This window comes from Panicum virgatum, chromosome 7N (genome assembly GCF_016808335.1).
Source record: "Panicum virgatum strain AP13 chromosome 7N, P.virgatum_v5, whole genome shotgun sequence".
In the NCBI taxonomy this organism is placed as follows: Eukaryota; Viridiplantae; Streptophyta; class Magnoliopsida; order Poales; family Poaceae; genus Panicum; species Panicum virgatum.
This window is the reverse complement of record NC_053151.1, coordinates 44,410,374-44,480,769: the sequence shown is the minus strand read 5'-3', so window position 1 is coordinate 44,480,769 and position 70,396 is coordinate 44,410,374. Positions and strand designations below refer to the sequence as shown.

The window sequence follows — 70,396 nt, the reverse complement described above, 5'->3', positions numbered from 1 at the left end:
CGTAGGGAGTGAATAAATATACAAAGGACCTTGCTATACTCCTCTCACATCATTTCTTGCACATCCCTGACAGTATTTCTTTTGTGCAGCTTCTGATGCAACCTCTGATGACAAGGGAAACAAATCAGAGCATAGAGATGTCGTATGATTTGTTGGTTGGCATGGAGGGCCTTTTGCTGTTCTTACTAGGGTTTAACATGTTGGGATTTGTAATTACTGCTGATTGCGATTGTATATATTCACGGTAGCCGCCAGCTTTTGGGAGGTTGCAGCAGCATCTAACCCGCATGCAATCTTGATACCTGACCCTGGGTGCTTGAAATCAGCAGCCGTGGCTGGAAATGCAACTCGGTTTGGCTCGAGACTCGATGGTTTCCCTTTGTTGAGAGCATCTTCGAGCTATTGAGTGTATTTCGGATGTAAGTGAGCTGCTGATAACAGCCGTAAGCTATGGGACATGGCTATCGTGGGGCTTCTTGGTGCTTTCGGGTGTTGTAGTCTGTGTTGCAGTGTAACAGTGCTGGCGCCGTAACATTTGAGAAGCGGCTGTGGACAACGGAAGCAGTTCTTGTCCCAATGGCAATGGGCGCGCGGGCTCACGCCGTCACGTGTCAGTGGCCCTTGGGATAAATTGGTCATAGGGTGGGCTCCTCGTGCCAGTTTGTATGACGTGTTCTTGTGACCTGCAGGCGCGATGAAAAAAAATCTTGCCAGGCAAAACTTTCCGTGCTCGTACCTCAGCTCTCGTGTGCTCGTAGGTCCCCGACCGTACGTGCCCTTACGTCAAGTGATCGCCGCCTTCTTCATGGAGTGTATCACGCCTCTGATCCCTCACCTGTCACATGTCCAGTGTGCCCTGCACGCATGCGCGTCACGCTGTTCCGCTCGCGGGGCCGAGCTGGGTGACGCTTCAGAACGCATCGCCATGAATTCGCAGGCCCCTCCTTTGACGATTCCGCCCTTCGAAACGATTGGGAAACGATGTGCGGTGCTGCAGAGGAAATCGGTAGCAGCAGGCAGGTAGGTGGCCACGCTGAAATGACCCACGGATGCCGCCGGCCGCGGTGCAGGCGCTGGCTGTTAACGTTTCACCCGCCGTCGCCTCGTCTCGTCTCGCCTGTAGAAGATAGAGGATGGAGGAAGATCCACGAGAAAGGTCTGTGTGGCCGTGTGGGAGATGCGACGGTGGAGGACGCTCTCGCACCAGCCGCCGTCGGGCCTGCGGCGTCCCCGTCCCTTTCTCATAAATGCACTGTTCATCCTTATCTAGGCAGTGTTCTTCAGTTCCGAGTCCTTTCAGTCTCTGTGTGTCTGCGATTGCTTCGGACTTTCTCCTGCCCTGGATACAGGTCTGGGGAAACAAGGAGGTGTCCGGTGTGAAAAGGTTTTGCAAGTCGCGACTTCTTCTGCTTGGCAGCGAAGCGCCTCCTAACGCACGCTGCACGCAGGACAGGTCTTTTTTTCTCATCGGTGCCCTGATCCGGCGGTCTGGACCCAACCAGTGATGATGCTGCGTGTTCCTCGTTCCAGATGTTGATGCAAGAGTCAACACAGTAACGCACGAGTTTATCCTGGTTCCGACTGTGGGGCCGTACGTCCAGCAAAGAGGTGTGCGAGAGCACTGTACTATCTTGCATCGGAGGTGCATGCAGTAGGGGTACAGGCGAGGCGAGAGAGGGAGGGAAGCTCCCAAGTCTCTGCTAGAGAAGGAGTTGATTGAGGCGAATGCCAATATCGGAGTTCAGAGGAGCGTGTGTGCTCTGCTAGTAGTGCGAAGCGTTGTGTCCTACCGAATGGGTCGACCCCCCTAAGGGAACGCCCACCTCCTCCTTTTATAGACACAAGGAGGGACGGTGTACTTGCACAGGGGGTCATGAAAGTCGTCATCCTTTCCCCGAATCGCGGGGGTGCAGTGGTCGAGCACTGTGGGAAGTACACTGTAGGGTATGGCGCCGGGCGTGGCTGTCGTCCTGGGTATCGTCCTTGGTCTTGCGGAGATCACGCCGGCGTCCTGGCGGCTCCAGCGGGCGGCGTGGCGGCGTTCTGAAGGTCCTGCAGGCCAGGGTCTTGTCGTGGTCAAGGCCGGAGTCGCTTTCGAGAGTCGTGCCTATGCCGTTTGGGGGTTCCGCGGAAGGGAAAGTACGAAAGAGGCACGGGGAGTTGGCAGCATAGTGGCTGGAGCAGTGCCGAGCACGTCTTGCACTGCGTCGCAGTTTCCCACAGTGTCGTCACAGCGTCCGGAATGGTAGAGCAGTGATCGGAGTTAGGCGGACAAGACTCCGATCACAGCCACTGTGGGGGATGGCGGCCTGGCACCGTCAGACCTAGGCGCTGTGGAGAAGTGGTTGGCATTAATGCCTCCCCACGGCGGGCGGGTGAGTGGTAGGACCGTTTGTCCTTTCTGTCGAGGGGTGGCTTTACCCGGCGTCAGAAGAGCACGACTCAACCACTCGCACTTAATACGGGTTGGTGAGGGAGCTTTCAACGGAAGGCTTGTGCCCGCGCCCGCGTCCGCGTGACACATGGTGGCTCCGGATCCCTCTCGAGCAGCTAGCTGAGCCGAGAGCTCACGGGGGTCCGGATAGGCACGTGGAGGTCCCGGACCCATCTGCGGGGGTCCGGGTCCTCGGCCACAGGTGCTGAGCATTTCCATCTCTGGGACACGTGGCGACACCGGACCCGTCCCCGAGCGGGAAGCGGGTCCGGAACCGTTGGTTTGGTGAGATGGAGTCGGACCCCAGGGGTGTGGCTGCTCAGCTCCTTAGGGCGTAGACCATCCGCTTTCTCGAGGGCAGGCTCGCTACCCTCGAGCGAGGCGGAGACACGGGGCACAGTCGAGGGCTTCGGCGGGGAGCCCTCGAGCGAGGTGGAGATCACCCCGCGGGTCCGAGGGGGGTGCGGACGGGTCGTACTGCGTACGTGGGCCACGTGCTGGGCTTCTTTGAGTCCTTTCCTTTCTTCTAGATTAGAAGGGGGCTGCGGGCCTTCGTGGGCCCGGTTTCCCAGCATGCGTTCGTTTTTAGGGCGATTTTAGTCCCCTGATTAGGGTGCCCCTAATCATGGTACCCGACAGTAGCCCCCGAGTCTTTGGTCGAGTCAAGGGATTCGGCCAAAGGGTATTTTGGCGATTTTACCCCATGATGTGATCGATCGGCGTTGCGTTCCCGCAAGGCGCATCCGGGTGCTGGTCTGGCGGACGTGACAACTCACCGGTCGGGGTAGTGCGCCTGCGGAAAGAGTACTCCGAGGCGCGTGCGCGCCTTCTTGTCTTGTTTTTGTGACGAGACGTGTCAGCGTGCTGAGCGGGCCAGGGCCATGATGGCACCTGCTGCTCTGCAGCTGGTGCTATTACCGCGCTGTCCCGCGCTCAAGGTCTCAGCCCTGCTTTCCCTGATCGCCTTACGACGCGCCATTCGAGGGCAGTCGGCCAGCGCCGATGCTGGGCTGCTCAGCGCCCAGGGGCTCGGCTTTGTGTTGTTTGGTCACGTCTCGGCACGGTAACCGAGAGCATCTTTTGCTCGTGGGGTGTCGCACCGTCACGGGTGGTCCAAGCCTTCCCCTTGCGACAGGCTTAATGCTTGGCGCCCGAAGCGGCTATAAATAGGGATTGCGGGACTCCCTTTCCTCTCCAACTTCCCTGCTCTTACTTCTAGCATCGCCTAAGTCTAGTAATGTTTCCCTTTGCCTTTCACGGTCGTCCCCCGGATGGGGTGGCCTGGCTTCTTTAGGCTTTGGTGCTAGAAGAATGCTTGCGAGCGGTGGGGGAAAGCTGGAGAGGGCGTGCTCACCATCCCTCGGCTTCAGTCTGATTAGCAGAAGAACACTGGGCCCGAGGGGTCCTGCCTCTACGATGTCCCTCAGCCTGAAGGGGCGTTGAGACACCTGACCACGGCGTCGGCGCCAGGTTTGGTGGCCGTTTTTCGCATCGTCCCTCTTGGCGACAACGTCGCTCCCGGGGAGATGGTGCAGAGGGTGCTGTCCGCCAGCTTGACCCCCCGCAAGGTCTTCGGTGGAGGAGATGCTAGAAGAAAGCTTGCGAGGAGGGCATTCCGCCGGACCTATGTGGTCTGGGGGCTGCTCCTCGCAATTCCGAGCAGCCTGGTTGCGTTGTCGACCAAGGACTCGGTGCTCTTCATCAGTGCTCGCTCCTCCCCAAGACAGGGAAAATTGCCACGTAGGTGGCAACGCGTTTGTACTTTTCGATGGCTTCGAGCCGATAACCCTTTGTAATCTTTGTTTGCAAAGAGCAATGAAGTCTCCTTCTCCTTCGCGGAGAGGACGACCGAAAGTGTATGGATGGGCACCATCCCTGCAAGGGATTTTGGTCCTCGAATGTGTGAAGTCTCCTCCGTGGGGGCGCATCAGCGCACCCGCGGGTGTAGCCCCCGAGGCCTTGGAGGAGTGTTTGCACTCGTCCAAGGGCTATAAACGTCACCCTGCTTGGTTGCTTCACTGAGGTGGCCGTCCAGCTTCTTTTTCAGCCGGCATCGGCACTCCTTTCAGCCGGCCTCGGCGTTTTTCGTGCTGGCACGGTGATCCAGTGTCCAGCTAAACCATCTGGCAGGCGCGCGTCAAGAGCGGGAGTTTTGGTTAAACACATGGAACTTCATAATCGACGGTCGTCGATCCATTCGAGGGTGCGGCCTGAGCCGCGGTGTGCGAGGAGCCCCCGAGCCCCGGCCTGCATAAAGGCATTCGGGGAACCCTCGACTTTTATTATGACCCTCGTCGCTCTTCCGCCTGGATGAGGGGTGAAGAGCACCATGTTACCCATGCCCGGGCCGCGAGCTATGGCTGCTTCAGTGAGCTGTTATCGGGTAGTTCAAGTGGACGTCCGTGCCCCGTTCGATAAGGGTTGGCTCGTGGTCCGTGGACACGTCACATAAAGCGCTCGCAAAGGTTTGCTAGGCGGGGCTCGGACCCATTCGATAGGGTCCGAGGGCGCGATGCTCTCCCTCGATGGGATCCCCCTGCTAGGCACCCTCGACTGGCCGTGAACACTGCGTAGGATGTCTCGAACTCCGCGTTCGAGGGTAGCTTGTACGGCACATCCATGCTGTTCCTGACTCTGGTGATCTGGGCGCCTGTCGAACCCTCGACGGGCCAGGCTTCGAACCCTTGATCAGTAAGGCCTCGGAATGAGGTTCCTTCGAGGGTGAAGAGCCCCCCAAAGGAACATTCCGTCATGATTCGAAAACGGCGCGGAGTCGCAGGTCGTGCGCACAGGTCTTTCGCTGGTCGTGGGCGACGTGGCCCAGTACGCGCGGTGCAGTGCGGGCGCGCCCTTTCAGGCGGCTACCTTAGGTAGGCGAAGAGGCGTGGGCGGCGGCTGACGGATAGTACAGTGCTACAGCTACGCCGCGCCCATCGGTTATCGCGCCGTAATTATTGCCAAGTGGGCGCGTGGGAGACTCTGCGGTCGTGGGGCCCAGCCGTTAGCGATGGCAAAATCTACCGCATTGAATGCAGCGGATTCGGGCCACGGCGGCGTATCCGCCTTTTTTGATGAATAAAAACGGGGAAGGGGGGATTGTTTGGGCTCACCTGGCCATTTTGCCTTCGTCTCCCCTGCCTTTTCCGCCTCCCCTGCATCCTGAGCCCAGAGCCGAGAGCGAGAGGAGGAAGAAGGAGAGAGCGAAAGCGCACCTTAGCCGCCGTAAAGCTTGCCTTCCCGCACCCCAGCGGCTCGAAGTGATGTCGGATGTCCAGGAGCCGTTGTCGTGGGGGATGTCCACCGCCACCAAGGCGGTTTTGGAGCAGCTGGTCGACGACAGGCTGCTGCCGGTGAACATCAACTCATAGCGGCCGGCGTGAATCCCCCCGCGACCAGAGGAGACCGAACCGAATCCCCCCGAGGGCTACGTCGTGAGTCTCGTGCGACTCCACGAGCGGGGATTCAGCGTCCCCGTCGGCAGATTCATGCGGGCGCTGTGCGAGTACTACGGGGTGGAGCTGCACAACTTCGGCCCCAACTCCATCTCGCAGGCGGCGGTCTTCGTCGTTGTCTACGAGGGGTATCTTGGGATCGAAGCGCACTGGGATCTGTGGATCCATTTGTTCCGTGAAGAGCTCTTCATCGAGAACATGCGGGGCCAGCCGAAGAGGTTCGCCCGCGCCGGCGGTCTGATGCTCCACTTGCGCCCAACCCGGAGGAGTTTGTACATCCCCAACAGGATGACTACGAACAACGCCGGGTGGACTCGAGGGTGGTTTTACCTGCGCAACTTCGGCAACCGGCTCCCGGCGTTCACCAATAAGGTGCTCCGGGAGAGGCCGGAGAAGTGGGACTGGGTATCGCCCCCAGCGCATTAGGCCAGGCTCGAAGTGCTCACCGAGGCGTTGCGGCACTTGGCGAGGAAGGGGTTGACGGCGGCAGCCGTCATCGCGAACTTTCACCGGTAGAGGGTGATTCCTCTCACGGAGAGGGGCCTGCCGATTTTCGATCTCACCCCCGAGGCCCGTGCCTCGGGCTCGAAGACGTCGCCCGTGCTGCTCCCCCGTGACGTCGCTGCCCGGAGGGAGAGGAATGCGGTGGTGGATTTCCCTGACAACCTCGAGATTCTTTGGAAGATCAAGATGCGCCCCGAGGCGGGGTACCTTTTTGTGGTGAGTTCCAGCTTCAATTCATTGCCGATTTGTGCTCCTCCCCTCCCCACACCCACACCCTGGTTTGTGCCCATGCCGTTCGGGGGTTCCGCGGAAGGAAAAGTACGAAAGAAGCACGAGGAGTTGGCAGCATAGTATCTGCACTCATGTACAAACTCACACCTCATACACGCGCACACACACTCACATACCTCTTACATGCAAACTAGACCTACAATCTATATCCAGGAATTACACGTGGCTGAGAGGTATCTGAAGTCACCAACGAACTTCCCACGTGATGGGGTCACCCTGACCATTGTGGCGAATCCATGTGTGAGGTAGCTGCACGAGAACCTGCAGAAGAAATAATGGGAACAAACCTCGGTGAGAGACGCGAGTGCGATTCCTAGGAATCGAACTCCCGCCAGAAACCCGCACACCAGCAGAGCTGACCACCCGAGCCGCGCCTGGTTCTCCCACGATTACTGTTTTCAGTAAACGATAGCGAATAGGCTAATGCTAGAAAATAAGTTAACAGCTCTCCCTGTTGCACTAGGATTTGGAGTCAGCATATGCCTTCTCCGATGCTCATGTTCAGTGGAGAAACATACTAGTATTTCATTCAGGAAATTTCACCCAATATTTGATTACCCACTTCAACATAGGTCCCACCAGACGGGAGCGCTGCGCGACGCGGACGCCTGCAACGCCTCCGGCACGCCAATGCCGCCGGGAACGGGCAACGCAGAGCCACCAAATAAGCTGTTGGTGGGGCTGTGGGCACCGGGCCACGCCGTCGCCCACCCCGGCCGGGCCCCAACCGGCGGTCGCGGTGCCACCCTCGATGAGGGACGATGACCGGCGTCGATCATCGCCTCCTCGCCTCCACCGGGCACCGCCTGCTCCGCTCCAACCCCCGCCGTGCCGTGGGCATCAATCACCACCTCGTCGCAGCAGCAGAAGCAGAATTCGGCGGCGCATTGAATGCGGGAGTTCACACCTCGATCACGCCCCCATGGCTCCGCCGACTGCGACCTGCCGCGGCGCGGGTGAGGGGACGACGACGGCGACACGGTACCGGCGACCGCGCCGTTGGCGCGTCACCTCGCGCGCTTGTTTTTTTTTTCTTTTTCTTTTTTGCCGTTCACACCTCATCCCGCGCGCTGCCCCGTCGCGTCCTGCGCGAGCCCGAGCGCGCGTCCAAGCCCCGCGCTTCGACGACGAGACGGATCACGCAGCGCGGCAGCGGAGAGCTCGCAGGTCGCCGTCGCAAAACGCGGGCAGGATCGCGGGGGTCGGGCCTGTCGTTTCCCGTCGCTCTCGCCGGTCCGGTCCGGAGGTGGGGACAATGGTGTTGTTTGGTTTTGCAACAATCCTAGTGCGTACGCTTTCCGAAAAGAGAATCTCGCATGTATGGTGTATTAAATGAAGTTTATTTGTAAAATTTTTTAGAAACGAGTGTAACTTTTCGCGACGAATCTGATGACAGTAATTAAGCGATGATTTGCTACAGTGATGCTACAGTACCATCCTCTAATCGCGCGTCCAAAGACCTCATTAGATTCTTTAGGGTCACTAGCGCAGGAATTCTAAAATTGATTTTGTAAACTGGGTTTGTTTGACACCATAATTAGCGGTCAAAGTAACACGAGTACAAAAGTGAGAGCCGGGAAAGAGCATGTGAACGCGATCCCTGTCCAGTTGAAATTCTAACACCGTCGAGTCTTAAGTTTTTTTTCCCTCACGAATGGTCCGAGCTGGCACAGCGCCGCCGCCACTCCGGGGCGACACGACCACGACCGATCTGCCTGCGGGTACGTGCGCCGGACGAGGTTGGCACACGGCGGACGTACGGTCAAGCACGAGCCGTGCAGCCGCAGAAACACACGCTGCCACGTTGAAAAAGCCGAGAGCACGTAGTAGAGGACTTTTTTTTTGTGTGTGTCCCGTTCGTGTCACATGCATGAGCGCTACGACGCCAAGTTCAGAGCTCGCTGTTTTGCATCGCGTCCGGCAGAGCACGCAACGTACGTACCGGATCAACTTGACCACGAGGGCCGGCCGGCCGGCGCCGGCAGCCAGGCAGCTTGACCGGCGGCATGGCCGACGGCGGCAGACCCTGTCCAGGTCCGTCCATACTACCATCTTGCAAACGTAATAAGGTTTGACTTTACAGGTGGTGCTGGTACAGCGCATGTACGGCACGTCTGTACTTGCTTGCCTCTCTTCTAAATCATGGACTTATCCTCGCGGGGAAGAAAGACTAGGATTTTTTTCCCCTTTCCTTGCTGATGAACTGATGTTTGGAGCGGTTCTAGTTCGACAAGTAGTAGCCGCATATTTAATTGCCATTTCGTTTTGTTTTTTGCGAGGTCTAGTAGTCGCAAAATTACGCGAGTCCGTAAAGTCAGAACAGGCTTCGACATTAGATCTTTTTTATGCTCGTGGCAACAGATCACTGGAAAGGACAGTTCATGCTGGGTTCTGCAATAAGGTAAGTAATCGGAATAGACCAATGGATGATGCTATCTTTCGCCTACGGTACTCAACGGCAGCAAGCAAACACTTTTTTTTTATAAAAAAAAGGTCTCAAATGGCGACTCTGCATATCACACTAGCATCCAGGTACGAGACTTTCCAACTAGGATGACATGTGCAGAATGCAAACACACACATTGTGACTACTGTAGGCAATGATTTCCACGAGCCATGAACATGAATTCAGTGCACTTGCTCTAGTAGCAACTCACAGATTGACAAACTGCTGTTTTTTCTAGAACACAGATTGAAAAGAATTTCTAGTTTCTTCTCTTATTTTTTAGGAAAACCAGGATTGATGCAAGATGCTGCCGTACGTTGTGTACTTTGGCACAGTTTGAGTGTTTGGTTCCTTAAGATTTGCTGGCGTTTACCTAACATATAGTAGTAGTATATATTATCTTATCTTACTATTACTAATTGGAGGCTCCTCTGGAGTTTTCACATGAAGCCACCTAGGATCCTAGGTGGACATTCTGAAAAAGTAGAGAAATCCTATAAATTCTCACAAAAATCAGAAACATCCAATCATCAATCCAACAACTCTAACCATCGGATTTGTTATCTTTTCTAATAAATTACCCACCTCTGCCATTATGAAAATAGACTAAAGTAACCCCCTAAATATGTATCTAAATTACCCACCTCTACCATTATAAAAACAATCTAAAGTAACTGTGAGGAACCAGCCCAAGTTGATCCCGCCTAATCGAGTCATCGTCCATTGATCAACTTGATTATAGGGAACCAACCCCGGTAGTCCTTAGAATGTGTCATGAGCACCGCCCAGGATTTAAACACACTCCACGAGCACAACAGTAACACCATTACATAGGCATGTCCAACACACGAGATCATATTACAAAGCGGTTCAAAGTTTAATACAACAAGTCTTCAGAGTTTTTGCAGCGAAAAGTTCTACTACTGGCACTCCATACATAAATCAAAATAAGAAGGTAACACTATATGCCGATAGTGCCCTTCATATAGCCACGGCCATCTACTCCTCACCCGCACCTCCGTCCGCGGGGTAGAAGTAGCCGAACACGGCCTCCGGCTGCGCCTCACCTGCATCAACTTAACGGCAGCACCGTGAGTACAAAAGGTACTCGCAGGGCTTACCCAATATGGGTATATAATATCCGACCTCAAGGAGAATGCATTTGGTTAGTAGCAAGGATAGGGTACGGTATTTAACTTTTGCATAAAAGCATCTAACTTTGATCAAGTTGTAATAAGCAAAAGACATAGCATCTATGATCTCTAGAGCTTGCATCAAACAATTACATAAATAAAGTGTTCATAAATCATAAGCTCAATCTTCCATGAACTTCCTCGGTAACTCTACGTTAAAGTCAAAGTACAAGAGTGTGCTCAATGTCCGAGAGCTCGGCTATTGCAATAGATCGAAAACCCTGCAGGGGTGTACAACTTTTCCCACATGAGAACAAGACCAACGACCATACCCACGGCCAAGGATAAGTGTTGATTCATACCTCAACCTTTCGCACAAACACAACCGACTACGAGCGAACGGTCGAGAAGGACAAGTGCACAGGAAATGCCGATCGCACTCCATCACAACTCGCTCCGAATCCGATCAAGGCAATGTGTGACTTATGTTAATTGGCTTACCGTACCATTATATAGTATGTGGTTTGTACGGAAAGGTGCTCAAGTATCAAAGCGATTACGCATCGGTCCTTAATCAACTCAAGCAAGACTAACCATGTGAGCTCCATCCCAACATGGCTCTATCATACTTGCCCAAGTCCGAATCATCTTTCATATTTGCTCAACATTTATCCATTCTTGACTAATCATGTAAATTAATCAAACATCCTATAGCTCGCGAGTGGTGGTGACCTTGCCACCTCTCGTCTTGTACTGTAGCTAAGCATGGCTAAGCATATAGTTCGTGACACCTATTCAAGCATACTCATCTAAAGATGATATCCTAATCAAGGTTGATAATGCATCAAATAGGTTCTATGCAATCAATGATATATATATAATAACTCATGCGCAAACAAGACACATATACTTCATTGATCCAAAATCGGGTGTAAGAAATGCTTAGGGGCCTGCCTTAAGTCTCGACGGGAGTAGAGTCTCCAACAATCTCCGGTTCAAGCTCCTCTCGCTCCGGCGTCATGGTCTCTACACGAGTGCAATTATGCATGATAAATAACATGCCATGAATGATTGACATGGTATGCAATGGTATGAGAAGGTATGATTTAACATTGCAAAACTATGATAAAAGGGGCTAGACATATAGTACATATGTGGAATAATCATAGCTAAGTGTAAGGGAAAAAAACAACTAAGTGCGGACCGTCCAGCTTGGGAGAAGCGGACCGTCCGGCTATAAACGACAGACAATTTGGCGGACCGTCCGGGTTAGGTTAAGCGGACTGTCCGGTCTGAACGGCGGACCGAGTGGCGGATCGTCCACGGTCAGTCGCGGACCGTGCTGGGTGGAAAACATGCTCTCTGACTAAATCGCGGACTGTCCGGTTGGGTTAAGCGGACTGTCTGCGACACGGCCGAGGCTCACCGGCGAGTTCGCCGCCGGCGATTCCAGCCACGGTTTGCGGTGGGGTTTGTTCCTAGAGATTCCTGGGAGTCTAGGGAGTTCACTTTGGTAACCAAATCGCACATGCATTAGGGTTTCAAAGCTCTAGGTCATCAATGGTGATTGGGCTCTAGGTGAGTTCTTGACTTCAAATCCTAGGGCAATGGGGAATGGATCGGGGATGGGAAACACTCACCGGCGTCGAGTAGGATACCGGCAAGGGCTTCAAGTCGTCGGGGAAGGCTTGGAGTAGCTCGGGGTCGTCCTCCTTGCTTGAGGCTTGAAGGAGAAGATGAAGTGGAAGAAGAACTCGTTGGGGAAGCTCCTCCCCAAGGAAGAAGATGAAGTCGGGGTGGAGCTAGTCGGCGTCGTTCTCCGGCGTCCTCAGGTGGTGCTCCGACGAGGTGGAGGGGCTTCAATGGTGGGGAAGATGGGGGAGCTCCTCCATGGCTTGGAGCTTGAGAGAGAAGGTGAGGGGAGTAAATGGGATGAGGGAGAGAGAGCACGGGGTGCTCTGGTGGAAGAGGGGGCGTGGCTGACGCGTGGGGTCGGGTGAGACGTGGCACCCAGACTCTGCGCGCACGACACGCAGCGGAGATACACTAGCAGACGGTCTGCGAGTGTGGCGCGGACTGTCCGCGGGTGGGTGACGTGGCAGGGAAGTCGATGCGTTCGAGGTTGACCATGGTCGGCCACGTGGCAGAACCGCGGACCGTCCGCCGTATAGTGGCGGACTGTCCGCCACTGCCAAAAATAGTGTATTAACCTAAGGTTTAACTCTCTCCTTAAGGGGTGAGCTAATTATGTTTAAAGCTTAAAGATGCATATGATGCCATGTTTAACTAGCTAATCAACATAGGGCTGTTACAGTAACCCCCTAATATTTGTGTAAATTACCAGCATATGCCATTATAAAAATAATACAAATATCTCCCTAAATTTACATATAAATTATCAAATTATATCATTATTATTACAAGTTAAATTACTCATAAATCTGAATCTAAATTATATAATTATAATAATATATTAAAGTGTATTAATATAAATTCAAAATTACTATTTCTATCACTATTAATATATTATTTTTGTTATTATATGAAAATACTACCCACGATCTATGTCACCATATATTCATATATGATTGAAGAGATAAGAATACCAATTCACAAATAAATAGTTCAACTAAACATATATTGAATACATATGGAGGTGTGATATAAAATGAAATCTATTGTAACTAGATAATGATAAATATATGTTTTAGAGTATGTGTTATAATATTTAAACTAATTGGAGGCTCATCTAGAGCTTTCACATGAAGCCACCTAGGATCCTAGGTGGATATTCTGAAAAAGTAGAGAAATGCTATAAATTCTCATAAAAATCAGAAACATCCAACCATCAATCCAACAACTCTAACCATCGCATCTGTTAACTTTTCTAATAAATTACCCTATTATAAAAATAGACTAAAGTAACCCCTTAAATATCTATCTAAATTACCCACCTCTGCCATTATAAAAATAATCTAAAGTAACCCCTAATATTTGTGTAAATTACCAACATATGCCATTATAAAAATAATACAAATACCTCCCTAAATTTACATATAAATTATGAAATTATATCATTATTATTACAAGTTAAATTACTCATAAATTTGAATCTAAATTATATAATTATAATAATATATTAAAGTGCATCAATATAAAATTCTAAATTACTATTTCTATCGCTATTAATATATTATTTTTGTTATTATATAAAAATACTACCCACGATCTATGTCACCGTATATTCATGTATGATGGAAGAGATAAGAATATCAATTCACAAATAAATAGTTCAACTAAACATATATTGAATACATATGGAGGTGTGATGTAAAATGAAATCTATTGTAACTAGATAATAATAAATATATATTTTAGAGTATGTGTTAAAATATTTAATAGATGAAAAGGGTATGAGATAGATAATTATAATTATTGGCACGAGTTGATAGACTAGTCCGTGGGGAGCACGAGTTGATAGACTAGTTACTGAAAGACAAATCGTTATTGTATTGTTATGATCTGCCAAAATCATGAATATTTGGTGGCGCTAACCAACAGATATACGGACGGTACGTGGTGCCCTTTTTGGATTGAAGTGGCTGGTCAGAGAACAGATTGCTAGCCAGGAGCAGTTGCTTGTTGCTCCAAACAGTGGCGGAGCCAGGGGTGTAGGGGGTGCTCAAGCCCCCCCTCCCACCTTGGCTTCCATGGAAGCCCCCCCTACAAATTTTGTGGAGGAAGAAGAAGGAAGGAGAAAATTTTGTGGAGGAAGAAGAAGGAATGAGAGGAGGGAGGAGGAAGAAGGAAAGGAGAGCCCCCTAGATCTGGATCCTGGCTCCGCCGCTGGCTCCAAAGGTCAACTGTCCTTTGCCCGTACAAAACGTTAGGATGTCATGTGCTTGTAACCAACATGGTGTGCCGGTCGGCTCGGTCAGCATGAACAAATCGAAAGGTCAACTTCTGTAGCATGGCTTATCCTCTACTAAACAACCAACTTGCCTGGCCTGAACTTTCTTTAATTTTTATAATTCACAATGTTTTCTTAATTTCCTACGAGCAATTGATTATATAGCAGTAGCTAGCTATAAGTACTTCGTAAAGATGTTACGTTTAGACTTGAAAAAACACAAGAGATCAGCAGCTGGCAACAACTAACGATTATGGCAAGGTAAATGATTGGTGTGCATATATAGAGCCAACCGACAATCTAGTAGTGCAGTGCCAAATTTAAAAGAAGTGGCAGTAGTTTTTTTTTTCTTTTTTGCAGGAGATCGAGAATCTATTACCAAGTGCAGCTCTCTGACGGAACATCGTTCGGACAACGCACGCAGTATATAATTCAGTGTGCTGTACCACATATCGTGGTCGAAGCCTGTACACCACAATGACATGGACGTTGAGATTTCTTATGCTTTTGTTCAAGGGATGATGCACCATTTGTCAGTTTGAGAGCTCTCATTACTACTAGGTTCATCTACAACTTGCTCAGTAGTGGACTTCCAATGCAAGTGCAATTTAAGAATTTGCGCAAATTTTAAATAGGACACTAGCGCTTCTTATTTGATTTTTTTTTCAATACAAGTGCTTGGCAGAAGCATAGAAGAATCCTTTGTTTTTCCCAAATATATTAGCACCGTTACTCCTTTCCAATTCCATCATGGGAAGAGTCATGTGCGTATTGGAGTGTGTCCATGGATGAATCTTGCATGCTTCTTTGCAACTGGATTTAGTCAAATCGAAGGTTTGGCTCGATCGATACCAGCAATCCCGTGGATTGGAGCAGTTGCGTGAGCGGTGAGCAGCAGCCCTCTGGCTGGCTTCTGGCTGCCTTTGAGCTGAGTCACTCGCAACAACTCGCAGCGTTGTGCTACCATGCATGCATGCATGACCTTATCACTTGCACAGAGCATACTTATCGTCGTTTCTTAATAGTCGGCTTGTCCGATCAAAAATTCATGGCACACATGGGCGGCTGATCGAAGCAGCTAGCTAGCGAGAATAATTCAAAACAAAATGTCGTCGCGTTTGGTCAGGCGCCGAAAATTTCAAATGAATTTTATTTGTCCTGGCGGCAGCTACTGTGCAGTTTTTTATATGTCAACTGGCTGCTGGTCTTCGTAGCTCGCAGTGTGCAGACAAGCTTGCTGGCTACCAGTCGGCTAGCTTAGTCCTTGGATCTGTCCTTGCCAACAAGAGGACTCAAACATTGCTTTCTCCCTGAGTACTTTTTATTTGATTTGCAGCAGGTTCGATGAACATGGCAGGTTCGTCTGACTATATCCTCAGCTCTTTTTTTTTTAAGTAGATAACCTCAGCTCTTCTATACGTACGGATGCGTATGCTATTTCCCCCCCTCTCCAGTTGGATATAGTAGAAGATTTGTGCATGTCATGTTTGTCAAGTTGCAGGGTAGCTAGCCTAGGACAGAACGAACTGAGATGCTCTGTATTGGCTAGCTAGCAATGGAAAAATTAATAGCGGCCACTTGCAAATAAACCATTCAGAACTCGATTCAGATTTCAGAGGCCATTTTCTTCGCAGGCAGTCAGTTGTATGTTAGCCTGAAGAGAAATGGTAGTAGTTTACTTTCCTGTAGAGAGCGGGAGAAAAGATGATGGCTACGGTCACCTACCTTCAACCTGCATGCAGCACACCTGACACGTTTTAGTCATTACCATTTTGTCATAATCTACTATAGTACTATATAAATGACCAAAGTTCAAACTGCAATGATTTCAGATTATTATTTGTACTTTGTGTACGAACGTAATTGAACTGAAAATCGCATGTGCAAGTTCAGGCTGCAAGTACACACGCATATATGCGTGTTGCGTGTACAGTTGCCTGCTGAATTTCTGCACCCCGTGCCATGGGACAGATAGCTCGTCGTGTCACGGTCGTGTGTGGCGTGTCTCTTTAGACTGAAGCATCCGTCGTTAATTACCTGCACTGTTGGATAGATAACCCCCAACGTAACCGGCTAATGCAGCTAGCTCCTAGAGTCCTAGTCTAGTACAGGCCCGATCTATGAGGTCACTCCCAACCCTCCATCTTAGTTGATGTCTATAGAATTAATTAGCCTGCCATGTAGACAAAAATCTGATGTGGCAAAGAATTAATGAAGAGAGAGAAGGAAAAACTGAAGAAACGGTGTCGCATGCACGACACCAAGTCGATGATTGGACCGAGACATACGGAACGAGCGGAATCCGCGTTGGGAGCACCTCATCGTTTCTTCCTCCCCCATTCCCCCTTGACCTCCTGATCCAATGTGCCCGTCTCTGCTCCATCCCGTCATCTCCATGCTCACTGCTTGCGCCGTCGCCTAGTAATTTTTGGCGCGCTCCACAATCTGCTTGGCGTCAAGGTCCTGGTTGCCATCTCAAATCCCTCAGATCTGCAGCCGCAATCAGCAAAATTCATCCCCCGTTTCTTGCCCCCGAACAAATCACCCCAAGCCTTGCACATGCATGAATCGGGCGGAATCAAAAGGAGCGGCGTGGTCGAGATCCAATCGATTTGCCGGTGATTCGGCCGGTTGTGCTCCAGGAGCAGCCTTTCTCGCTACCGGTGCTCCTGGAACCTGCGGTCCTCCGGCACCGAAGTGCTCCGTGCTCCGTGCTCCGTGCTGCGTGCTCTAGCATTGGTGATTCAGTCATATGTTCCAGCCGGCGGAGCTCATGCCGCCGGTGCATGGTGGCCGGGTAGCTCACAAATAGGATGTATCTACTAGGTGCGTTCGTGAATAATCAACAAAGTGCTAAGGTCAAGACTCAAACTTGGCGCTGCAGCAACAAATTACATGATCCATCAAGTCGTCTGGGCGAGAAGCCATCGAATCTTTTTTTATCTTGCATTCCCTACGTCTGCTAGCTTGTTTGATGCATGCCACAGTTGATCCTTCTTCATTTACATGGTGTGCAAAGAGTTATTAAATTTTCTCTATAGAAACTGCTATAGACACCATACATTGGGAAGTTAGTGTCCAAATGCAAATTTATTACACTCTCTCCTCTAAGACACTGCAGTAGACATCATGGGTTGGGACTGCCCTGAGTAGTTGGAGAGTGCTGTCCGGCTGTCCTGGTGTACTAAGGCTCTGTTTGGTTTCGTATCACAACTACGACACACAATTTCCGAGAAAAGAATCTTCAATGCATAGAGTACTAAACGAAGTTTATTTGCAAAATCTTTTCACAGATGTGTGTAACTTTTCGAGACGAATCTAATGATAGTAATTAATCGATGATTGACTACAGTAATGCAACAGTAACCAACCTCTAATCGTGCGGTCAAAGGGCTCATTAGGTTCGTCTCGCGAAATAGCGCAGGACTGTGAAGTTAGTTTTACAAATAGCCTTCATTTAATACCCCTAATTATTGGTCAAAATTTTTGAGCTACTTGTGCTACTCACAACCAAATAGGGCCTAAGAAGTCTAAGCTATGTCACTATGTGTTCCTTCTTGCTTAACTTGAGAGGTCTCCACTCCACTCCATGCCTTCTTTTTCTTTTCTGTTTTCGTTTTGATACCAACACACACGTTGGTTGCTTGCTGCCGATTGCTAAAGCCTGATAGCTAGCTTCTGAAACACAGGGGCGCTGCCACGTCGCCGCCTTGCCCTATCGCAGCTGCTGCTTCACACGTATGTACACGTGACTTAAAAAAACTCCAAACGAATCGGAAAAAAGTCTACTTGTGGCTTTATTAGGGGTGTACGATTGCATCCACACCTGTGAATCGGTTCAGGACATGTGAATCGGTAAAATTCACATGTCCTGAACTATGTGCCAGGTAAAATTCAGAAGAAGCTGCGCACTCTGGCTCCAACATGTAGATCTGGACAAAAACTACTCCATCGTTCAGGACATGTGAATCGGTTCTTGTAAATGGAGACAACGGAGGAAGCGCAAAACGTCTTCAACTTGGCCAAGAACTTCCGTTGCTCGCCGCAACGGTGTCGCCGACAGTTACCGGCGGATCACTGTCGACGAATCCCGTTTGTGTGGTCCGAGAGGCATGCGTCCTGATTCGTTTGAAATTTTGGGGCTAGGTGTTTCCCGAGGGCTCCGAAATCCAACTTCTGTCGAACGGAAATCAAACACGTAGATTTATCTTAGCGCCAATGCATTAATTAGACCTCTAGTTATTACCGTGTGGTTTTCAAACCATGTCCACCTCATTCATCTCTTTGATTTGGCTCCGGTCTTTTCTGTCATTTCTAATCCTTTGTGTTGTCGTGCACATACAAGTGCCCGAATTGGAAACGCTCTTCCTGAAAAGATACTATTAATTTCTTTTTTAAGACATTTCTTGACACATGCATAAAACCTACGACCCTATTACTGCCTTAGAAGAGCTTTTTTTTTTGCTGTCCTTGAAAATTACCATGATGTACTAAAATTGTAAATGGAAGCGGTTGTACTGTACACCTGTCCACCAGGGATGAAATAAACCCTAAGTTTTCAAATCACGTCCATCTCATTCATATCTTCGATTTGGGCTCGAGCCTTCCCATCGTTTCTAATCCAATTGTGTTTCCGTGAAAATACTACTTACTCTTTTTGAATTGTTTATTGATACTCACGTGAAACCTATCTATATCTACCCTACAAGAGACATTTTTTCATTGCTTCAAAAACATGCCAAGATGTACTCCCTCCTTCCTCGTTTATAAGGCGCACACGCATATCAAGATTCAAACATTTATATTTTTGACCAATAATTTAACTATTAATTTTTAATTTTTATAATGTAAATTTTATATGATTGGATTCGTCATCAAATATAGTTTACAATGATTATAAATTTATAATCATAAGTGATATAATATATGACAAATAAATGGTCAAAGTATTGTTTGGAAGACCGTGCCATGTTCCACCGTGCCTTATAAACGAGGAAGGAGGGAGTACTAAATTATTTGTTTAGTTAGCGGAGCTGGTTGTACCCTGTGCAAGCTTCAAACCCTAGGTTTGACGTCATATACATGATTGTAATACATTTTATTCTTTTAAATGTATACAAGATTGTGTTGGTAAATACGGCACCGCATTTTAATATACCTAAGTAAAATAAATATTACTTATGGAATTATTTTTAGATAAGGATTAAACCGACCTTTATATCCATCGTGTGGATAGATACAGCCAAGCGTTATAGAAGTTTTCAATGCTCACCGCAGTAGTGCGCCAAGCCTCCTTCTCACCCACTCGACGCCCGCCACCTCAGTGCGACAGGCCTCCTCCTCGCCTGCTCGACGCAGCCCGCATAGGGCTGCCCCCGTGCACATCGCGGTGTGGCCGCGCCTCCTCTTTCGTGTGACGCACCCCATGTGCCCGTCGCCGTCCATCGCACGGACACCGCGTTGCCTTCTCATCCACGCGCCAACGCCATCCGCACCGCCTCAACCGTAGACTGCACGATAGTTGCGACGACCGCCTGCATCCAAGAAGAAAGTGCCTGAATCGAACGAAATTGCCCCGCCATCGCCCTCCTAACTGCCTGCACGGGATTCCGGCGGTCAGCTCCAATGGCGGCGAGATGGGAGAGACGAGGATGAGTGGGTGGTATTGGATTGATCTCCTTCCTAATAGACCCAACGGTCTATTAGGGCCTTAATCCGCGCCCTGATCGGGGGCGCCCAACCCTTAATGGTTGGTGGGCCCCCGCTGCATAGCGCCAAAATAAAAGGGGTGAGGGGCCGGGGCACGTTGCACAAGGTTCGTCGCGCCGCCTACACCCTCACCCACAGAAACCCTAAGCCGATCTACTAGGGGGCGCTGGAGCAGTGGGAAGTTCCGCCGCTGCTGCAGTCGAACTCCGTCCCGCCGTCGCCGCTACCGTCCTCGACCACCGTCGCCCCTGCGTCGACCTCACTGCGTCACTCGTCGCCGCCTTTGAGCGGATCTCCATCAGCGAACAAGGGATGGCCGGCTCAAGCTCCTCTGGTGGCGCCGAAGGTTTCTTACTCTCTTTCTCTCTATGTGTTTCCGTAGATCTGGGATCTCTTATACTCAGAATCATAGAAAAAGAAATCGCTCCATCCGTACAGTGTGCCGACGTCACATACAGTGCCCACACCGTGTAAATGTCGGTATCCAATCGAGCGAAAAACAATGTCATAGAAATTGAATCGATTTCAATCGAACGTGTCCAATCAGAGGAAGTCTGGCCGGACTCACCTGGGTCTCGGCGCGCCTCCCACCGCCGGCTACCGTCGCGCGGGGAAGTTCTGTGCCGCCGCTCGCGGAGGTGCAGTCAAGAACAGGGCCGCCGCTCGTCACTCCGGGACGCTGGGGTAGCACGCGGGGCTCGAGAGCGTGGCTCCGTCCTCGGCCGGCTCGACGGTGGCGCGCTCTCCCTCTGGCGAGCGCGCACACCGGCGAGCAAGCTGCGGCGGTGCCGTCCCGCCCGCTCCGCCCGTCACCGTGGCTAGAGACGCCGCCGTTTCCGCGTGGAGAGAGAAGGGAGAGGGAAGAATGAGAATAGGGTTGAAGGGTTGAAGGGGACGACGCCGGCGTCGCCGGTTTTGTTCAGGCGAAAAGACCGGACGACCGTCGGATTTGATCCGACGGCCGGCGGCGGCCGAGCGACGAATGGGCCACAAGCGGCCCGAGAGGGATGCCGCGGCTGGCCAATTCGGCGGCCCGGCCGTTGGCTGTCGGGCCTCGGGCCCACGAGGAGGCGGCCGAGCAGGCCGCGGGCCGCTGGGCCGAATGTTCAGTGTACTGTTTTATCGTTTTTCTATTTTTCAGAAGCAATTTCAATAGTATTTTGCATGAATTTATTTATAATTTGATCTCTATTCAATTTTGCACCAACGTGTATATTGTTTAGAGCTAAAAGTTCACAGTATTGCTTCTGAAAATAGAAATTTTCTACTTGTTTCCGCTGCAAAAGTCATTACAGTTGCTCTTTACTTTAATTCGAACCAACGAGACAATTAAAGTTTAAGAGCATGGTTAAAAGATTATTTTTGAGCATTATGGTATTGTTAATTTTCTGACCAACATTGTTAATTACAATACTGTAATTTCATAGTTTTTGTGCATTTACTTCTATTTCTGCCCAACGGTGATATAGATTTAATTGCATAAACAGTTGTATGTTCTATTTTGACCAACGTTGGAATTTTACATGCAATTATTGTTATTATGTTCTCACTATTTTTTGAAATTTTCAGCGGGGATGAACTTGATGGGATTCATCAGTCACATCCCGACTCTAAAAAGAGACAACTATGGCGAATGGATCAAGAAGGTTGATCTTGCTTTCGTCTGTGGAGAAGTGGATGAGATAATCACCACTCCAAAGCCCACTGAGCCACCGGCTCCAGTGAGAGGAGATTCTGACACTGATGCTGAGTGGCAGAAAAAGCAAAGGGACTATGCTCCCTTAAAGATGGCTTATGATCTCGAAAAGACAAAGTGGAATAACGCCAACAAGAAATGTGTGGCAGTTATAAAGAACACAATCGATCCTAACATTTTGGGTTCAATTGGAGAGTGTGATTCAGCTGCAGAATACCTTGCAAAGATAAAGAATCAGTTTACTGGTTCTTCAAAGACTTATGGCACACAGATAATAGAGCAGTTGGTCACAAAAAGGTACTATGGCAATGCCGGTACGATAAGAGATCATAACATGGGGATGTGTGCTTTGAACTCCAAGCTCAAACCAATGGATTTGGATCTCAAAGAAGAGTTTATGGTGCACCTGGTGTTTGCCTCTCTGCCAAAAGAGTTTGCAACGTTCGTTGTAAACTATAACTCACAGCCAGAGAAGTGGAACATGGAAAAGGCAATTGCAATGTGTGCACAAGAGGAAGATAGACTCAAGAAACAGAATGGTAGGTCTGTCAATTTTATGCATAATAACAAGAAAAGGCATTTCCAAGCTGCTTCTTCCTCTAAAGCTAAAGACAAAGCCCCTATGCCATAGAAGTATCAGCAACAGCGCACTCCAGCTCAAGATGAGTGCTTCCACTGTTTTGACAAGGGGCATCGCAAAGCAGATTGTCCCGCTTATTTAAAGATGATAATGGCAAAGAATGGTGAGAATGTAATTTCATTTGTTAATGAATCCCTGTATTTAAAGTTTTCTAAATCTACTTGGTGGATTGATTCTGGTGCAACTGTGCATGTTGCAAATTCTTTACAGGGATTCCGTTCGACAAGGACTACGCTAAGAAGCGAAAGACAAATTAAAGTCGCGAACGGAGTACAAGCAGATGTGGAAGCTGTTGGCGATGTCTCCCTCGAGCTAGTTAATGGTTTCATGCTTGTATTAAAGGATGTTTTATTTGTTCCTTCGCTTCAAAGAAACTTGATCAGTGTATCACGCTTAGACACAGATGGTTTTGGTTGTCATTTTGCGAATAGCAAATGTGAACTATGGTTTGATAATAATTGTATTGGTGATGCTGTCCTTTACAATGATCTTTATTTATTATCTATGCGTGGTAAAGTGCATTCTGTATGTAATATGAATGTGAATGAATCCTTGTCAAAGAAAGAAACAAAGAAAAGAAAGAGAACTCAAGATACTTCATCGAAATTATGGCACTGTCGTTTAGGACATATTTCGAGGGGGAGAATTGAAAGATTAGTGAAAAGTGAAATTCTTCCACAGCTAGAGTTCTCTGATTTTGAACAATGCGTTGAATGCATTAAAGGAAAATTTGTAAAGCAAATTAAAAAGGGTGCCAAACGAAGTACAGGAACGTTAGAAATAATTCACACTGATATATGTGGACCGTTTCCTGTGAAAAGTGTGGATGGCTATGATTCGTTCATAACATTCACAGACGATTACTCCCGCTATGGTTACATTTATCCAATCAAAGAATGATCTGAAGCATTGGATAAATTTAAAATATTCAAAGCTGAGGTTGAAAATCAGCTTGACAAAAGAATTAAAATAGTAAGATGAGACCGTGGAGGGGAGTACTACGGTCGACATACCCCTTATGGACAAGTTCCTGGACCTTTTGCAAGGTTTTTACAGGAAAATGGAATAGTTGCCCAATACTCTACACCGGGGGAGCCTCAGCAAAATGGAGTAGCTGAAAGGCGCAACCGTACACTAATGGATATGGTGCGCAGTATGATGAGTTATTCCTCATTGCCATTGAGTATGTGGATGGAGGCGTTGAAAACCGCCATCCATATTCTCAACAGAGTGCCAAGCAAATCGGTGCCCAAAACGCCGTATGAGCTATGGACAGTAAGGGAACCCTCACTGACTCACCTATGGGTCTGGGGGAGCCCAGCTGAGGCTAAAGTGTTTAATCCAAATATTGGAAAACTGGATCCCAAAACTGTAAGCTGCCATTTTATAGGCTATCCTGAAAAGTCGAAAGGTTTTCGTTTCTACTGCCCAGACAGACATACAAAGTTTGTAGAAACGAGACATGCTGTCTTTCTAGAAAGTGAAATGATCAGGGGGAGCATGGTACCTAGAGAAATTGACCTTGAGGAGAAGCGGGTGTATGTGCCTACTCCTATGATTCAAGAGCCATTTTTCTCACTACCTGTTGATGCTGCACCAAAAGTTCCTGAAATAGTGACACCAGTACCTTCTTTGGTTGTTACTGCGCCAACTATTCCAGTTATTACGGTGTCAACACCTGTCGCAACTCCAACCATACCAACAGTGAGCGAAGGTTTGGAACCTGTCATCCAGGAACCGCCCGAACCCGCGATTGGACATGAGGAGGAGGAGCTACAGCCCCCTATGGAAAATGTGCCAGAAGTTGAGGCACAAAATGTGCCACAAGCAGTGGTCCTTAGAAGGTCACAAAGAGAAAGAAGGTCGGCTATTTCTAGCGACTATGAAGTTTATAATACAGAAGAGGTTCATATGGAGGGTGATCCCACTTCATATGAAGAAGCCATGAGAAGTATTCACTCATCTAAATGGCTGGAAGCTATGAAGGATGAGATGAAATCAATGAGTTCCAATGGTGTTTGGGACTTAGAGGAAATTCCTAAAGGAGCCAAAACAGTAGGCTGTAAATGGGTTTACAAGATAAAACATGACTCCAAAGGGAATGTAGAAAGGTTCAAAGCACGACTCGTGGCAAAAGGCTTCACGCAAAGAGAAGGTGTCACAGAGCAGTCCAAATAATACCGATCAAGTGCACTAATTAACCATTTAACTTAATCCTCCAATAATGCACTTCACCAGTACACTCAGACTGCCTGCTTTAACCAGGATCGGTTGCACCGGAACTCTCGCCAAAAGACGAGCACAGGTGATTACAAGCAACAAAAGTTTTCAAACTTAACTTACAGCCAGAGTTAAACCAAAGTCTTCAAAATTTGTTTACAATTAAAGTTTTACAAGCCAGAGTTACATTTCGAATACAGAGTTCAAACGCAGCGGAAAATACCAACAGTTTGAAACCAACTTCAAAATACCGCACGATAAATAACGTCGATGACCAAAAGACGAACTTCACATCTTGCCCACTGATGTGAGGCTCACCTGCCTGCAATCACAGAGAAGGCGGAACCCACTCGAACGTCCAACCGGGAGGAAGAGACTGACCACTCCAAGACGCACTGATTTCCTCGAAGTCTTTCGGATTACAACCTGCTCAGAAGGGTTACAACCAAACCCTGAGTATTCTAATACTCAGCAAGGCTTACCCGTCTATGGGTATACTTAGCCCATTATCTAGACATGCACAGCTCTTTGGCTCTGGGTTATTTTGCTGAAAAGCTACTAAAACTGGATCCTTACTTTCAATATTTTAATTCCAATTGTGTTGATAGCTAGAAACTAGGTTTGCCTAATTCTCTAGAGCACACATGGTTAATCATATTATCTTTTCAAGAACGCCACATAAAACCATCTTTTCTCTTTCTGTCCTTTTAATTCTTACTACGATGCGACGCATTGACCAAGGCTCTCATATCCGCGAGTCACGGCGAATCGATCCGATTTAACCTTGCAAGGTGGACCTAACTCACACGACACGCGTAAACCCCGTCGGGCCACACACGTCAACTGTTCCCATAATTACCCCGAAGTCTGAATCAAGCCCGCAAGCACCCAGATGATGAGCCCCGCACGTGCGAACACCCAGTGAACCCGTGGGCTACTTCACCATCCGTCAACCCTACCAGCACCGCAGGTCGAGACCCAGATTCCGACGCAATTAAGGTAATTAGCTTACCGGTTTCGACTACCTCCTACTTCCGGCATGTGGTTAGTACTGTTCAATCCTCAGTCAAAGGGCCAACAATGGAACGGTCCTCAATCGACACAGGCGGAGACTCAACTTTCCTTAATCAATAATCATGTCCAACTTTACCTCCGCCCGGTCTCCAATTTCCCTTCTCATTGCATTATTTCTCATAACACTGCCTGAAGTAACAACCCTATATCTCGCGGGTGACAGGAAATCACCCGTCTTCTACCGGTTTACTTAAGCCTAGCAGTGCTAGCGATACCTACACTAGTAATGACACTGGGTAATCAAGATTATGCATCTATGGTTCCAATCAACTCCTTGAACGTAAATGCACAATACTTAAAGTATAACATGGAGTAATTAAAATAAGGGATATGCTCCGGGGCTTGCCTTGCAAGTCAGTGGGGTTAGCGATTTCTTCGGGAGCGTGCTCGACTGCGTCCTCCTACTGTTCTCCCGCTTGCGGCTCCTGGATCGGCTCGGCAACCAGCGCGTAGGCGATGTCGGTTTCAGCGTCTACACGAATAAAATATGCCATGCATGAAACTTATGAAAAGATACAAAGCACTACTCACAACGAAGGACATGGACCAAACTCCAAAAGCGTCTACAGAGCAACCTTACAACTAGGGTTACGATAGCAAAGGTTTAGAACGGATGTGCAGCTTTTGGTTCTAAGGCCTTTTTAGCCTGAAGTGTTTCCTATCAAGCAAAAGTTACGAACTTGCTTCGAAGGATTAACATAACTCTAGAGCAGCATGGATCAAACAGGAGCTTGCTTTGATGAGGTTACACAAGCATGGAACAATTAACTAATAACATCTAAAGACGATCGAGAGCAGTCATTTTAACCCTAGAAAAGAAATTAAACAACAATAGATCCACGAACATGCACACAGGTTAAGCACCTGAAACTTTTTCAGTGGACTACACATGCAAAGAGTAAGCTACCCTAAATTTTTCAGGATTTTTAGACAAACCAAACAACCGATACAAAAATAATCTAGCTTAAACGCAAACCCTAAACTCAGCAGGGGTAAAAGTGACATTTCACCTGCACCAGTATTTTTCTTCTAAAGATCTGGATTTAAGAAGACTAACAAAATTTAGTTTGCATTTTTAGGATTTTTGTGCATTTTTCTAGCAATTATCAAACTTTCAGCCGAAACAACAAAAAAAGAAAACAAAACTGGAGCCGTGGGCCCCACTCGTCATCCAATTAAGGGAGGGAGGGGAGCTCCCCTGCTCTGCTTGGCCTGCCCGGCCACGCACGCCGGCGGCGCATGGCGCGCGCGCGGCGGGCGAGAACCAGCCGGCCGGCGGGCTCGCGCGCAGGGAGGCCCGCGCGGCGGCCGAGCAGGGGGCGCGCGGGGAGGCAGCCCAGGGTGCACGCGCGGCGGGGCGGGAAGCGCGCGGGCGGCGGCGGCAAGGGCAGGGCGGCGGCTTGCGGCGGCGCGCGGTGTCCTCGCCGGCAGGGCTTAGGGCGGCGGCAAGGAAGGGCGGGGAGGTGCCAGAGGAGGCAAGCGGCCCCCGTGCACGCGGCCTTGGCGCAAGAGGCCATCACAGGGAGGCGGGCGACGGGCAGGCGGCGGCGACGCGGCAACCGCGGCGGCGCGACGTGTTCCCGGCGGTGGTGGCGCACAAGCTCAAAGGGGAAGAGGTCAGGGAGATGGAGTAAGACATGGGGAAGCTCACCACGGCATCCAATCGAACGGAGAAGGGCCGGGAGGTGAGGTTCGACGGAGGGGCGGAGCTCGGCGGCCAACAATGGCGGCCGGCGGTCTGCAGCTCCGATTCAGCCGGGAAGGGAGTCGGTCGGGCTCGGGGACGGGATGGCGTGCGTGCTGGGCAAGGCGAGGAAGGTCGAGGGAGGTCGAGGCGCGAGGAAATGGCGGCGGGACGGCGGTGGGCGGCCAGCACAGCTCCGGCGACGACGAGCAGCGGGGCTAGGGTTGCTCGGCTCTGCTCGCGGCGCGAGGAAGGGAAACGAAAGGGGAAAACGGACACGGCTCTGGGAGAGGGGATAAGGACGGGCACGCAAGCGCGGTGGGCGAGGTTCGACGACGTCCGACGCGTGGCGACGCCAACGTCGATGGCCGGCGGTGACTGAGCAAAACAGGGGAGGCACCGTTGACCGAACTTGAGTGGTTTTTAGCTGACTTTGACCCTCCAAAGCTCCAAATTTTACATTGGAACATGAAATTTGGCCAAAATAAAAGTTGTAGAGGATGATAAGAGCTACAACTTTTGTTTTGGGCGAAAGTTGATTTGAAGCTTGGATCACGGAGAAAAATGAGATCGAACACTGCCAAACAATGTTTACCGCGCGAACACGATTTACGCTAACGACAAGATTAACTCCTAATTAGCGAGTCTAAGCTCATGATTAGCGCTCAGTAACACTGGGGTGTTACAGCCTTCCCCCCTTAAAGGAATCTCGTCCCGAGATTCAGACACGATGGAACGTATAAGATAAGATGGGGCAAGTGAGAAGTACCTTGATGAGCATTTAAAAAGTCCGGATACTTGGATCTCAGAAATTCTTCTTTCTCCCAAGTAGCTTCTTCTTCGGAGTGATTACTCCATTGAACTTTATAGAATCGATTGGTGGTGCGACGAGTAACTCGGTCCTTGCGATCAATAATCTTGATAGGATGCTCAGGATAAGTGAGATCAGGCTCTAACTGAATTGAGTCACTATCAATAGCTTCAATCGGAACTCTAAGACACTTCTTGAGTTGTGATACATGAAAGGTGTTATGAATTGCCGAAAATTTTGCTGGAAGATCCAACCGGTAAGCTACAGGGCCACATCTATCCACAATTGGGAATGGACCAATGTAGCGGGGTGCTAATTTTCCTTTTACTCCAAATCTTTGAATGCCTTTCCAAGGTGATACTTTTAAGTATACATGATCACCAACTTTAAAGACGAGTGGATCAGTCCTTTTGTCAGCGTAGCTCTTCTGCCGAGACTGCGCAATTTTCAAATTTTCTTGAATAAGGCGGACTTGTTCTTCGGCTTCTTGAACCATGTCAGGTCCGAAAATAGTTCTTTCCCCTGCTTCAGACCAATTCAAAGGGGTTCGACATCGACGACCATATAATGCTTCAAATGGTGCCATTTTGATACTCTCTTGATAGCTATTGTTATAAGAGAATTCAGCTAATGGCAAACATTGATCCCATTTTTGTGGATAGGCTAGGACACATGCACGGAGCATATCTTCTAAAATCTGATTGATTCTCTCTGTTTGGCCATCTGTTTGAGGGTGGTAAGCAGAGCTGCGAATCACACGAGTTCCTAAGCAAGTATGCAATTGTTCCCAAAAGCGAGCAGTGAATTGGCTTCCACGATCAGAGATGATAGTCTTGGGTATACCATGCAGGCATAAGATACGCTCAACGTATAACTCAGCATATCTTTTGGTGGAATAACGAGTACTGACTGGAATAAAATGTGCTGACTTGGTCAGTCTATCAACCACAACCCATATAGAGTCATAGCCCTTCTGAGTCCGAGGCAATCCGACTATGAAATCCATACTAATATCTTCCCATTTCCATTCAGGAATACTCAAGGGCTGTAGGGTTCCTGCTGGCTTGAGATGACTAGCTTTAACTCTGCGACAGATGTCACACTCGGACACATATTTAGCGACCTCTCTTTTCATCCGAGTCCACCAAAATTGTTGTTTCAAGTCCTGGTACATCTTGTTGCTACCAGGATGGATAGACAGTCGGGAAGTATGAGCTTCATCAAGAATCTGCTTCCGGAGTTCAAAATCCTTAGGTACCACTATTCGGTTCTTGAACCATAACACATTCTCACTATCTTGATGGAAACAGTTTACTTTTGGATCTCCTTCTGATAATCTTCTTTGAATTTCTTTTACTCCTTTATCTTTCTTTTGTGCTTCGATGATCAGATCACGAAGAGTAGGAGTAAGTTCTAGATGAGCCAATGTGCCATGGGGTACAATGCTCAAGTTCAGCTTTTCCATCTCAAAACAAAGAGACTCACTCAGGGGTATAGCAGAGAGGCAATGACAGTGAGCCTTGCGGCTTAACGCATCAGCAACCACATTTGCTTTTCCTGGATGGTAGTGCACTTCGAGCTCATAATCTTTAATCAACTCGAGCCATCGTCTTTGACGCATGTTCAGATCAGATTGGGTGAAAAGATACTTGAGGCTCTTGTGATCTGTATAAATGTTACACTTGGTGCCCAGAAGATAATGTCGCCAAATCTTCAAAGAATGGACCACAGCTGCTAATTCCAGATCATGTGTGGGATAGTTCTCTTCGTGACGCTTGAGTGATCGAGAAGCATAAGCAATGACCCGGTTCTCTTGCATCAGAACACAGCCAATTCCGGTGCCCGAAGCATCACAATAAACATCGAATGGCTTTGTAGTATCTGGTTGAGCTAAGATTGGTGCTGAAGTAAGTAGAGTTCTTAGCTTCCGGAAAGCTGTCTCACATTGGTCACTCCAATAGAATTTGGTACCTTTCTTGAGAAGTTCAGTCATAGGTTTAGCAATTCTAGAAAATTCTGGTATGAACCGACGATAATAACCCGCTAACCCTAAGAAACTTCGGATTTCAGCCACTGAGGTTGGAGCCTTCCAGTTCAGTACATCCTGTACTTTACTGGGATCAACAGAAATACCCTCAGTCGTGATAACATGACCTAGAAATGGAACTTCCTTTAGCCAAAATTCGCACTTGCTGAGCTTAGCATATAGCTGATGTTCCCTGAGACGTTGGAGTACTATATGAAGATGCTGAGCATGTTCTTCTTCCGTCTTGGAATAGATTAGGATGTCATCAATGAATACCACGACGAATTTATCCAACTCTGGCATGAACACCGAATTCATGAGATACATGAAGTAGGCTGGAGCATTGGTTAATCCAAAGGACATGACCAAATACTCATAAAGACCATAACGAGTGGAGAATGCTGTTTTTGGTATATCTGATGGCCTGATTTTGATTTGATGACAACCAGATCGAAGATCTATCTTCGAGAAGAACTTGGCACCGGCCAATTGATCAAATAGAATATCAATGCGAGGAAGAGGATATTTGTTTTTGATGGTGACCGCATTCAAAGGTCGATAGTCCACACACAATCTTAACCCATGATCTTTCTTTTTCACGAACAAGGCTGGACAACCCCATGGTGAAGCACTGGGTCGGATAAAACCCTTATCTAATAACTCTTGCAACTGAACTTTCAATTCAGCTAACTCACTTGGAGTCATTCTGTATGGTCTTCGAGATATGGGCGCTGTGCCGGGCTGTAACTCAATGACAAACTGAATATCCCGATCGGGAGGCATGCCTGGCAAGTCCTCCGGAAACACATCGGGGTATTCACAAACCACCGGAATTATTTCTAGAATCTTCCCCTCAAGATGGTATATGATAGTGGTTGGAATTTCACGTTGGGAAAGATGAATATTCAAAATGCCATGTGTGGAAGAATTGATTCGGACAATGCGAGATGAAGTATCAAGGATAACACGATGTTCCTCCATCCAATTCATTCCAAGAATGATATCTATTCCTTGGTTTGGAAGAACAATGAAATCAGTTTGGAAAACTTTCCCACCTAGGTCAAGGGATACACTCGGAACAGATTGACCGGCTTTTAACGGTGCACCCGGTGCATGAATAATATATGGTCTCTTCATGTGTGTTACTTGCAAGTTGAGCCGTGCTACGCACGCTTCGCTGATAAATGTATGAGATGCTCTGGAATCAAATAACACAACAACAGGGCGTTGGTTAACGGAAAACATACCCGTCATCACTTGAGTGCCCTCAATAACATTCTCCAGTGCAATGTAGTTCACACGACCGGTCTTCGCAGATACAGTCTTTTTCTTATTATCTTGGGTACTAGAGGTTGAAATTGGTGTAGGAGGCTGGTAACTAACTTGTCGGCGTGGCATGGGACATTCACGTGCAAAATGCCCAGAAAGCCCGCAGTTATAACAAGGATAGTTGCTGGGGCGTACAAATGGCAAAGCGGGAGGTCTCTGCCCTTGCTGTGGCGCTGGGAGACGTGGTACCCACGACTGCTGCTGTGGCGGCCTAGCAACCCAACGGCCTTGCTGCGGTGGATGATTTGGAGCCCGCTGACTTCCCGTCTGTACTAGCTTGTACCTCTGGGGCGCACTGCTGGAAGATCCAACAGGTGTCTTCCTCTTTTTGTCGGCCTTATGAGCCAAGGTAGCATCTTCTTGAGTAATAGCCTTATTAACTAGCTCGGTAAAGTCGGCACAAGTTGTTAGAGCTAGTTTGTCCTGCAACTTGGTATTCAGTCCTCTCCTGAAGCAATCCTGCCTCTTTTCATCACTATCCACATGAAAACTACCATACTGAGCTAACTGGTTGAAGGTTTGAGCATATTGAAGAACAGTATCGTTTCCTTGCTTCAATTCCAGGAACTCTGCCATCTTCCTTCTCATCAGACTAGTAGGAATATGATGGGCCTTGAATGCTGCCACAAACTCATTCCAAGTGAGACGCGCGCCAGCGGGGAGTAGAGACTTGTGATTAACCCACCATATCTTCACTGGGCCTCTCAGTTGTTGCACTGCAAAGGCGGCTTTGTCTACTTCTGTACAATTGAGTATACTGAACTTGTCCTCAATGGTGCGAATCCATGCATCGGCTTCAAGAGGATCATCTGCCTTGTGGAACAGAGGTGGTTGGGTGGCCAGAAAACCGACATAGTCAGTTTCTGCTAGTGGTGCTTGTCGACCTCTGCCGGCATTGTTTTGCACCAATTGCCTCATCAATTCGGTCTGCTCATTACGGTCAGCGATAAGAGCTGCAATAGCTTGAGCCAAGGAGGGAGGTGGTTGTGGTTGTGCTCCGTGATTCTCATTTCCAGGGTTGGCAGCGTGATTATCACCCATCTGCAAAATAACCACCCCTTGGTTAGCCATTCCGCTATCAGGTCTAATTCATGCAATAAAGAATGTGCATATCTAATATGAACACACGACATGAATCATTTCCCTTGCGATATGGTTCACCAAGGAAAAATAAACCGACTTGCTTCGGTTGAAACCTCATCTACTCAACTTGAACCACAGATTGGTAACTCGGGATTGCACAACTATTAACTACGAAGCGATCACAAAAACATTTTTGAGGAGGCGCAACCGCAAACAACAAAGCGATCAACCAACTCAAATATGCCAGATGCATGCACGTTCTATCGTTTCTCACCCAAGCAAGTACCAAATATGGTATACGAAGACGACTAGTGGCACAATTACGTACTCTCCCTATATATACTAGTTGTTCCTACGATCAAGGATTTCATAACGTGCTTAACGAAGTTAGTGTTCCTGCAGACAAACCAAAACAACAAGAGAGATATAAATATCCATTTCTGGACCCTTCGTGCCAGCACACACGAATGGTCCCCCTGTGTCCTACGCCACACGGGTAACGCATATGCAGTTTCCCACATATTCACCCATACATTACCGTCCACTATAGAGACGGCACCCAAACGTTCGACGCTGAATGGGCAGCGCTGCATACGTCATAACAACGTATTCACTTCCCGTACACTCGCCTTACGGGACATCCAAGGGTAGACGTGTCCCAAGGGTCACGGTCATGGCCAACCGCATGACAGGTTTACATCTCGTAACATTGCCTTACGAAATGACCGTGATCACAATCACACGGTATGAAATCCGCACTCCATATCAGGCGGCAGATAGCGACAGACTCGTTTGAATTGAGCCTTATCACCTCCTCGTATGCTCATCATACGGGACCCGCGCACGTATGAAACACGTGGGCTATTCTAAGGACTACCAGAATGCTTACCTTGCTTACCTTAGCGTAGATGCGTCGTTACAAAATAGTAGTTGTGCACAAAAGTAAGGTTTAACGAGAAGTAAAAGCTGGAAGTGCTGGAATGAATAGATACTTAGATGCCTCCTAACTTATAACACATAATTAGGGCATACGAACTATCTATCCTATTCCTTAGCGCATCTAGCGTCAACTTTTCGAAAAACCCAAAAAAAAAATTTTTTTTTGCAGTTAAGTACTTAAGTAATCACCACCCAGTGCAATTAGCTCTGATGCCAGCTGTCACAGAGCAGTCCAAATAATACCGATCAAGTGCACTAATTAACCATTTAACTTAATCCTCCAATAATGCACTTCACCAGTACACTCAGACTGCCTGCTTTAACCAGGATCGGTTGCACCGGAACTCTCGCCAAAAGACGAGCACAGGTGATTACAAGCAACAAAAGTTTTCAAACTTAACTTACAGCCAGAGTTAAACCAAAGTCTTCAAAATTTGTTTACAATTAAAGTTTTACAAGCCAGAGTTACATTTCGAATACAGAGTTCAAACGCAGCGGAAAATACCAACAGTTTGAAACCAACTTCAAAATACCGCACGATAAATAACGTCGATGACCAAAAGACGAACTTCACATCTTGCCCACTGATGTGAGGCTCACCTGCCTGCAATCACGGAGAAGGCGGAACCCACTCGAACGTCCAACCGGGAGGAAGAGACTGACCACTCCAAGACGCACTGATTTCCTCGAAGTCTTTCGGATTACAACCTGCTCAGAAGGGTTACAACCAAACCCTGAGTATTCTAATACTCAGCAAGGCTTACCCGTCTATGGGTATACTTAGCCCATTATCTAGACATGCACAGCTCTTTGGCTCTGGGTTATTTTGCTGAAAAGCTACTAAAACTGGATCCTTACTTTCAATATTTTAATTCCAATTGTGTTGATAGCTAGAAACTAGGTTTGCCTAATTCTCTAGAGCACACATGGTTAATCATATTATCTTTTCAAGAACGCCACATAAAACCATCTTTTCTCTTTCTGTCCTTTTAATTCTTACTACGATGCGACGCATTGACCAAGGCTCTCATATCCGCGAGTCACGGCGAATCGATCCGATTTAACCTTGCAAGGCGGACCTAACTCACACGACACGCGTAAACCCCGTCGGGCCACACACGTCAACTGTTCCCATAATTACCCCGAAGTCTGAATCAAGCCCGCAAGCACCCAGATGATGAGCCCCGCACGTGCGAACACCCAGTGAACCCGTGGGCTACTTCACCATCCGTCAACCCTACCAGCACCGCAGGTCGAGACCCAAATTCCGACGCAATTAAGGTAATTAGCTTACCGGTTTCGACTACCTCCTACTTCCGGCATGTGGTTAGTACTGTTCAATCCTCAGTCAAAGGGCCAACAATGGAACGGTCCTCAATCGACACAGGCGGAGACTCAACTTTCCTTAATCAATAATCATGTCCAACTTTACCTCCGCCCGGTCTCCAATTTCCCTTCTCATTGCATTATTTCTCATAACACTGCCTGAAGTAACAACCCTATATCTCGCGGGTGACAGGAAATCACCCGTCTTCTACCGGTTTACTTAAGCCTAGCAGTGCTAGCGATACCTACACTAGTAATGACACTGGGTAATCAAGATTATGCATCTATGGTTCCAATCAACTCCTTGAACGTAAATGCACAATACTTAAAGTATAACATGGAGTAATTAAAATAAGGGATATGCTCCGGGGCTTGCCTTGCAAGTCAGTGGGGTTAGCGATTTCTTCGGGAGCGTGCTCGACTGCGTCCTCCTGCTGTTCTCCCGCTTGCGGCTCCTGGATCGGCTCGGCAACCAGCGCGTAGGCGATGTCGGTTTCAGCGTCTACACGAATAAAATATGCCATGCATGAAACTTATGAAAAGATACAAAGCACTACTCACAACGAAGGACATGGACCAAACTCCAAAAGCGTCTACAGAGCAACCTTACAACTAGGGTTACGATAGCAAAGGTTTAGAACGGATGTGCAGCTTTTGGTTCTAAGGCCTTTTTAGCCTGAAGTGTTTCCTATCAAGCAAAAGTTACGAACTTGCTTCGAAGGATTAACATAACTCTAGAGCAGCATGGATCAAACAGGAGCTTGCTTTGATGAGGTTACACAAGCATGGAACAATTAACTAATAACATCTAAAGACGATCGAGAGCAGTCATTTTAACCCTAGAAAAGAAATTAAACAACAATAGATCCACGAACATGCACACAGGTTAAGCACCTGAAACTTTTTCAGTGGACTACACATGCAAAGAGTAAGCTACCCTAAATTTTTCAGGATTTTTAGACAAACCAAACAACCGATACAAAAATAATCTAGCTTAAACGCAAACCCTAAACTCAGCAGGGGTAAAAGTGACATTTCACCTGCACCAGTATTTTTCTTCTAAAGATCTGGATTTAAGAAGACTAACAAAATTTAGTTTGCATTTTTAGGATTTTTGTGCATTTTTCTAGCAATTATCAAACTTTCAGCCGAAACAACAAAAAAAGAAAACAAAACTGGAGCCGTGGGCCCCACTCGTCATCCAATTAAGGGAGGGAGGGGAGCTCCCCTGCTCTGCTTGGCCTGCCCGGCCACGCACGCCGGCGGCGCATGGCGCGCGCGCGGCGGGCGAGAACCAGCCGGCCGGCGGGCTCGCGCGCAGGGAGGCCCGCGCGGCGGCCGAGCAGGGGGCGCGCGGGGAGGCAGCCCAGGGTGCACGCGCGGCGGGGCGGGAAGCGCGCGGGCGGCGGCGGCAAGGGCAGGGCGGCGGCTTGCGGCGGCGCGCGGTGTCCTCGCCGGCAGGGCTTAGGGCGGCGGCAAGGAAGGGCGGGGAGGTGCCAGAGGAGGCAAGCGGCCCCCGTGCGCGCGGCCTTGGCGCAAGAGGCCATCACAGGGAGGCGGGCGACGGGCAGGCGGCGGCGACGCGGCAACCGCGGCGGCGCGACGTGTTCCCGGCGGTGGTGGCGCACAAGCTCAAAGGGGAAGAGGTCAGGGAGATGGAGTAAGACATGGGGAAGCTCACCACGGCATCCAATCGAACGGAGAAGGGCCGGGAGGTGAGGTTCGACGGAGGGGCGGAGCTCGGCGGCCAACAATGGCGGCCGGCGGTCTGCAGCTCCGATTCAGCCGGGAAGGGAGTCGGTCGGGCTCGGGGACGGGATGGCGTGCGTGCTGGGCAAGGCGAGGAAGGTCGAGGGAGGTCGAGGCGCGAGGAAATGGCGGCGGGACGGCGGTGGGCGGCCAGCACAGCTCCGGCGACGACGAGCAGCGGGGCTAGGGTTGCTCGGCTCTGCTCGCGGCGCGAGGAAGGGAAACGAAAGGGGAAAACGGACACGGCTCTGGGAGAGGGGATAAGGACGGGCACGCAAGCGCGGTGGGCGAGGTTCGACGACGTCCGACGCGTGGCGACGCCAACGTCGATGGCCGGCGGTGACTGAGCAAAACAGGGGAGGCACCGTTGACCGAACTTGAGTGGTTTTTAGCTGACTTTGACCCTCCAAAGCTCCAAATTTTACATTGGAACATGAAATTTGGCCAAAATAAAAGTTGTAGAGGATGATAAGAGCTACAACTTTTGTTTTGGGCGAAAGTTGATTTGAAGCTTGGATCACGGAGAAAAATGAGATCGAACACTGCCAAACAATGTTTACCGCGCGAACACGATTTACGCTAACGACAAGATTAACTCCTAATTAGCGAGTCTAAGCTCATGATTAGCGCTCAGTAACACTGGGGTGTTACAGAAGGGATAGACTATAACGAAACCTTTTCTCCGGTTTCGTGTAAAGATTCCTTCAGAATTATAATGGCATTGGTGGCACATTATGATTTAGAGTTACATCAGATGGATGTAAAGACGGCATTCCTTAACGGGGATTTGTATGAAAATGTTTATATGGCACAACCAAAAGGTTTTGTCATGAAAGAAAAGGAACATATGGGGTGTCGCTTAAAGAAATCCATTTATGGATTAAAGCAAGCCTCTAGGCAGTGGTATTTAAAGTTTGATGAAACCATAAGAAAATTTGGGTTTAAAGAAAATGAGGAGGACAATTGCATTTATGCAAAGTTTAGAAGTGGAAAATTTATTTTCCTGATCCTATATGTGGATGACATTCTACTTTCTAGTAGTGATGTTGGTCTGCTACTGGAGACAAAGAAATTCTTGTCCTCAAACTTTGATATGAAAGATCTTGGTGAAGCTTCATTTGTTTTGGGAATTGAAATTCACCGAGATAGAACAAAGGGGGTATTGGGACTGTCACAAAAGGCATACTTAGAAAAAGTTCTAAAGAAATACAGTATGCATATGTGCAAGTCTTCACCTGCTCCAATAGTCAAGGGCGATAGATTTGGGAAATTTCAATGTCCCAGGAACCAGTATGAGATCGATCAAATGAAAGCGGTTCCATATGCTTCAGCTGTAGGAAGCATACAGTATGTTCAAGTTTGTACACGCCCTGACTTAGCTTTTGTTACCGGGATACTTGGCAGATATCAGAGTAATCCAGGACAGGCACACTGGATTATGGTAAAGAAAGCATTACGTTATGTGCAAGGCACAAAAGGCCTCATGCTAACATACAGAAAATCCGATTCCCTAGAGATAGAAGGGTACTCAAATGCGGATTTTGCGGGGGACATCGATGACCGAAAGTCCACGTCCGGTTATGTGTTCACACTCGCAGGGGGAGCTATATCGTGGAAAAGTTCCAAACAAAGCGTCACTGCATCATCAACGATGTACGCTGAATTTGTGGCATGTTATGAGGCCTCGGGGCAGGTTGAATGGTTAAAGAAATTTATACCCGGTTTAAGAGTGGTAGACAGCATTCAAAGACCACTCAGAATGTACTGCGACAATGAACCAGCAGTGTTTTATGCTCACAACAATAAGTCAAGTGGTGCTGCCAAACACATTGACATAAAGTTTTATGTTGTGAAGGAGAAAATCCAGAATCACTCTATTACACTCGAGCATATAAGTACAAAGAAAATGCTTGCGGATTCGCTAACTAAAGGCTTACCACCCAATGTGTTCATGGAACACATAGCCGGCATGGGTTTAAGGGAAAGCCTGTGATTTCTGGAAAACAAAAGGGCCCAAAACATAAAGAATTTGTTTCAAAACAGTGATGTATATGGTAGCTGTTGAGTCTATCGGTCTTGGACCGTGACGATAAAGCATGCTCTATTTATCGATCTGTGATGGAACAACTAAAGGAAAAAGTTTCATGTTAAAGTATAAAGTTAAAGTACAAAGTGAGATCAAGGGGGAGAATATTGGATTGATCTCCTTCCTAATAGACCCAACGGTCTATTATGGCCTTAATCTGCGCCCTGATCGGGGGCGCCCAACCCTTAATGGTTGGTGGGCCCCCGCTGCACAGCGCCAAAATAAAAGGGGTGAGGGGCCGGGGCACGTTGCACAAGGTTCGCCGCGCCGCCTACACCCTCACCCACAGAAACCCTAAGCCGATCTACTAGGGGGCGCTGGAGCAGTGGGAAGTTCCGCCGCCGCTGCAGTCGACTCCGTCCCGCCGTCGCCGCTACCGTCCTCGACACCGTCGCCCCTGCGTCGACCTCACTGCGTCACTCGTCGCCGCCTTTGAGCGGATCTCCATCAGCGAACAAGGGATGGCCGGCTCAAGCTCCTCTGGTGGCGCCGAAGGTTTCTCTACTCTCTTTCTCTCTATGTGTTTCCGTAGATCTGGGATCTCTTATACTTAGAATCATAGAAAAGAGAAAGAAATCCCGCTCGATCCGTGCACAGTGTTGATCCTAGAACGCTAACAGGTGGCAGCGCTAGGGTTTCGAGTTCACCTGTGCCGCCCCTGAGGAGTGACGCGAGGGAGCGAAACAGATCTGTACATCTCATCATTTGTGTGTAACTATAGACTGCGGTACCTCTCTTTGTAGCTTTCTAGGGATAGTAAAATACCTCATCTCGAAATGATCTGAGTTGTGCATTGTTCACAAGTCTGCAGAAAACTGACTGAGTAAATCGGCAAATCGCATTGAAACTACTAAAGCAAATTAGAAGCTTATCTCTTCCTTCCATTTTCCCTTGAGGAATTGAGGAGGGGGGCAACGAGTTTTATATGTGTACTCGCTACCATTTCTAATTATCCAATGTGCCGCCGTGTCACATACATGCCCAACTTGTAAACTATCCTTTTGTTATCAATCCAGCGAAAAAATATTGTATATTAATTAATTTTTTAAAATAACTGTTGACAAGTGGCACGTGATATTTGAAGGTGTCGTCGAGTCATGCCCATTCTTTTTACTATGAAATTAGCAGAAAACAAATTTCTGCGAAGGGACGGAATCCTACTACTCCCTCCATACTCAAAAAACCTGACGTTTAGGACAGCGACACGGTCTCCAAAACACAACTTTGACTTCTTATTCCTCTAAAAATATTTATCAAAAAGTGATATATGTATACTTTCGTAAAAGTATTTTTCAAAACAAATCTATTCATATAATTTTTACATTTTCAAACTCAACAACTTGAGAGTTATTCGTGATTTATATTCTCAAGGTTTGACTCAAACATTGTCCTAAACGTCAGGTTTTTTTGAGTATGGAGAGAGTACAAATTAAAGACTGATCTTCTGCGCCCAGTGTTTTTCTCAGACCAGCGGCCAGTAGCGTTGAGATTCACACATCTCTCCACAATTTCCCTGGCATCCCACGCGGTTGACCCTGCCGAGATTTAACCCGGCCGCCGCCCAGATGGGCGAGTGATATGTAGAGAGAGAGAGAGAGAGAGGTACGTACGGAAGTACCGTGGGCGGCGGCCGGGCTCGGGTGCGCGCGCGTATAGGCTTGTGTTTTATTTGAAAGGGCGTAGGGCCAAAGCTTATAAAACCTTCCTGCTAGCTGGAGGAGTGCCTGCACACTGTATCGTGTGGAAAGGCCAAAGAAAGCGTCGCTAGCTGGGTCAGCTCTCTCGCTTTCTCGCCCCACCTCACCGCCTCTCCGCTATATATCAGAGGGCTCTCGCTTTGTTCGAGGGTCAGTTCCCCCTCGCCTAGCCCGTACCCTCTCTTTAGCTACCTCCTGCAGCAGCCGCCAACAAGTTCCTGATCGAGAAGAACACTTCGGAGTAGTGTTCAGAGGTGAGGTCTCTTAGTCACCTGGATCTAAAGCTAATGGATTAGATCGTGCAGCTGCGGTGTGTTCTTGCTTTAAGCTCTTTCTCTTCTTGGTTTTGTTATGCTTAATTTTCAGCCGCTTGTTGCTTTCTTCCTCGCTCACGCTCCACTTTGGTTCCTCTCCTCACCAGTTCCTCTCTTGCTGTTCCTGCGCTGGTAGAGAAGAACAGCGAGAGGGCTGGGCCTACTTAGTCGTCCTTGTAGCCTTCTCGGACATGATAGTTTTCCACTTGTCCTCTTGTTGCGAATTTGTCTTTTTTTTTGAAAGATTTTGTTGCGAATTTGTCGCCGGCGCATGCAGCTACCTTGCACGCCTTGCTAGCTGCTAAGATTGTTGCGACTTCCTCCCTAGTTTCTTTCCTTCTGTCTTGCTCCGTTGACACTTCCCATGACGCATTGCTCTCCTTGATTCAGCTAGCGCTAGTCTCTGAATATTTGGCTTGATAATATAACAAGGGCATGTTGTTTCTAAAAAATATAACAAGGGCATAAGGAACGCCTTCTTTTAATTGGAAAAAGTGTAAATTACTTCCCTCAACTATAGTCAAAGTCTGAATAATAACCTCCTAAACTATTGGTTCATTTTACCCCCAAACTATGTCCTTTGATTCAAATTACCCCCTAATACATTTTATCTTTTTCAAATTACTCCCTGCTGGTAGTTTAACTAATTAGGTTTTTTTATGGGTGGTAGTGCCCTTGTTTAGTTTGATAGCCGTTCTCTGCTCTTGGTTTCAACGCTCTCTTCGGTGACCATGTAGGGCGACTACCTAAGTCTAGCTTCCGTTCTTCTTGTTAATGGCCAGCTCATCTCGACAATATATAGCTTTTGATATTTTCTGGGGCTAAGAATTTTGATATTGATGCATAGTGTTTTAGGCTGCTGTTCATCTTAAGTTACATATGCCTAGACCCGGGAGCAAGAAACACTACAGTTAAAAGAAGAAGAAAAAAAATCCTTTTCTAGTAGAGAGAGGCAGAGAGCTTTCCACAGTCCTCTCGTTTGTCCCCACCAAACCATCTCCCTTCATAGCCATAGCATTCCTGATTGTAACATCCTAGCGTGTGTTTTCTTGTTTTCTTGTTAGTATGGGCGTCACAGGTGTCCCAATCTCATTTACTTGCATACATCTTAGGCGCACGTACACCCATGGTGTCAATTACACCTGTTTATTTGTCTCTTCTTTTCTCTCCGACGACCTTTAACTGATGGCGCCATTTTCTTGCTATTCCATTTGGTATCTATCAGAAGCGTAGAGCTAGTAGGTCATATCTAGCTATCTAGCAGCTAAGGAACATGAGGGGCATGGGAGAGAAGAGGAGACATGGGGGAGGGCATCATGTCCATGGTGTTGGGTTTGGAGCCGGAGGAGGAGTTGGACATGCCGAGCAAGACGAGAAGCGCAGGGAGCCGAAGAAGCTGGACATGAGCGGCATGTCCCTGGACAGCATCCCGCATCTCAGCATGCCTCTTGGCAACATCACTACCTTGGATCTCTCCAACAACAACCTACAGGTAGGGACTCTTTTTAAACATATCTGGTGATTGCAAATTCAGAATAAAACCTTCTTGTTTCTTGCGTGCTACTAGCTTTCGATGCATGTGTTCCTTGTCATTCTACTTTTGTTGTTTTCCTCATCTAGAACAGCATGCATCCCGGTTCCTCATTTGTTCATCTGGGATACTCCCTATTTTTATTTAGTATAAGATTTGTCTTAAGTCAAACTTGGCAAACTCTGTCCAAAGGAATAATAATATTTACAATACCAAATTTGTTTCATTGAATCCACCATGAAATATATGTTAATAGTGTATTTGTTGGATATTATAGTTGTTGTTATATTTTTCTATAAACTTGGTGTCTTGATCAAAGTTAGTCAAGTTCGACTTAGAACAAACGTAATACGACATGTAATTAAAAACGGAGGGAGTAGATAATTACCAAGAACTTATCTTGAGATGGCGTTGCGTATTAGTATTATATCGCGGCAGCGATAAGTTGACTGCAAAGCTATGAGATAAGCATGAGTTGTTATTAATACATGAAGGATAGATCCCTTAGATGGTCATCATCTCACATCTCACAATATCTAGTTATTGCTTTGTCGCTTGGCTTGGCTTCTTGGATGTCATCAGGGCCAGAAATATCACATATGCATGGTGACTGGTGACTCGATCTCTCTAGGTGCGTGCTAACTGCCAAAAACCCTGTCTAGAGAGACGAGGTAGAGAACGTACTTGCAGAAAGTTACAGAGGATAGCTGAAGAACAAGAGCATTTTAAGTTTTTTTTTGTTGGGCTTGATGTGAACAAATAAAGCGCACAAACCAATCTTACTTTGGGAGTACAAAATGGTACTTGCAGACTTGCAGTGCACTGGGTGGGGAAACAAAAAAGTATGCAAGGGCAACTTGCTAGTTCCAAGTATATGCCTCTGGAAGTTGACTTTTAGCATTTTAAAATGAAGAACTTTGGAGCCATGAAATGGGCAACGAAACAACTAATTGTACCCGATGCCATAAGGATCATGCCACTGCATATGCCGATTTCTTGACGGCACGACAAAATCTTTGTTGCCCTTTTCAAGTACGTACATGCCGAGTAGGCGACTACTAGTATTTATTCGCTTCTTCATAAGAACACAAGTGTAGGCTTCGATCATCAGAAGAAAATATATATACTATGTTCAGTAATTGCAGTAGTTACTAGTATTAGGTTGACAAAATATGCCAAAGAGTCAGCAAACAAAGAAGTAGTATACTAGTTCTAAATCGTAAGTTCGTAACGATATCTAATTATTTTTTTTACACGAGCGACATCTAATTATGTTTCCTTACGTGTTAAAAAAAACTGCAGAGCATTCCAGAGTCCATAATCGCGAGGCTTCTGAACGTGGTGGTGCTGGACGTGCGCTCCAACCAGCTCACGTCGCTGCCCAACTCCATCGGCTGCCTCTCCAAGCTCAAGGTCCTCAACGTCTCCGGCAACCTCCTCCGCGACCTGCCCGCCACCATCGAGGAATGCCGGTAATAATCTATCATCACCTACCTACTACATGATGGCTAGCTACTACATCGCGTCGCGTGAGATAGAGATCGAGCTGTGACTCATCACTGCTATCTCGTTGCCTGCTGCGTGACGACAACGCGCAGTGCGCTGGAGGAGCTGAACGCCAACTTCAACCAGCTGACGAAGCTGCCGGACACGCTGGGGTTCGAGCTCCACGGTCTCCGCCGCCTCTCCGTCAACTCCAACAAGCTCGCCTACCTGCCGTCGTCCACCTCCCACATGACGGCGCTCCGGTCGCTGGACGCGCGGCTCAACTGCCTCCGCGCGCTGCCCGACGGGCTCGAGAACCTCGGCGGCCTCGAGACCCTGAACGTGAGCCAGAACTTCCAGTACCTGCGCGAGCTCCCCTACGGCATCGGCCTCCTCGTCTCGCTCCGGGAGCTGGACGTCAGCTACAACTCCATCGCCGCGCTCCCGGACTCCATGGGCTGCCTCACCAAGCTCGCCCGGTTCAGCGCCGCGGGAAACCCGCTGGTGTGCCCGCCCATGGACGTCGTCGAGCAGAGCCTCGACGCCATGCGCGCCTACCTCAGCGCGCGGATGAACGGCACCGACAAGGACAGGAGGAGGAAGAAGTGCTGGGTGCCCAAGCTGGTGAAGTTCAACACCTTCTCCGCGGGGATGATGACGCCCGGCCGGGCGACCAAGGTGCACGGCAACGCCGAGGGCCTCCTCATCTCGGACTACCGGTCGCTCGACGGCGGCATCGCGTCGCCGGGGTTCCTCAGCATGCTGTCGCCGCGGCGGCTCTTCTCGCCGCGGAGGAACTCGCCCAAGCATCATTAGTAGTAAGCATTACATGTGTGCAGTGTGCTCTTCTCCGTCACGTATAGCCTGCCTGCCTGCCTGCTTGCTTTGCTGCTTCGTGTGTGCAGATGACATGCTCGCTCCTCGTATTGTAGAGTGATTAAGCTGATGCTGTTGCTACTGCTGTACTGCAGATGTAGTATATGTTTTGAAGAGATACATGCATATAAAGTGTGCACAGTAGTAGTGGGATAGGGCATTGATGTACATAAGAATTAAGGGTGCCCATTTCTTCTTCTTTTTTCTCGGTTATTTGGGCACAATGCTTACGAAAGCAGTATTTTGGAGCAGTTGTAGCGTTTACATACTGAATGACCTCAGTGTTAAGTTTTATTGGTACTCTCCACTCGGCTTATCAGCCAAATTTGAAAATCTATGACAACAGAGCAGTGAATCAAAATTTAGGTATCATCAATTGCAGATTTGCATGTGCAACTGGTTAACCCAAGCAGCTCCTCCCAATACAGAACTCCAAGTTCATTTGATCTTTTGGCACTACTAGAAATGAGTAAACGAACTTTTCAAAAAGAAATGAGTAAACGGAGTAGCCTAGCTTATGATTCGCAGGTGCCTTCACTCGCCTGGTCAAGCAAATTTGAATGTCCAGAACAATGACGCACTGGACCAAATTGCAGGTGAAACGGTGAAACTGGTTTCCTCAGAGCAAGTATAATAAGCCTACGTCAGCGGGCGACTCGGTGGACACGTCAGAAAAAAAACATACCTGGCGGAGAGAGAATCAAAGAGAGAGAATGAACAGACGACTCGTGAGCCGCTAGCGAAACCGAGCGTATGCATTGATTGAAGGGGATTCCTGCACTCTCATTCGCTCACCATGCAAGAATAGCATTAAAGTTCATGGGCCCCGCCACCACCAGCTCGGCAGCTCGCGTGAGGTGGAGCGCGAGACGCCGGCGAGCGGGCGTGTTTATTAGTCCTGCTCTCAAGCAGCTCATCTCACCGTGGAACTTAAAAAACACTAGAGCCCTACAGGCACTGGAGACAGAGTAAAGAGCAGCATTACTTATGCTGCTGACCAACCACTTTCAGTTCTTGGTGCCAATCACTTTGTCCGCTGTTTGGCCTGGAGCCAACAGTATTTTTCTCTCACACCATTCCAACACCAACCACCAGCACAGCGAACAGAGTGAATCACTTTCAGTTCTTGATTAATTGGTGCATATCTCTGGGTTCCTAACCTACTTATTTTCTAAAATGTGCGAATGTACTTCTTTAGCTGAAACATATTAGCATACAAGATTTAATCCATGTAGATTACAAAATGGCCTGAAATAATACAAGTCAGAAACGTCATCTCTCTGCAAATACTTCATCTTTTTACCCAGCTTAATAACGCTGGAACAAGCACTCAGTACATTGGCAACTTCCAAAGTTTTCATGATTCTCCATGATATCAGTACCAGGTAAAGGAAAAGGCAAAAAATGCTCAGCTCATTTGCATAGCTTGAGCTTCTTGAAGAATGAAGAAACCTGCGACTTTGGGCCGGGGGCTGTGGCTATGCATGTTGGGATGTTCTCAGGTTGCTCTATCCACAGCTTATGCCGAACACCAGCTGCTTCCAACTTCTCTGCCAAGTTCTTCAGTTGTGTCTCTCCTTTCACCTCCAATGTTACCTACAAAAACGATGCTCGAAATCAATTTTTGATTTATTTATTTTTTTTTTGGAAAGAAGGGGGCTTCAAATAAACCCAGCGATTAACACAAACGAGCCTATACGATGGCCTCCAAGACAGACAGGACTTGTAATAAAATCACTAGAGCAGAATGGAACTAATGCGGTAGCAAATGATGGCCATGATGCTGAATATATTTTCGTGTGCCAATCAGTTAGCCAGACCCCATGAGGAAATTCAAGGCCCACGCTCGACGCAAGCGAAACGCGCGAGCGGTTGTGAGGCAAACCGTCGAACATGCCTTGTGCATGCTGTCGAGGTTGCCGGGCGCGCAGTAGGCGGCGATGTCCGGGTGGTCGCGGTGCGCCCACACGGCGGCGACGGCGGCGTGGCACCCCTGCGCCACCACGCTCCCCAGCGGCCACGCGTCCGCCAGGTCGCGCCGCAGCACGACGTACTGGACCAGCACGTCCACCGCCGCCTCCCTCCCGCCTCCCTCGCCGGCGGCGGCGGGGTTTGCAGCCGCTGAGTCCGGCGCGGAGGAGGAGGTGTCTACGCTCATGCTGGCCCTCGACGGGGTTCCGCGGAGGGAGACCCTGGTGAGCGCCGGGAGGAGGAAGGTGGCGCCCGGGAGCGTGGCGGCTACCGGGGATGGCAAGCGAAGAGGGAGGAGGGTCCGCATACCTGTCGATTCAGATTTAACTTTACTTCAAAGTTAGCCCACGCCGTATTTCACTTCAAAATGGGCCAACGTCAGATTTGAGCGGGAATAGAGGGAGCCACAGGCCTAGCAACAGTTAGGCCCAGTCCATGATGTATCTTTTGACTTGGGTCGCGAATAGGGGTGGGCACAATTTCCCGAATCCGAACTCCAAACCCGAATTACCCGAATCTGATTCCGGATTATCCGAACCCGAACTACCCGATCACTATTTCGAGTAGGAAGTTGAGAAACCCGAATTTATTTCGGGTAATTTGGGTTTTGACTCCCGGTACCCGAATTACCCGAACTCTTTTAAAATTCAATAGATTATGGTCTAATCCACTCACTTGACCCAAGAACCCAATAAGAAATTTGATTGTTTTATTTATTGATTGCTTGTTTGTTTGATTTATGCAATAATAGCGATATCTTGATCTTACTTTTGTATTTCATCCCATTTTTTACTTGTTGCCTAATGGGAGAAACAACGATTTGGCAACTGATCGGGTATTTCAGGAAAAACCAGAACTCGATATTTCGGGTACTCGAAATTTCGGGTATTGTTTTTTCCATGTCAACTTCGGATGGCATTTTTAGATATCCGAATTTTTCATTACCCGAATTACCCGAACGCCCAGGGCTAGCCGCGAACTAGCATTGCCGGTAGTGCATGTTTCCAAAGCTTTGAGGCTTGTACCTCCTTGAGCGGAGTGCGTGGATCATGTGCGCACGCTTTGTTGTACTTTTACCCTCTCAAAAAGAACTACTCCCTCCGTTCCAAATTATAAGTTATTCTAAGAATTTTGGAGAGTCAAAAATTTTCAAGTTTGACTAAATATATATAACAAGATAATAACATTTATGATACCAATTAAGTACCATTACACTCTTTGTTAGCTATGTTTTCATAGTATATCTATTTGATTTCATAAATCTTTATATTTTTCTCTATAATTTTAGTTAAATTTGAGATAGTTTGATTCTCCAAAATTTTTAGAATGACTTATAATTTGGAACGGAGGGAGTAGCATTTTCAGAAAGAAAAAAAAAGAATTGGTGCACACTGGGTTCGAAGCAACGAGATGGACCACGCCAATTTCACTACAAAACGGGCCAGCATCAGATTTCAGCGCGAATAGGACCAACCCAGGGTGTCCTATTGCAAGCCTACTCCGGGGCTCTGGCTGGGCTCTCGGCGCTACTCGGGTGACGCGAGTGACTCTAGTGGATCACAGAAGTATATAATGGGCTGTTTTCTTTTTAGATAGACTGGACCTAAAAAATTAGGTTGGTTTAATATATAAAAATAATAATTCGCGGTAAATATCAAAAGAAAAGTTTTGGAACATTTTTTTTGAACGTGGAACAATTTTATCTTTGAAACAATTGTTCCAGCAAATTTGCCCTTAGTGTGGCCAAGATTTTTTTTTCTGTTTGATCACGCGTCGACTGTTTCGGGTTTGTTAGACCCAGCCGCCGACATATTTGCTGGTTTCAGTTTCTTGGGCTCGTGGGCTGCCCCATGGCAGCAAATGCCATCGACCTGGGCGCGAACTGCGGCTTCCCTCCCTCATATAACTTCAAACATTAATCAAATCCTTTCACAAAAGATAATGAAATCTTTCCGACCAGGTGGCTAACAGCGAATTCAGTATCTCTACGCCCCCAGCTCTTGATCTCGTTAGCCGTCTCAGCCATGGACGCTCTGGATGTCTGATCAGAAACCCTACGTCCCGAGCGAAGCAACAGCAGCGGGCCGCATGCTCGCTCGCTCGCTCGCACGCACACTGACCGTTTGACATCCACCGCCCAGTCGTCGATTTCAACAGCAGCTGGTCGTGCGACGGATCCTGTTTGACCCAAACCCAAACCAGTAACCACCCATCCGAATCCCCGAAAAGAACATGGGCTGTGTTTAGTCCCCCCAACTTCCTCCAAAATTTTCAAAATTCTCATCACATCGAATCATTAAATGTATCAAAAGACGCATACATAGAGTATAAAATGTGGATAAACAAAATAACTAATTTCACAGTTTAGATGTACATTTCGAGACGAATCTTCTTCGGTACATTTCATAGTTACTCTATGATAAAATAATATTTACCACAAGCAAATAAAAAATGCTACAGTTCGATACCGTGCCAATTTTGTGGAATCTAAACACAGCCATGGACACTTGGCAGCGGACGCCAAAAAAACATGCCAGTGGCCCGCAGGCCGCGGGGTGCACGGCACCGCCTGCCGCGAGTTGGCGCCTGCCCGATGACCCCCGCTCATGATGCCAATGCATACACCCCTGATGATCCGAATCGACCGCGAGTATAAAAACGACCTCCGTTCGGTCCACTTGCCCGCGCCCAATTCCGGCATTGTTCCGATGTGGAGATCAACGAACAGGTCTCTTGGCAGATACAGTAATACTTATTGTTTTTTTAAAAAAAATCTTGACAGATACTAGGTCTTCTTCACCGCCAGGCGCCAAAGCGATGGTGATTAGTCAAATCGTGTGGCCCTAGGCGATTAGCACTAGGGTTAAACTAGTATAGGAGGGCTAATCAAGCCTCACAGTCACGGTGGGGATGGAGGCATACCCGATCATGAGACGAGACGACCACCCAAAAAAAAGTCCAAATATTCTTTTCTCTACTCGCGCCAACCTTTCAACAATTCCATCTCCACTAGCAAGGCCACACCTCTATTTTTTTTGGACATGAAAGCTGCCTTGTGCCCTTTTTTGTGTTTATATACTAAAAAAAACTAAGTCCTGGTGCGCCATTAGCACCGATGCGACCGAGGGCCAGGATGCCCACGGGCACATCTGTAACACCCTGCCTCCGGACGGTCCGCTCTGGAGCGGCGGACGGTCCGCCCAGGTAACACATAGATATTTATCTGGTTGTGGGCCCCAGTTGTCATATCCTCCTTCCTCCTCATCCCATCGACCAGAGACGAGCTCCGCTCGTCCGCTCGCTCCGTCGTCGCCCCCTTCCTTCGATCTCCCTCCTCCGGTCACCATACCTCGATTCCTTGCGTGAGCATCTTCCCCAGCACTTCCTCCACCTTCACCAACCCCCAGCCAGCACCTTCCCGGCCGGAATCGCTCCAACCGCCGCCGGTCACCATTGGAGCCCGCTTGAAGCTTTGCTCCACCATCGATCCGCTTCTCCAGTCATCCTCGGTCCGAACCGACCGCGAAAATGGATTCGTGGTGAGTTACTTGTGCTCCCTAGCCATTTTCTCCCTCCTGTTGTGCGTCGCCGGTGCCGGGGAACGGCTGCCGCCGCCGCCGCACCTGTTGCCGCCCGTCGTGCAGTGTCAAAGAGACGAACCGCGGACGGTCCGCCTAGGAGGGACGGACAGTCCGCAGGTCAGGTTAGAAGTTGTCCAGAGACGTGGTTGTCTCTGATGGTTTCGCAGAATTGAACTGCGGACGGTCCGCTAAGGAGGGCCGGACAGTCCGCCGTTAGGATTAGAAATTTGTCCAGATACGTCATTGTCTCTGGTGGATTGGCGAAGGTGTATAGCGGACGGTCCGCTAAGGATGAGCGGACAGTCCGCCAGTCATTCTAGAAATTCTCCAGAAATATTGGTGGTTCTGGTGGGTCGGCCGAGTTGAATCGCGGACGGTCCTCCACTTGGGCGCGGACAGTCTGCTGGAGAGTTTTGAAATTCGTCCAGAGACATTGTGGGTTCTGGTGGGTTGGTAGAGGTGTATTGCGGACAGTTCGCTCCTGGATCACGGACAGTCCGCCGTATAGTTGTAAGTTTATCCAGAGACGTTGGTAGGTCGGCAAGTTGAGCTGCGGACAGTCCGCTGCTGCATAGCGGACAGTCCGCCAGCTAGTCCATTATGCGTATAGTTCTTTTGTAAGTAGGAAATTTTAGTTGCACTAATTTATATCCAATGCATATGCATTTAATTGGCATTTCATATATATTCATGCATATGCATTATTGCACCTCATTTAGATACTCTAGATATACACGTGTGGACGTGAAGCACGCGGTGTTGGAGCCGAACCTTAAGACGGTGTTCGGTGGACATCTCCAGAAGATGGAAGGACCCGCTGATGCAACCGAAAACCCGGCCCAAGGTCGAAAGGGCCCAAGGCCGAAAATAATATTAACACTAACTTAGTGTTACCCTCAGGCAAGCCCCGGTGCATGACCTTCTATTTTAAATTATGTCTCACTATATATGGATTTATTACTTTTGCATTACGTTTCAGGAATTGTTTGAAATCTTAGTTGCACTATCCCTAGGCTCCCTTGGTCTTATACTAGTATGTGTAGGTCGATAGTACTGCTACGCTTAATAGATTTCGGTAGAAGTCGATTGATTTTTTGTCACTCGCGAGCAATAGGGTAGAAGTCGAGTAATCTCCTGTTACTCGCGAGATATAGGATATCTTTATATTTTGGTACATGAGCTATTGGAATAATAATGGAATGAAGGAAAATTGAGACCGGACGGGGAATGATGATGAGATGTAGGTATGGCAGTAGGACAGGGTTCCTGGGTGTCTTAGCTCCGTCTGTGTCGATTAAGGACCGATCCGTTGTCGGCAGTGCTGAACGGGGACCGCATGCCGGGAGTTGGAGGTAGTCGAAACCGGTAAGCCGAGTACTGCCTCACTTCGAAAGTACAGGACTCCTTCCCACCCCTTAGGGCGAGTCGAGTAGTCGCGGAGAATTGGGATGTATGTATTTACTTTTGGTGGTCTCTCGTTGAGCTCGGCTGACTATACGCTGGTGGGGCGGTCCTGTAGTTCGAGGCGGGGAGGGAAATGGTTGGCTCGTATAGTCCGACGGGGCAAATGCGTGCCGTGTTGGTTAGGTCCACCTTGTAAGGTTAAATCAAATCGATTCGCCGTGTCTCGCGGATATGAGGTCCTTGATCTCTTTGTCGTCTCGTAGTAATGAGATGGAATATGAAAGATATATGATGATTACTTTGAATTATTATTTAATGCTCCACCATATTTGCTATAGATGATTTATGCAAATATTAGATTATGGTTATTACATATATAGAATCTGGAGCTAAAATAATGAAACTAAGGACTTACCTTAGTCGCTTTTTCTGCAAAATAACCACAAGTCAAAAGCCTTGCATGTCTAGGTACGTGGGCTAAGGTATATCCACTGGTCGGGTAAGTCTTACTAAGTATTAGTTGCTCAGGGTTTGTTGTTTACACTATTTCAGATATAGGAGCTAGCTAGGTTTCACATCGGTGGGCTCGATGTGGCGCCTTGTATTCACATCTCGGCAGTTCTCGACTTATTTAGTTTGTTTTATTTGTTCTCTAGTAAAAATGCTCTGTAAGTTAGATTCTCTCCCGCTGCTATCCTTTCTGTTATAAATTTTAAGTTTAAAGCTGTTTTGTAAAAGACTTAATATTATTTATTATTTTTGTAAGATTTTATCATACTGGTATCTTCTGTGCTCGTCTTCGTGCGAGACTTCTGGTGTGTTTCGATCGGCCTGTGGGTTGGAATCAGGCTGTCAGGTTACACTTAATTAAGCTAATGCATCTGATGCGTTCAAATGATGGCGATTACGCTTAATTAAGCTCTTTAACTTGGTGGTTCTGTCACAGCATCACATGCCGGCTCATCCAGCCGCAGAGCCGTGGCGGCCGCTGCTCCAGTCTGCCACGGCAGTCTGCATGACTAGAGACAGGCCCGAACAATAATTATCAAATATAAATGAAAGTGCTACAATACTTTACAGTTTTTCTTTTACGCATCTAAACAAGAGCTTAATCGATCTGTCGACGTGGCATCATTCAGACCTACTCCTAACTTCAGCACACTATTAATAATAATAGTATATTACAATGTGATACGCTGTCAAGCCCCCACTGCATTTCTCCCGTTTATCTAAATAAAGATGGGCACTCGCAGTCCTGCGGGTAGCTTTAGGTCACACCAAGCCCATGATGGGACGGAGTGCGAGTCCACTTGGACAGCTCAGCTCGCCCGGACAGCCCGAGGAGGGGGAGGAAAATCCTCCATCACATCGGTTGATCCGGTCGATCGGCGCGGATTGGCGTCGGGCCACCACCGGGGGATTTGCCGGGATTAAACAAATCGTGGGGGTTTTCAGTTTCAGCAGCTGTGTGGGGTTAGGCTGAAAGCCGGGGCAGATGCAGAGAATGTTGGAGGTGTCAAGCTCCCGGTGGCCTTCCACCCCCCCACCGCCCATGATCGCGCCAGTAGGTAGCTTCAAATAAAAATAAAACAGTCATGGTTTTACTTTTACAGCCTACTAGATGTAGGCAATGTTCTCTGCACTAGTGGTGTTGCAATACTCTGGCTTCATTGGCCTGTGGTTGCCATTTGATATGCAGGTCTAAGGCCACCGCTAAAGAAAGGTTTTTAAGAAAATCTTAGAAGGAAAAGTAAAAGTGCGCAAAGCACCATTGGAGCATGAGTGGATTTGTATAAAATGGTATATTATGCTACTAGAAAGCTGCCCAAGACGACTTGCGATCTTATTGGCAGTGCATCGGTGCTAGCGGAGCACTCGTGTAATAATAACAAGATTAAACAAGAATAGGTGGAAACGGGACGACGGACCGTGACAATTACGCGCCTTGTGTAAAAAAGAAACACGGATCATCCTTCATACCGCAACTTGGGTTGGCATAAAACGCTCCCACTTAGGCAGTTTTTTACACAAAGAAAAATAAATTAAGGTAAAAAGAAAAGATAAGCGTTGCAAACTCCACCAGCAACAATGCTTAACTTACAACCATGATCTTCCGGTCACAAGAAGGCAAGGCAAGAACAGCATACTCCTTTCTTTCCAAAAAAAGAGAGAACAGCATACTCCAACGATTGTAATTCCAAAGATGGATGCTACTAGTCCGTTGTTAGCACAAACTAGTTGGTTGACCAGGTTTTTTCTGTAGCGACGTGGCGTTGCTTGAGTTCACAGCCACATCTGATTAAGGGAAAGCACGGGGCAGATGCGTGGCTGGTAAGCAAAGACTTGTGCGGACGCATTGCCCCGCGCCCTCGCACGGCCATCCCTGCCTCGATAGGTCAACGGATACGGGCGCGAGGCCAGCATGCAATACAAAACCGCTCGATAATCGCGATTATCGGTGAAATTTACCGTTACCGATGTTGACTGATATTGATTTTCAATTGATTTTTCGATGGATTTCAATCTAAATTTTAAAAATTCAAAGAAATTTATAATTAGTGTGGAAAAAATTCTATAAAAAACTAGAGCCTCTCTATAGTCTAGAATGATGTCACATATTAAAAACAACCACAGTTTGCTTAGACAAAAAAATGTTTCCAATACTAAAGCCTGATAAATGATGCAAATCCATCGATAATCAATGCAAATCAGTTGATATTCAACAATTTTGGTTGATTTTCTATTTCCTTTCACCAACTTGACCAAATATGCATGGGGTATTTACTATATTGTTGTATATTATGCTACAAATGGATGGTTATACTGATAATTTGCAATGTAGATTAGTGTTAAATATTAGTGGTGGGAAGAAAGACTTCAATGTTGACTTGTTGTTAAATCAGTTAGGATACAATAGGCTTCAATGTTGACTATAATATGTATGCTTATACTAAAAAAACTGTCTAACTGGTTTACATAATTATTATAAAAAAGTGTCATTTATGAAAAATGGATGTTTTAAGTGCCTTTCTGTATGAATTATGGATGTGGTCATATGAGCCTGTTACCAATTTGCATAAAACTTGTGTCAATTTATGCTAATATAGACAATGTGGTTTGTATGGACTATGTACTTTTTTGTATTTATGTGCAATTTCATTTGGTGTATGCCTATTTGTGTGGTTTGCATAATTATACATAACATGGATATGTGTAATATGTATCTATAGTTTATTCTATCGTAAGCTACGTATGTATGTATAATTTACCTTATAAAATACCATACTTAACAAACCAAATAAAAATACTATAAAAATTTCTATTTTCCATCTGCTAAATACATTTCTCAGCCGAATTTTCGATAAATCGACCGATTTGCATCGATTATCAATGATAAATCATTGATTATCAATATTTGAATTTGACTTTCCTTATCAGTCGATTTTAGCGATATTTCACCGATTTTCAATTGATTATCGATACTGGAGGGCACTGATAAACCATGTATCAGTGATAAGGTAAACCTGGAGGCCAGGCCAGGGCCCCTCTCCGGAAACAACAAAAGAGGCAGACGGGGCGAGCAGCCCGAGGCGTTGAAACATGGCTGCTCTCTCTCCCTCCAGTGCGGCACGGGGCCCACCACGCCCTCACTTTTAAGAGAGAGGAGAGAGAAAACACCCCCGCACCGATGATGAGAGAGAAAGCACGCCGCGGTCAACTACGGGGGTGCAGGCAGCCCGGCCGGGAAAGCGACCCCTCACCCGTCACCTTTGACCGGGCGCCCCCCATCCCTCCGCGCGGGGCCCGCATGGGCCGTGGTGGGACCACGCAGCCGGGGCGCGGGCGGAGGGTAGAAAAGTAAAGGAACCCACGAACCGGTGCGGCCCATCCCCACGGCGACCCCACCAGGCTTGACCTCTGCACAGCGGCAGGAAGGACAAAGCCCGCCATTATTGCGCTTGTTTAAGCGGCTGCGTTGCCTGCGTATGACCTCTTGGCGCTTCCCCCTCGTTTTCTCTTTTATTTTATTCATTTCGGGTCCGCAGGCAGCGGCGTGATGAGCTGTACCACCACCGGGCAGGGGCAACCGCACCGCTGCCGAGTATTTAAAGTATTTAATCGGGTCAATGGTGAGCCCCAGCCCCAGCCCCCCGTCGTTGTTAACTGTTTCACTGCGGCGACCCCTGCCGGCGGCGAAATTCTTATTTGGCGCTCGTGCGCCGCTAGCAGAAGCGGCGCACGGGCGTCCTCAACCTCGCGCCGCGGCCGCGAGCTAGGGTTTGGGGGAGGGGGCGGCGAAGGAGGGTGGGAGGTGGGCGGAGCGGCCGCCGGCGAGGTTGCCGGCGGCCGGGGTGGCGGCGACCTTCATGATTCGGGTTGTCGGGGGTGGGGGTGGCTCGCCGGCTCCAAGGAGGGGTTGGGGGCGGCGGTTCGGCCGGTGGAGGGCGCGGCGGCGCGGGAGCGCCGCCGGCCGGATAACCGGTGGGCCTGTGCCGGCGGGCCGGCGGCGGGGGCAATAGGACAGCGCAACGGCGGCGTGCTCGATTAGTGCGGCGGCGGAGGCCGCCGGAACCGGAGGAGGCGGTCGGCGGCGGGGGTGTCGGGAGGAAGAAGAACAAGGGCGTCGGGGACGCACCTGTTCGCTGGCGACGCACGCACGTCGACCAGCGTCCCCCTGCTGGCGGCCGGACGATGAGATGAAATAGGGTTGCTGAATGCTGACTGCCCAATCGGCTATGGTTTCAATGTCTCCGATCCTCATGTCGCAATCCGGCAATCCCTCATCGAGTCAATCTGAACTGAGAAAAAACTACAGTCGCAGCAGCTACAGTCGTAGAGATGAATCAGATCTGCGGGGCAGAAGGCCACACAATTTTCGTCCGAATTTAGATAGGACTTTTGTTCAGAGAACGGAAGCGTAGGCGATGGCGGATTCGGAGGGGCGAGCGAGTTCTGCTGGGCATCGAAGGTGTCCTCTCCCTTCTTTTCTACAATCTTGTTTCTTTTTTACACGGACATCAGATTGAGAAGCGACTCAAAAAAAGAAGGGGGAAAAGGAAGCTACTGATCCTAGTTGACTCAGACATGGCCGTTGCCGGCGGAGACGCTGGCTACAGAGGCGGCCACGGGCGACGCCGTCGCCAGGAGGCTCGGCCCGGCGGCTCCCGGCGTGTGGCGGTGCTCGCCCTCGTACGTCACCACCAGCATCGCGGGGTCGTCGGTGGCGCGCTCCACGTGCTTCCTCGCCGGGCACCCACGGACGGTGCTGCACTTGTAGTAGCCCCTGAGAACGAAATGACCGGAGAAGAGTCAGATCCTTGCTTGCTCGTGAACGGCGATTGCTGGCACGAATCTCAGCTCAGCTCAGGGAAGAGAAGCTTACCGTGGGTAAGGGGAGCCCTTGATGGGTTTCTGGCCGTACTTCCTCCAGGAGTACTCATCCGGCGGGATGTCGGCGATCTTGGAGCTGATCGCCGGCACTCTGATGGTCCTCTTCACACGGTTTTTCCTGCCAAAAAATAACCAGCGACCCAGTCCACCGTTAGAAAAATTCTAAAAACAGAAGTGATATTTTTGTTCAAGTGCCTCGGCATGAGGATACGGGCGTTACCTTCTCTTGGAGCAGTGGCAGCGGCTGCCGTTAGCCGTGGCCTCGGAGTGCGCGCCGGCGCAGGGCTTCCGCTTGTGCCCGGACAGCGGCGGCTTCCCGGCGGACATCAAGCTGCGGCCCTTGGAGACGCTCCCCTCGCCGGCGGTGACCGAGGAGAAGAAGGACGTCGAGGTCACGGACGTCGCGCCGGACATGGTCAGGTTCGGCTTCGTGAAGTCCAGCGTCAGGCTCTGCAGGTGCGGGGCCGGCGCCGGCTGCGCCACGCTGACGGGCGCCACATGCGGCAGCGGCGCCGGGGGAGGAGCAGGGGCAGCCACCACTGGGGCGGCGGCCGGGGCCGGCGAGTCGACGGGCCCGCGGCGGAAGCGGGCGTGGCCGGTGCGGTCCAGGATGGAGATCACCTTGCGGAACTTGGAGACGGCCTGGTCAGCGATCTCGCCGAACGGCTGCTGCTGCTGCTGCTGAAGCTGCTGGGCGGCCTTGTGCGGTGCCGCGGCCTGGGAGGACAGGGACGAGACCAGGAGCTCCAGGCTGCGGAGGCCGGCCGTCGCCGCCTCCTGGATGGCGAGCTGGTCGTTGGCGCGGCGAGGGGCGTAGCAGCCCATGAGGTCCACGGCCATGATAGCCGGTGCTTCGCCGGTGACTGCCCGCGCAGATCTTGGCTTGGGGCTATCTAGGAGATTGGGGTTGGGAGGTGGAGGACCGGCAGGAGGCAGTGGCCGGCTTTATAGGTGGAAACGGGGATGCGATGCGAGTCAATGGGTGGGTGCTGCCTTTTTCCGGAAAAGCCCATTGGATTCCTCCAAAATTCGAGACGTGGTCACCTTCTCTCTCTCTATCTATTGTCAGATCTCAGCAGAGCGTGTGATCTTTTACAAAAACAAAACAAAGGTGGCTTCACGGCATGAAGATACTACTTCCAATTTGAGATGATACAGCGGTTGTTTGGTTCCAGGGGCTAAATTTTAAACTATATCTCATTCAAGAGAATCTTAATATTTATTAATATTAAATAAAATTTTATTACAAAACTAACTGTAGAACTCTAGGGCTAAATTGCGAGATGAATCTAACGAGGTATATTAATCTATAATTAGCGGATGGTTACTGTAGCAAATCATAAATTAATTAGGCTCATTAGATTCATCTCGCAAATTAGCACTCATCTGTCAAAAAGATTTTATAAATAAATTTTATTTAATATCCCTAAATGATAAAATTCTCTTCAATGTGACAGGGACTAAAAAGAAGTCCCTGAAAACAAACATGGCAACAATAACATTTCAAAAACATGAGCTGCAAGTCCCATATTAAACCAATAAGCTGTTAAACAACTATTTAGTCATGAAGGATGGCAGCATGGAAATCAAATATACGGTGAAACTGTGTTTTTAGTTTGCTAACGTGCATAAGTAAGGGCAAATCTAGCGGTGGGTTTGGAGGGACTAGCCCCGCCGGACCTGTGGTCTGTGGAGCTCCTTCTATATTTTTTTTATCATAGATGAACCGTGAAGATGCTGAAGTTTAGGTGGAAGAAAACTCATCCTAACAATTATCCTAGATCAGCCAGTGTACATAAGACTTTCTAGCGCTACGTTAGCCGTTTGATGATACATAACGACTACTACGCTTTATCGTTAATTTTGGCAACCATTTCCATTGAAGTCTAAAATAAGGGAGAATTTACAGTTCTGCAATCAACTAGCTAATGGAGATCGGTACAATCCGTAAGCCAGTTATCCTTATCTTTGTAACGGCTTTCTATTCGAAATAAAATGAAACAAAACTGCAGCAGAGATCCTTTTGGTAGTTTAAATATATATAACAAAATAATGTCCCATTGTGTCTTGTGTGGTGCCTACGCACTCTTCAGTACCCCACACTTGTTACCTCTCTTTCGTTTGGTTATCATTAGTTCATCACAAGAGGATTGTCCCATAAATAATACAAAGATAAGGTGTTGTGTGTAAATGCTCGAATATGGGTGTGAATGATGATGACATCTTGGCCATGAGATAGTGGACTTTGAAGATAAGGAGAAATCAGTTTTCTAAGCCTTTATTCCCAGCATCATATAGAGCGAAAGAAAAAAAAACTACAGTAGACGTCTAGACCTATGTGTCTTGGCTTCGAAGTCAACTATGGAGAGGGCCGAGTTTGGTTGAAATAATGACGCGCCCATTTATTTAACCACTAAATAAGTAAAATAATGTGCATGATAAAAAGGAGCACTATTTCTCACTTTAGCAGTATCCCTTGGAGATATTGTCTCCTTAATTTTCTAATGATTTGGGGTAGAGGTATTTGCACGCTTAAATTGAGAACTTTCGTGCTCTCCTACTTTTTAATATTCTTTTAGCCCGTTGACGAACTGTTGTGAGAGCTGGCATATCTGGCGTGATCAGGAGTTGAATCATTTTCGACACAATTATGCGCGAGATTAGTTGCTCACATCATAGACACAAGTGGTCATACAAATTAGTTTCTTTCATTCTTGTAAATTGCAGGACTTTGCGCTTGGTTTATTTACATGATTATGAGTGGGTTTGTCTTCCACACTTAGGCAATGCGTCTACATGTATCATCATTTAACAAATGCAAGTAGGAGCAGAACCTCACCATTCTACGACTCTGTGCGATTTTGCAATTGTTTTTAACGAATAAAAGTTCACCTGGGGCAGAGTTTTTCTCAACAAAGTTGACAAGTTGCAAAATAAAAAATCAGGGGGAGCTGGTGGACCGATCTTGAAAGTACAAACCTGTTGCAGTAACAAAAGGTGGCCGTGCGAGGCACCAATCCCTCAAATAGTTAAATTATCATGCTACGCTGCAAATAGGCATAGTGGTTGTAGTGCTCTCTGAACTGTGATGATGGTTTCAGACTTTTAGTACAAGACTTCGATCACCAAACTAGTAAAAAAAAAGAGTCATCAGAGAATGCGTCACTCCAACTTGAACTGAGTAAAAATGCTCCAGAATAGAATGGGAGTAGTAGCTCTATTCGAATTCAGTCCATGCGTTGCTCTTCTGATGATGATTGCTCACACAAAATTAGTCTGCATTGCAGAAACCTGTAGTCTTGCTGCCAACATTTTATCTGAATTTCATGTTATCTGAATTGCAGTAACTTTGTTTTTCTCCGAGCAGACTTTGACGTAGATCTTGATTCGGGTTTCCCTCCGCGCATCATTTCAAAACGAACACAGCAGAGCGTGAACTGGCGATCAGATTTCGAGGGCGTCAAGTTCGCTTTCCCTCGCCAAAAGCATTCCTCCTCTTTCTAGAAAGAAGAAGAGAGCGTGGAATGGGTGAGACCGTGAGAGCTGAGTTGAGTCGGAGAGAGAGAGAAGTGAGGAGGCTAAAAAAATTACCCGGGCCTTGCGAGAGAGGTGAGGTAAGAAAAAGGCAACGGCAGCAGGAGTGGTGCCGACGGCAGGCGAGCCCGTCTCCCTGACGCATGGGGCCCGGGCAAAGACGAACCGCCGGATCGGAGGTCCGTCGTCCGGTGCGACGTTTGACCGTTGGGCGTGGGCCCGCGACCGGGTCATCGGGCGTCCGCCGCTTTGCTCGGCTGGAGAAGTAAACGAGGCGTTGGGGCCGAGACGTGCCCGAATTGCTTTTCCCTTTGGCTTTGTACGCAACGGGCCGTGGACCCGGAAACGGAATTTTTCTGCCCGAGATAAATTTGATAGGCAGACGAAACTTTGCAATATGAAAATACTGCAAGGATCTGATATTCGACCATACGGACTTTCATTCTAGCGGGGTGCCCGTCCCATTTCACACAGGAGAATTAAAGTTCTTAATTAGTCATGTAGATAGCTGTCTTCGAAGAAAAGTCGTAAAAGAGGGGGCATTGCGTCCATGCATATCCCGAAGATAAATCTGAAAAAAAATATGAATGGATATTTGCAAAACGAAAAATGCCAAACAATTTGATATTCTGCTAAATCAGTTGGGTGTTCTAATTGGAGCCCACGTCGTGATCAAAATTGCCACGTGTAAACATATTTGTAGCTTTTAGCTCCACGTAATTAGAGTTCTTAGTGCTCGCAAAAAAAAGAATTAGAGTTGTTAATGGCGGAACTAGCTGTGCGCATACGTAAAAAGAAAGACGTAAACCGCCATGGCACCAAAGAATATCGAGAGTCAACTCTGCCGCGCTCGGCTCCCACGCGTCCCCTCCCCCGTTTTATTGGAAAAATCGCCGCGACTACGAACAGAAAATCGAGTACAAGACTTTGTGAGCGAGTGCTAAAAAATGCAGGATAAGATCACCGAAGAGTTGACTCCATCCCCCCCGCCCATAAACTACTAGTACCGGAAGAATCGTCGACCACCCACTAGCTAAAACTAAAACAAATCAGCGGGCAGGTCAAACCTAATCGTGCCTCCTGCCCCAGCACGATCCTGCTGTCCTCCAACCAACCGATCCGAAGCTTCGTCCCAGGCTTCCAGCCCAAAACTTGCCCAGACCGGCCGGTGTACGAATCATTGATCGGCCACCGGTGTCCGGCGGAGCGCAGCCGCGCGGTCGCGGCGCCCGGGCCACGAGCCGCGCGCATGAAAAGCGAGGGCGCCGGCAAGTGCGCGTGGGTTCGGTTGGCGACTCGGCATCGGGTTCCCGTTGACTTGGCGCGAGAGCTCCCCACTTGTTGCGGTTGCGGCTCTGTTCCTGCCAGGGGCAGCGCCAGCGGGTGTCCCGTGTCCGTGCCTTTCGTCTTTCTGGGTTCGGTCCCCCGGGAGCTTGTCCTCCGTGCGCGACGCGAGATCGCCCATTCGCCCGTGTGCGCACCGCGCCTGTGTTCTCTTTCTTCCTCCCCGTTTACTCCCGGCACGACAGGGACGACGACGGATCGTTTCGTGGCGTGCTCTTAACTTTATCGTGCGTGGTTGGTACACCCGTGACGAATCCCAAATTGGGAGAGTACGTTTCGTCCAGGAGGTGGTGTTGGTCAACTTTGTAATACTCAATGTATGAAAAAAGGGGGGGTTCAAAAAATAATATATGTAAAAAAGTAGTACAAGGCTCGTCTACGTTTTTTTTATAAGAAAATACTGTTGGGTCTGGAAAAAGGATTTGCTGCTGATGAGGTCTTTTGGCACTAAAGGTTGCAGATCATCTAGAAAAAGAAGTTACGGATTTGGGTGGGTGTGTATATACGCAGGACTCGGTGCAAGGTTTGGTTGACCTGTTCGGTCCAGTGGAATCGTTGTTGCGTGCATCTCGCGCTCTTGGACGGACGCTCCTCGACAATTCGGTGAGAGAAAGGGGACTGGACCTAACACGTGCCCGTCACGGAGCCACGCGCGCCCGGTGCAACGCTGCACGGAGTTGACAAACGAGCCTATCCGAGACACACGCACGCATCCATGGAGTGAGAAACAAGGACAAAATCTAGTCGTCAACCACGTGCGGTGTTGGCACACGATCAGGTCAGGTGCGTGTACTGAACCGGACGGGTAAGAGCGGCGATGTCGCAACTCACGCGGTTCCGCGAACCGGGATGGCCAGCCGATGCGTCAGCAAACTTTCGGGGTACATGGCACTGTTGCGCGCTGACTGGGGGGCGCGGCATGCGACAAGGTGTTCTCTGTGGCCACGGATCGTCGTGCTGTGCTGTATGCGAGTTGCGACCGTGCCGTCGCGGTCACGACAAACAAGCTCCTCGTTTGCTTTGCCTCGAAGACACCGGGCGCCAGGGGTATTGGGCTGCCGAGCAAACAGCCAGCGCGCGTGGCCTGGCGAGGCTGAGAGCTTGGGGATGATGGCTCGGCGACTTGGGTAGTCAGTTCTTTGGCAGAGGCTGCGGTGGTGCGGCGCTGCGTGCCTGCGTGAGCTAGTCGCACTCTCAAGTCTGAACTCTGAACCCGCGACGATGGAGCAGACAGAGGGAATCGCATGGGGGGATAACCATGCTCATAAGACATGATAAAATTGATAACCGGTGAATACTATAGACCCAGACAGAAGAGATGCGTCATCGATCGAAGATTCAAGATACTCGATAATTGGTGAATAAGAATCAGATTCAACGACAGCGATGCGCCCGGAAGTTAAAATTTGGGATATCCAGTGACAGTAACTTGTGGCGAATGAGGTGATGCAACTCAGCTTGCTGAAGAACTCATCGAAGATCTACATTACTCCTACTCATAGGGCCAAAAGGTAAAGCTACTGGAAAGGGTAAATGTGTTTTGTTTGATCGACGTGATGATTCTGATTACAAGCTCGTAGACTGATATTTATAAGTTACAAACCCTAATCGATGACAACATGACTTGACTAACAAGAAATAAACTTTCTAAAACAAATTAGTTCTGACATGATAATTTGCTGGCGAAACTAGCCAACCCAATTCTTGCTCCACCAGCTGCGACGCTCTTTCGACCCACAGATCCAATGCGCTCCACCTCTCCTTTGCTCTTGCGTCGGTCTTGTTCCACCGGTTCCATACAAACTTGTTAACCATCGGCATGCATGCCCGCTCGTCGCAAGCGATCCTTGCCGATGCATGCTAATTAGCCGATGATCTCCATATTTTAGTTTGCATCGGATTTACCAAAATCCGGTGTCAATAGGTTGCCAAAAAATGTTGCCTGATTGACACAACCTTCTGCAGTGTTGGAAATTGTTAAACTACTGAATTTCAGCTACGCTTTTCTTTCATGAACATATAACTTTTGATTTTGTGAATACATACCCATTTTCTGTGCCAGAAGGAAGCAATGATAATTGTTGGTTTACCTACTCTGCATTAAATGTTAAATAGTCAATTTTCTATTGTAGATGTGTCTGACACCATCTTTGATTAACAAATCTACTAGTTGAGTAGCTATTTCTAGTAGCACAAAGCTTCAAAGATGTATGTTAGGTTAATGTTATTTTGTTTGATTAATGTGATTGCCAGTACCTGCTGGAGTTGTTAGGAAGGGTGGTACAATTTTCAGGCTACTGATAGTGGCTCATAATGTTTAAATTTGATATCTTTTCACTCATGTCTTGGCATTGCATTCATGACCTTTTTTGGACTACTGGTAGCATGACTAACTATTATCTTTTCTTGCCATACAAATTGATAAGTCAACTGAACCCTAAGTTAAGGAGGTCCCGGGGATGCCAACAACATTTGACCGTTGGTGTACTGATTCTATTGAAGTTCAAGGCCAATGTGAAAAGAATTAAAAGTTATAGATTATTGCTCTAGTGCCAAAGTAATATGTGAGAATGGAGATGACTTGTGATATGATGAGGAAAGGATTTGCTTAGTTGGATATTAGATGTTACTTTAGTTAAACTTTTGCATAGCTTTTGAGTTAAACATTACATATTACTTTTTATTACTTTCCTACGTAAATGCTTTTTATGATTTTTCATAATTTTTGACTTTTTTCAAAACATATGTACCATATCTCCCTTGGATTATTCAAAATAATAGAAAAGTCTCCGTGGTTCTCTCCCCTGGAAAAACATTCCAAACAGCAGCAAGGAGATTCTCCCCTCCGGGGGATATCTCTCCTGTGGTGGAGGGGGAAATCGATGGTCCAAAAATTTTCCCGTGAGGAATTTCTTCCCTGGGTTAATTACCAACTGCTGCCAAAGTATCCTTCAAAAAAAAAAACTGCTGCCAAAGTAGCCCTTAATGGGCCCGTACCCATTAGATGTCTTGTTGGGTGCCTTCTCTCCGCGCAACCATTAGGGCCTCGCATCATGCGAGTTCACCGATCGTGCAAACATATACACACTTTCGGTTACGATAGATATTTACACTTACAAAAAGTCTAAAGGCAGTAATTCGTAGTAACTCCACCTGCCCCTGAACTTTAAATACATGTACGAGCTGCACAAAACAGCATGAATTTTTTTTCAAAACCAAAAGGAGCATGCTCTTCCAGGGAAAATAAACTAAGAGGGCTAGGGCACGAATTTGGGCAAGAATGGGGGTCTGGATAGCATCTGCTCGAGTGGGAAACCTGTAGTGGACATGCAACAATTAATATCAGAAATCCAAAACTGTAGCTTGTTTTGAACTGCGGGAGCACTGCATTACCTTCACTAGGTGAACATTCAGGGGTGTGGCATTGCTCGGGCACCGGTCGACCGCCAGCTTGCAAAGCTTTCTCTGAAGAATAATACATGAAATTTTACAGTTATTGCATTCAAATTCATATAAAAACGTGAGCTCTCTTCTTGTTCGTCAGGTAGCTTGCGTGCACGAGAGATCTAATGCAAGGCCGGTTGCTTCGTCCACGTTGCCGGCCAACGCCCCCTCGCAACGGTCTTCTCCGGCGAGCGCGGGGAGGGCTGTGGGTGGCACCGCTCCTTCGCAACGGTCTTCTCCGGCGATCATGGAGCAGTGTGCGACGGATTCCTTGGTCGGTCATGTCTTGGCGATGTCGACGACGACGACGACGACGGCAACAACGACGACATCAGATCAGTTGATAGAGCGGGATGCTGGCCAGGGCTCTGGCCGGCGCCGGAGGCGACGGCCGAGATTCAGACGCCGTCCTGGCGGTGATCGGTATGAGGATCCTGCATCACCCGAAGCTCCCAACTTGGACAACGTCGAAGCTATGGTGATTCATGCAGCCCCAGCCTCGGAGGAGCAGGCTGTCCCACCCTGCATCATCGATTGGAGTGACCGTATTGCACGGGCTAAGCATGATCTTGAGCATGCTGTGATCGTGACGGTTATTGGTGCCTCGCCACTTGCTCCTGTTCCTGCTGTTGCTGGGGTTTTGGCGGCGAACCTGGACGTCGATCCAAGCTCCCTTGTCCTCCGCCGTGCTTCATCATCAAGTTATTTGCTCATGCTCCCAGATTTGAGCTGGTGACTCGTTTGGTTAATCTTAAGCAGCCGTTACGTTCACCAGAGTTCAGTCTTTTGTGCAAGAAATGGAGCCGGCTTGCCGGAGCAACAGGGAAAGCCTTGCCCTGTCAGTTGGACGTCGAGATCTGTGGTATCCCTGCTCACGTTTGGGAGACCTCCACAGTGGAACAGCTCCTAAACCCGCATGCCTGGATTGATCATGTGCGTGAAACCACGGTTGAGCTTAACGACTTGGCTTCGTTTCGGTGCTCTGCTTGGTGTTTGGATGTAAGCAAAGTTCCCCCATCTAAGGAGCTATGGGTTACTGAACCTCCGAACGTCATTCTAGAAGACCCGCCGGTGAAGAGGTTCTTGTCTTACCCTATCAGTTTCAAGACTTCTGTCGCGTCTCCTTCCTGTGGTTTGGCTCCAAACCCACCGCCACCCCCTCCTCATGAAGATGGCAGTGATGAAGATCCCTCCACACGGCAGAGGCGGCGACTCTCGGCATCTGCGGCGCCGCGTTCCCATCATCAGATGATCGTTGGGTGCGTCAATGCCGCTGGCAGCGGCGATGTTTCTGCTTCACAGGCGCGTGGGGGGCAACCAACATCCGGCTCCTCGCGAACAGTGACATTAATGGTGGCTTCGGGCTCCCAGGTAGCCGGCTTGGGCGGGGAAGGTTCGCTGGGATTCGAAGCGGAGGTCATCAATGAAAAGCAATTACAGTTGGAGGCCCTTGAAGACCGTGAGCAGCACGACCCTGCTAAAGGCAAAGTGGTGCCGGCTGATTTTATGAAGGACGGCCTTCTCAAGGCCAACGTTTCAAATTTTGAAGGTGCAGCGCCTGCATTATCTCCATCTGGGCCTTCTGGTGATTTCGGTGGGCCGGTTCTGGGTTCATATGAGTCTGAGACAGACAGCTTGGTGAATGGGCTTGATGCTTTGGGCCTGGACACGGTTGAAATGCTTCCGGTCTCTTCCGGCCCAGTCACTGTTGGGGCGATGGTGCTTCCGGCCTCCTCCGGCCTGGCTTCTGAGGTGGCTACGGTGCTTCCGGCCTCCTCCAGCCCGGCTGCTGGGGTGGCTACGGTGCTTCCAGCCTCCTCGGGCCTGGCTGCTGAGGAGTCTACGGTGCCTCCGGACTTCCCCAGCCCGGCAGCTGTAGAGGCCACGGACCTGCACACTCCTCGTGCCCCGCCGAATGTCGCCGCAGCCGCCTCGCCTCCACTCCACCCCGACGTAGTTCTATTCCAGGCGCCAATTTTGTCAGTCTCGCCACCAGAATGGAAGACATGGAGAGGCTCGGGATGCGCCTACCCTTGCCCAGCCTGCTGTGATGCCGGATGCGGCTGGGACTGAGATCGATGCGGCTGTGATTCCGGCTGTGGGAGTTCCAGGAGCCGCTCCATCTCCAGCCAGGATACCCTCCTCCCCTCTCACCCCTCTTGAAGCTCGGACTGCCTTCCTCGACAAGCTCACTCGCCGCGCTGAAGGCCTGCTGCCGGTGCCTGACATCCACAAGTGCAGGCGCAAATCCCAGCTGACTAGTGAGACTCCTAGAAGAAGCCGCCGACTCGCTGGTTCTGCCATGGAATTCCAGCTTGGAGATCTTGAGACAAGAGCAAGAAAGAAGGTCATGAGGGCCCTGGACATCATCGGCGAGAATGAAGGTATTACTCCCGCAAGCCCAAGATGAATACGCTAAATTATTTGGTCATCGCCCGTCTGCTTCACATATTCAGGCCATGACGGCATTGTTCAGTTGGTCCTTGCCTGAGGACCTGGGACAGAGTGTTGATGGAGATTTATTAGCCTGAGTGGTTTTTTCTCTCCTATGGTCGTTATTTCTCTCTATCTTTTTTACATGGATCCTAGAAAAATTCTAATATGGAACGTGAGAGGGCTTAACTCCGCTACTAGACAAGACTCTGTGCGCACGATTGTGGATTCTTCTCAGGCAAACATTGTGTGCATTCAAGAAACAAAAATTTCGACAATGACCAATAGAGTATTGCTTTCTGCTCTAGGCTCGGATTTTTCTGAATACACTGTTGTCCCTGCTGCGGGCGTCAGTGGGGGGATTCTGGTTGCCTGGAGACGACACATCAAAGTCTTGGACACTCCTCAGATTGATAGCCACAGTACCACCATTCGTATTTCTCAGTCGAATGGACAACACTGGTGGCTCACCTGTGTTTATGGTCCCCAAGGAAATGATGCTAAAATCCAATTCCTGCAAGAGTTGCGTGACATTCGGGCTGCTTGCCCAGGTCCGTGGATGGTGGCGGGTGACTTCAACCTTATTTACAAGGATGAAGACAAGAACAATCCTGTAACGACCCGGTCCGGGAAAACGGCTAAGATCTACTCTACAGGTAGAGTAAACCACACCTGCTAAATAACTCTCTTGCGCTTTCATCCTCGCTTCGCGCAAAAAGGGTTAACCCGGAGTTACTAGCCTTCCCAGGGCCAGCTATTTAAGCTGGTCTGCCTCAGTATCGGTAAGTTGTAAATAAAGGTGCGATTCATGCAGAAGCTTAGTATGCTCAAGATTTAAAAAAAAATTCTTACAGAAGCTAGCGGAGACGATTCCAATGCTCTAGTTTGGTTTCTCGAAACAAAATGTGGAACCATTTATATCATGGTTTTACATGACGAATCAATAATGCTAGAACAAAGCAACAGCTCTGTCAGAGAAATGTTGATACATCTGATGACCCGAGAAGAAGTGAAGCAGCCGGAGGGAGACCAATGCAAGCAAATCACCAATCTAATAAAGAATCAAAATTGTTCCTGTGTGTCTTGTCTTCAGATGTACAGAAACAATCAGCGGATCGATCGAACAACAACAATCGTCGATCGCCTCATCAATGTTGGCCATCATCGATGCAAGCAATGAGTGAGCTCGTGATGGCAGTGCCAATGCAACTTCATTCACAGCCCAGCTCGCTGAAGGTAGCACTCCTTGGGGAACTCGGACTCGTTGAACCTCTTGTGGTCGGTGCAGTAGTCGTAGATCCGGTAGTTGGCGTTGACCCACTGCAGGTCGGCGAGCGTCTGCTGGTCGAGGTCGAAGCGCCCCGAGTCCTTGGGCTCGGCGCCGCACCACGAGACGCCCGGCGACGGCCGGCACCAGGTGGTGTTGTAGTTGCGGTAGTAGGCGACGAAGGGCGCGTTGGACCAGTCGGTCTTGATGGCGCCGCCCTGCGTCGCCCACTCGTCGGCGTCCCACAGGCTGCCGTACACGCGCTGCTGTTGCCACGTCGGGTATGGCACCCCCTGGTCCTCGTAGTTCTTGAAGGCCCGGATCGCCTTCCCGTCAACCCGGATCCTGTGTTGTGTAATGATCATCAATTCGATCAGCAGCTGAGATCGACGACGAGGAATGAAGCATGCTAGTAGCAATGGCGGTGGTAGTACTACTACTCACACGATGTACTTGGGGTTCCACTCGATGGTGTAGGTGTGGTAGTCGGCGGTGGGGTCGAACCAGAGGTAGTACTGCTGCTCCCGGCCGCCGACGCCGTTGGCGAAGATGTTGGTGTGGAGCGTGATGGGCTGGCCGGAGACGTTGCCGAGGAACTCCAGGTCGATCTCGTCGTGGTACGACCAGGGGCCTTCGGAGATCGTCTGCAGGGCACGCGCGCGCGCATCGAAAGATTCCACGTGTCAAGTAAAGTCAACTCTCCGCGATGCATGCACACTGGCATGCACGCATCACGCATGTGTCTCTCGATCCGTTGAAAAAAAAAAACGGGATGAAGAAACAAAGTGTACTGGTGACTGGCATGCCAACAAGATGGCCGCCTGAGAAAAGGAAAAGCTGGGATCTAGCTAGATGGATGCAGAGTTGCAGACTAGCTAGATGATCGATCGAGATCTTACGTAGATGGTGGCGACGACGCCGGCGGAGTTGCCCTCGACGAGCTTGATGTCCATGCTGATGGTGCCGTAGAGGTAGGTGTTCTTGGAGCGGAAGCACGAGCCCTGCTGCTCGTCCAGGGAGAGCGCCAGGGACTCGGTGTCGGGGCTGTCCATGAAGAAGTAGGTGTGGCTGGCGCCCCAGATGAGCTCGATGTCGTCGTCCAGGGTCGCCTCGCACGGGCGCATGCTGCCTGTTATTAGCAGCACCACCACGCCGGCGACGAGCAGTAATAAACTGCAGTGCCTCGAGGGGCGCCTACAAGGAAAAGACATGGCTACGAGCTGGGGAACTAGCTGGTGGCGTCGCTAGCTTTCTGGACCTCTACTAGCTAGCTAGCTCCGACTGTGGAGAGGTCAGAGGCCTGTTTATTTATAGGGAGTCAATGGATGGATGGAGATCGGGGCCGGACGACGAAGAAGGTGGCGAGGAAATGAGGGCCGGTATGCCAAGAGGGATTTGCGGAGGAGCTAGGGCGGCAAGGCTAGTGAGGAATCGAATGTCAGGCTGGCCGAGAGCGGACGGAAAAACCTAGTTCGGGAATCCAACACAGGAGCTGATCATTCGACTTGCAAATGCCGGCCGTCGTCACGCGCCGGGCACATGCAGAAAACGGGGACTTGTAGCTCTACGAAGGATTTAATTT

At 48.7% G+C, this 70,396-nt stretch overlaps 5 protein-coding genes across 7 annotated transcripts in view; 2 read left to right on the top strand and 3 right to left on the bottom strand.

The window, feature by feature from the left end:
* Positions 1-577, top strand: part of LOC120681559 (calcium-transporting ATPase 5, plasma membrane-type-like) — a 21,452-nt gene extending 20,875 nt beyond the window's left edge. For 2 of the 3 annotated variants that reach the window (XM_039963081.1, XM_039963082.1), the window contains exon 34: positions 90-484. In XM_039963081.1, the coding sequence (XP_039819015.1) occupies positions 90-148 (59 nt within the window). In that variant the 3' untranslated portion in view covers positions 149-484. Of the gene's footprint in view, positions 1-89 lie in introns of all 3 variants that reach the window. The other variant, XM_039963079.1, reaches the window with a different exon arrangement.
* A 39,743-nt stretch (positions 578-40,320) lies between these two features.
* On the top strand, positions 40,321-44,745 carry LOC120682751 (plant intracellular Ras-group-related LRR protein 1-like). The gene is made up of 4 exons (XM_039964754.1): positions 40,321-40,493; positions 41,779-42,045; positions 43,387-43,556; positions 43,683-44,745. The coding sequence occupies exons 2-4, from the start codon at positions 41,827-41,829 to the stop codon at positions 44,383-44,385; spliced, it is 1,092 nt and encodes a 363-aa protein (XP_039820688.1). The 5' UTR covers positions 40,321-40,493; positions 41,779-41,826; the 3' UTR covers positions 44,386-44,745.
* Positions 44,746-45,635: 890 nt separating this feature from the next.
* On the bottom strand, positions 45,636-46,726 carry LOC120684023 (putative peptidyl-tRNA hydrolase PTRHD1). The gene is made up of 2 exons (XM_039966108.1): positions 46,343-46,726; positions 45,636-46,041 (listed from the first exon to the last, which is right to left on the bottom strand). Exons 1-2 carry the CDS (start codon positions 46,721-46,723, stop codon positions 45,859-45,861), a joined length of 564 nt encoding a protein of 187 aa, XP_039822042.1. The 5' UTR covers positions 46,724-46,726; the 3' UTR covers positions 45,636-45,858.
* A 9,526-nt stretch (positions 46,727-56,252) lies between these two features.
* LOC120683089 (WRKY transcription factor WRKY51-like) lies at positions 56,253-57,723 on the bottom strand. Its single transcript, XM_039965106.1, has 3 exons — positions 57,013-57,723; positions 56,785-56,910; positions 56,253-56,685 (listed from the first exon to the last, which is right to left on the bottom strand). Exons 1-3 carry the CDS (start codon positions 57,630-57,632, stop codon positions 56,481-56,483), a joined length of 951 nt encoding a protein of 316 aa, XP_039821040.1. The 5' UTR covers positions 57,633-57,723; the 3' UTR covers positions 56,253-56,480.
* Positions 57,724-68,445: 10,722 nt separating this feature from the next.
* LOC120683408 (xyloglucan endotransglucosylase/hydrolase protein 24-like) lies at positions 68,446-70,085 on the bottom strand. The gene is made up of 3 exons (XM_039965485.1): positions 69,714-70,085; positions 69,259-69,458; positions 68,446-69,159 (listed from the first exon to the last, which is right to left on the bottom strand). The coding sequence occupies exons 1-3, from the start codon at positions 70,023-70,025 to the stop codon at positions 68,763-68,765; spliced, it is 909 nt and encodes a 302-aa protein (XP_039821419.1). The 5' UTR covers positions 70,026-70,085; the 3' UTR covers positions 68,446-68,762.
* Between the last annotated feature and the right edge of the window lie 311 nt (positions 70,086-70,396).

Coding starts and splice junctions, on each gene's coding strand:
- LOC120682751 (XM_039964754.1), top strand. CDS start 41,827: ATGAGGGGCATGGGAGAGAAGAGGAGACATGGGGGAGGGCATCATGTC. Junction 42,046..43,386: donor TCTCCAACAACAACCTACAG/GTAGGGACTCTT, acceptor AAAAAACTGCAG/AGCATTCCAGAGTCCATAAT. Junction 43,557..43,682: donor GCCACCATCGAGGAATGCCG/GTAATAATCTAT, acceptor GACAACGCGCAG/TGCGCTGGAGGAGCTGAACG.
- LOC120684023 (XM_039966108.1), bottom strand. CDS start 46,723: ATGCGGACCCTCCTCCCTCTTCGCTTGCCATCCCCGGTAGCCGCCACG. Junction 46,042..46,342: donor ACCTCGACAGCATGCACAAG/GCATGTTCGACG, acceptor TCGTTTTTGTAG/GTAACATTGGAGGTGAAAGG.
- LOC120683089 (XM_039965106.1), bottom strand. CDS start 57,632: ATGGCCGTGGACCTCATGGGCTGCTACGCCCCTCGCCGCGCCAACGAC. Junction 56,911..57,012: donor TGCCACTGCTCCAAGAGAAG/GTAACGCCCGTA, acceptor ATTTTTTGGCAG/GAAAAACCGTGTGAAGAGGA. Junction 56,686..56,784: donor AAGGGCTCCCCTTACCCACG/GTAAGCTTCTCT, acceptor TTTCGTTCTCAG/GGGCTACTACAAGTGCAGCA.
- LOC120683408 (XM_039965485.1), bottom strand. CDS start 70,025: ATGTCTTTTCCTTGTAGGCGCCCCTCGAGGCACTGCAGTTTATTACTG. Junction 69,459..69,713: donor GCGTCGTCGCCACCATCTAC/GTAAGATCTCGA, acceptor CGTGCCCTGCAG/ACGATCTCCGAAGGCCCCTG. Junction 69,160..69,258: donor TGGAACCCCAAGTACATCGT/GTGAGTAGTAGT, acceptor TACACAACACAG/GATCCGGGTTGACGGGAAGG.